General features: G+C 38.2%; 2 protein-coding genes and 1 long non-coding RNA gene across 3 annotated transcripts; 1 reads left to right on the top strand and 2 right to left on the bottom strand.

The window, feature by feature from the left end:
- Nucleotides 1-13,203: 13,203 nt before the first annotated feature.
- On the bottom strand, nucleotides 13,204-18,055 carry LOC108897128 (uncharacterized). The gene is made up of 2 exons (XR_007814055.1): nucleotides 17,971-18,055; nucleotides 13,204-13,341 (listed from the first exon to the last, which is right to left on the bottom strand). It is a non-coding gene; the product is annotated as an uncharacterized LOC108897128 (long non-coding RNA).
- Nucleotides 18,056-20,882: 2,827 nt separating this feature from the next.
- marco (macrophage receptor with collagenous structure) lies at nucleotides 20,883-38,784 on the bottom strand. Its single transcript, XM_018696612.2, has 14 exons — nucleotides 38,569-38,784; nucleotides 34,143-34,241; nucleotides 33,780-33,946; nucleotides 33,078-33,195; nucleotides 32,714-32,776; nucleotides 31,503-31,592; nucleotides 31,115-31,150; nucleotides 29,380-29,466; nucleotides 28,993-29,037; nucleotides 28,781-28,861; nucleotides 24,783-24,818; nucleotides 24,313-24,369; nucleotides 22,242-22,406; nucleotides 20,883-21,337 (listed from the first exon to the last, which is right to left on the bottom strand). The coding sequence occupies exons 1-14, from the start codon at nucleotides 38,663-38,665 to the stop codon at nucleotides 21,207-21,209; spliced, it is 1,272 nt and encodes a 423-aa protein (XP_018552128.1). The 5' UTR covers nucleotides 38,666-38,784; the 3' UTR covers nucleotides 20,883-21,206.
- Nucleotides 38,785-45,146: 6,362 nt separating this feature from the next.
- Nucleotides 45,147-50,787, top strand: LOC108897127 (homeobox protein engrailed-1-B-like). The gene is made up of 3 exons (XM_018696568.2): nucleotides 45,147-45,935; nucleotides 45,967-46,077; nucleotides 48,654-50,787. Exons 1-3 carry the CDS (start codon nucleotides 45,521-45,523, stop codon nucleotides 48,971-48,973), a joined length of 846 nt encoding a protein of 281 aa, XP_018552084.1. The 5' UTR covers nucleotides 45,147-45,520; the 3' UTR covers nucleotides 48,974-50,787.
- Nucleotides 50,788-72,089: the final 21,302 nt, after the last annotated feature.

Below are 72,089 nucleotides of genomic sequence, written 5' to 3'. Positions count from 1 at the left end.
AGTATATTTTTTTCCCCTATGGTGTGACAAGTAAGGCATAATCCCCAAAGAGGTTTTGAACAATCAGTACTCTTCCTACAGCTGGCTGCATGGCCAAACTGAGTAGTCAGGGGAGAAGGGCCTTGGTAAGAAAGGTGACCAAGAATCCAACAGTCACTCTGGCTGAGCTCCAGAGATCCTGTGAGAAAGACACATGAAAGCCTAAAATGTTAACTCAGAAAGAAAACTGGAGGCTCATACTTACCTATGTCAACTGTGTGCAGTTAACTAAGGTGTTCCTGTGTGAGGAAAACACAAGAGAAAAAGACACTAAGTTAGAGACACTGCCTGAAAACGGCCCCATGGTGATGTAATAGAAACTGCTTGAGCCAATTCACAAACCAGTTCTTAATCATTATTAAGTCCTGGTTGATTATCTCATAAAATCCTGCCATGACCGGAGCTTATTACAATATCCAAGCTACTGAAATTGCATAAGCATGTACATCCAGATGATTCTGCTGTTGATATGATTGCATGATATAATTTCTGCAGATTTGTCAGATGAACATTCATGCTGTCATCCCAAAGGATTCATATCTGGTGAAGTACACTAGATTGTAACTGATTGTCATGGTCTTGAAGCCAGTTTGAGGCAACTTTTGCTTTATGAGATGGAGCATTATCATGCTAAAAGTAACCATTTAAGATGGTGAACTGTGGTTTTAAATGGATGAATGTGGTCAGGAATAATACCTATATTGGCTATGGCATTTAAACCATGATTGACTGGTATTAAGGGCCAAAAGTGTGCCAGGAAAACATTCCCCACAACGTTACATAATTGATCAAATGACCACACTCCGTAGTTCTGTCACTGTTAACAAAGCTTATTGTACACAACATTCAGTCAGCAGCTTCTCATTTTTAGCCAGTGCTGATCATTATTTTCACTAAATTAAAATGGGATACAATTTTGCCTGGGCCCCAACAATGGCTGTGGCCCTGCTTGGAAAGCCTTCATTTTGATGATTAACCCTCACATCCTGCGCTCACCACTATGCATGGTAGCCATAGAAGATAAGGAATTCTGATTTAGCCAGTGTATAAAAGGGACATTTCCATTCTGTGCTCTATATACAATATCTTCTCCTTTATCCTCTTTACTTCCTTGCTGACCTCTCAATGGATGTCAAATATCTAGGCTGAGGGAGACATTGTGGCTGAGTTATGTCCCTGTTTCCTGCTTCCTTCAGGCTGATTTAAACGCCTGGTCCTGCGAATCAGCTGTAATGCACAGCCACTGTCTCTCAGATGTGTCACATCTCTATTCATGGAAGTGATTCGTAATGAGACAGTAGCGGAGACCTGAGAATCTATCATGCAGTATGGCTGGCCTGAGGGGAAGAGTTTGGAGTGGACTGTGGACAGTGTGCTGTTCATACCAGGAGTTCACCATTATTTTCCAGGAGTGGGTGGCTTAGCCGCTGCCACATGATGACACCAGCTAATCACTATGCTGGGCGGCTCCTATAAGGTGCTGTCACTCTCTGACAGTGACCAACTTTAATGTCACCACATATCCTCGCAGACAAACCTCTGCTATCCATTCAACATTTAGACAGACAATCAGATTCTGTAGGAGAGAGAATGAAGAGAGAGTATTCTAACCTAGACTGGTAAAAGTAGCAAGCCTAACCTAGCTGTTCAATAAATACCCCAAGACCATAGCCTGGCTGCATATTGACCTTTTGTTTTCTTTTTCCACACGTGCTATGTATGAAATGTGAAGTGTGGTGGCTTTTCTGGGATTTAATTTTTTTGATGAACCTTGGCTAAAAAATGTAAATGTAAAATGTAAAAGAAAAATGTAACTCGTTAAAGCTACCACTGACTATTTAGGACAACAATGTTAATTAAAGTGAGTAATGAATAATTGTAAGTTCAGTAACTTGCAATAGCCATACAGGCTACTGCTGACTATTCTCCAAGACAGAACAGACAGGGTTGTTGAGTAGTAGTCCCTTCTAGACAGCCTTCAGTTTCTATTTAGGGCGTGTTTGACATTCAGCAAATTCATATTCATATGTAATTGTACATTTGTCTGCCTGTAGACAGATGTTGCCACAACAATAGGGTCACTGGTGTGGCTCAAGATACAGTAACAAAATTGCTACAGTTGTATAGTTGAGATCAAAATGAAGGCCATGCTCAAAGATGGGTGTGGTCAGATCCATGAGCCCTGACTGACTGATACTCATGTAATAATGTAGTAATGACTACTGAGGATTCATAGGTCATAACATCAACATGTTGACAGGCATCACAGCAGGTGTGATCCCATTGCAGTCATGCTAGCAACCTAGATCTATGAATGGCAATGTTGTTCTTTCAGTCAGCCCACCACTTTCATCCAGGGTCAAACATATCAACTATCAGAGGTATTGTCATGAAATATGGTGCAGATGTTCATGGTTTCCTGATGAAGAATTCCACTGACTTAGGTGAACCCCTGACTTTTCCTCTAGCACTACCATGTGGTTGACATTTTTTGTTGACATTTTTTGTTTTTAATGAAATGCCTCAGCTATCAGGTGGATTGGCATGAAATTTGGTCCAAATATCCATGTTTCAATTGTAAATACTTTGGTGTTTCACTGACTTTTCTTCTAACACGAAGAGTCGGTCAAAGTTTTCACTCCTTAAGCAAAATATTGTCTACAAGATGGACTGACTTGATAATTAGCTAATTTTGCTCCCCAAGATGTAATGGATCTCTTTTTTAAGTGTAGAAACTCCTGACCCATATATCATATATATACATTGCACCTCTAGATAAAGACAGTATATTTTTTACACCATCATATTTTCCTGGTATAATTTTAAACAAACATTTAGGTATATTGGAGATTAATAGAAGGCAGTAAAAAATCTTTGAAATGTTCATCTGGTGCCTTGTAGAGAACTGAACAGGAACTTGCCAGCATTGTTAACCTGTACTTGATGGGACTTAAATGTCTGAGACAAGTACATTTGGAGGTTCATTTGCCCAGGGAGGAAAAACACTTATGGGTAATGACACTTCTTGTTTCTAATCCCCTCCCCACTCCTCCAGTCACTACCACCCAAGTGCTGCTGGTACCCTTTAACATTGTCACTGACATGCATTGTATACAAATGAGAGCACGCCTCTTCAGCAAGGGCCAGTCTAAAAGGTTAGCAGCTGCACACTGCATGGCAAATGAGGGGTTTTAATGAGCAACGAAACCCATTTGATTAGTTGGCTGAATTAGACCCTGAATTAGGTCTGTGCCAACCTAGGAGTCACAGGTCACCAAAAAGAGCAGTGAATTTGGAATAAAATCGGACACTTTTCTTCTAATTGGCCCAGAAAATGTTAGAGTTACAGGCTGGCATTTGACAATTTAATGCTGACTGCTGACACTGCCCTATGTGACAAACAGTGCTTATCAGTTAACTTCATACAAAGTGCAGTGAATAGAACAAAAATAAATCAAATTAATATTTGATTTGACCATTTTTTGCCTTTAGTAATTCTCATACTAATCCTATTTGCACACAATTTTCCAAGGTTATTGGCAGGGAGATTGTTACAACCATCTGAGAATTTGCCTTATTTCTTCTGTGGACTTAGGATGTCTCAGTGGTCTCTACTTGGATCTGAGTACTTGCCGATACCGAGTACTGATACGAGTACTTATTAATGCCATTACACTTCGTACATTTACTTGGAAATGTGTTTTATTTTCATCAAATATTGTTTAATTCTCTGGCTGTAAGAAATTGCTGTGACTGACATTTCACACATTTTACTCAAATAGAAGTACTGTTAAAGTACTGTTAATGACATTTTAGCATTCAACTGCATCTTTTTTTAACAAACAGAATATCTTCAAGGCAGGAGTAGGCTAAGGCGGAATGTTTAAAATGTCCAACTATTTTCCGCATCAGCCACGCTCCTCTGTGCTAAAAGCCCCTCATTAACAGCCAGCTGGAGGGTGTGTGCAACACATGGCAGGCTCGGGAGTCCAGCGTCACTCATGGCTTTGATCATGTTTTTTCGCATTATCACGTAGCACAACATGAACAGAACTTTTAGGGACCCCCCCATGCCTGAAGCATGTCATCAAACACACCTGCAATGGCTTGGCTGGTGTGCGAACCCCTAAATGGTTTTGCATGCAGGACTACTCTTCGCGAAGTAAAATCCTCGTCAATCTGCTGTGCAGTTAAACTGATGAGGGACACTGGGCTAACGCTGCTCGTCCAAATATCAGTGGTGAAGCTGAGGGCCGAAATGTCTTGCAACAGGCTGCAGATGTGCCTCTTCACAAAGTCGTGTAACTTTGGCAACACTGTGTCAGTGATGTGGTGTCGGCTAGGGATCTCATACCTCAGCTCTAGTATGTTGAGAAGATGTCTAAATCCCATATTATCAACAACCAACAATGGCTGGTCATCAAGAGCAATGTACTGGGTCAGAGCCTCTGTTATTTTCACTGTGCATGGGTTGTCTCTTAAAATCTTCTCCCTCTTCTCCAGAGTTTGCTGCAAAGTTGGTTGTTGCTGTTTGCCATTATTAGCAAACGCTTTGAACTCGGCGTCGTGTTGGTTTTTTGGATGTTTTATCAGATTGCTTGTGTTAAAAGTAATCGCTTTCGTCCCTCTTCTTGACAGCTTTGCAGAGCATAATTTGCAGTCTGCTTTACTTTAGTCACCATCATCCACTTTGAAATACCTCCATACCACCGACATTGCTCCTCCTAGCTCTCCATTAGCACCTGATCGCCCAAGTGAACATCACGCTGCCATAAAGTGGTATCGGGCTGTGGTATCGCGTAACCAATTTTAGTGATATAAAAGTGAATTACAGTATAACAACAACTTGGACTAATAATTAGACCTTGGCCAGAATCACAAGACACCAAATTCGTAAGGAGCCAATGTGTTGAGCAGCAATGAGTCAGGCACTGAAATAACTGTTGAGTAGCCACTCTTGTATTTTTACAATGAACAAAGAAAAATGTTCAATTTGTACAAAACCATACATGAATGACCCCAATTATCAAGATTAAAAGAATAGTGTGCACTTATGAAATAAAAGTTGTTGCAGGTGCACCTGATCTTAATGGTCCATGGAGTGTAATGTGAGTGTATGTGGGTGAGTGTGTGCCTGTGTATCTCCTTTGTGGTGATTCTTCCTCAAATTGGTTGGCTCGCCATCTGTCACGACCGGAATCTCGTCCTGGTCCTCGGATTTTCGTCCTCGAAAAAACCTGACCTATAGACAAGGTCATATAATTTACATTCTATTCTCAGATGCATCACTAAAGGTTTAGATGCCAAAAATCAATATATTGCATCAAACCTCATATGTTAATCTTCAATCTTATCAAATCTCAAAGCTTCAGTTTTTAGTTTAGTTGTACAACATTCAACAATCAAGTGTATCAAATATGAGAACTAACCATTCAAGTGCTCACATATTTACATGTTCATGTGAACAGTATTTCAATAATATTTATGGTAAGTAACCATTTACATTCAAAATATATATCATAACCATGTCAAAATCATGTACAAATAACATAATACGCATATTGAGTTTGTTTTAGAGGTATCAAAGAAGTGTGCTTAATTACTCCAACACTATAGGCCTACTAATGCGAGAGAACCTGCACCAAAAATTACCCTCTAAATAACTTTAGACTCACATTGAAATGAAATAAATTCGTTCAGTAGTTTGCATAATACAAAATAAAATATCATTTTACTCTCATAACCTTTAATACCACCACTGCTCTCCTTCAGCACACTGAGAAATAGCATCAGAGCAGCTAAATAGACACGTTTCTCACCGTTGCTCTGTATTTCAAAGCCAAGCACGTTGATGTCGGAGCTGCAGCGGCTCTTCGGATGGAAGCTAAGTGGTTAGCCGACGCGACTCGTCTCCTTCGTGTAGTCACTCGGCTCCGGACTTCCAGTGGGTAAGTGCGCTGGCTTTCTTTTTCCTCTTTCCACAGTTTAACTCGGCTTTCTCTCCTTTTCTCGGTCTGTTAAGCAAGAAGCTGCCCTCACTCCCGTGGCTGAGATAAGAAAAAGACCGGGAGAACGATGCGCCGGCACTTCACCTCACGAGCTGAACGTGGTGAAGGTAGCCTCTGATTGGCTGTTGAGGGCTTCACGTGGGATCATGTGAACTGAGCGGTGCATTCAAATGCAATGGGAGATTTTAGACTTTGCCGATGTAAACAAATAAAAATAAGAAAATAAATATTCTCTCTTCTTTCTCTCATCTAATCGCTTTTTTTTTAACATCTGGGCTACAATCGGAAAACACCAGTATCGGGTATCGGACCCGATACCGGTATCGGTGCATCCCTAATACATTCATTATTTAACCTGTATGTTTCCACTTGAGTTCCACTTAAGAATCAGTCTAAGCTTAAGAAATAATAATGAAATTGATTTGTATGTTTTCTCATGTTATTTTTATATAAATGTAGCCCTTCCACTCAACTCTCATTTGCTACAGAATTGTCATGGCAAAACCCTTTACACCTGTTAACACCTTAAGCATGGGAGGCGAATTGGAGGGAGTCTACTAAAATATTAACTTTGGGATATATGTTAACTAGAGCATGCGACTCTGCTTAGGATGCAGAGAGGCCTGGTTAGCTGATTTTATAGCTATACTGTCTATGTGAGCTTACAACCTCCCATGCATACCTTTAACACACCATAGCCCTACCAATACCACATTCAAACACAAATAAACAATGTGACTGCAAATATACATTGCAACAACATAAAATGTTTATTAACAGAAAAACAATCACCCTTTTAAATGACCTGGTGACTCTTTAAGTCAATAAAATAAAATAATAATACCCGGAGTTTTATAAAACTCAGTTATGGTACCATGTCGTTGGCGCGCATGTTGGAGCTCATTTGAATCCTCTAAAGTGTTTCTCAATACTCACTAATCCTTGGAAATTCAGAAACGGTTAACAGCAGTTTCCTCAAACCCTCTGTTCAGCGAAGAAAGGTGATATGAGATGGAGAAACCAGTCCTGAAGACATGTCCATGTGCAACCGCAGGTCCTCTGGCAGTAGCGAAATCCCGAGCACCTTCTACAGCAGCAGCAGTAGCATGCGTGGCGGCAGGCAGGCGGCAGCATGTAGGCTTGGGGCACACTACGCAGAAATTCACACTCATCCCCATACACTATTCATATTGTCACCAATTCACATAATGTCCATACTCACTCAGAAACCTCGGCGTAAAATTATTCTCCCTCACACACACACCGTCTCCTTCTTCTCCCAGTAGCGGGGACGAGGCTTACAACTAGCATTAATACACAACAGAAAACCTCCGGTTTTAAGTTTCCGTAACAATAGTAACTTTAAACACTTTCAAATACCTTACAACTAGCTCTTTCGTTGTGTCGTTATTCTTTTCCTCGTTTCTCCCCTTACTAGCCCGAGCCTCGTCTCCTTTCTTTTTTTAGTCCCACCCTGTTCACAGAATCCGGTAGGTAGTTGACGCTCATCTTTGACAGGCACGGATTGGCTAATAACAGATTGACACCTGGTTACTCAATTAAACAGAGGAAACATCATGAGACATTCACAGACCGTTAAGAACATGGGACATTTTCGTACCTTCCCAAATAAAGTACAATTATAAATTTCTCCATATTAATACAAACTTATTTCACAACAGCAGTAACTTGACAAACAATATTTCAGAATATACTGCATACTTGTTAACCAAACATGTTTAAAGAAACAAAATATTATCATTTGTAGCAGGGCACTACATAAAATATGGCAAATAGAAATTCTATGTTAACTTCATCTGTAATGTTAATGCAGTAACAATGCTTAAAATCATGTTTAGTGTCTTTGATAGAGATTATAGACAATGTTGTTGGGGGCAAAAACAAATTAATCTGTACATTTATTTTGATTGAGGAAAACAGCTGCACACATCCACCTTCCAAACCAACAACAGGGCACCAACAACAGGGCACCTACAGAATCAGCTGAAACAGAGAGGTGGACAGGAAGGAAAACTTTTGTATACCTGTTATCATCTGGCTCATGGATGACAACAACAGGCAAGAGTTAGAGTTATAAAAGCAGTTTCATAAACCAGTTAACCAACTAAAATATAGACTGACAGACCGACTAATGTCCTCTTTATTCATCCCATTCACCGCATGGATTTCAATGGTCTGAGAAAAATCTCTTCTGCAGGAGAGTCGTCCAATCAGTGTTTCTTCTTAAAAAGGAAGAAGATAACCAACAAAGGAGCATGGCTAACCCTGATACTCTTGGCATGCCTTGGGACTGCCCATAGGTACTGTCAGCTTTTGATGAGTCTTTGTGTGTGAGCCTGACCCTGTCTTCCACTAGCAGGCCCTCAGCTGGAGATGGAGGATGATCGATGATTTGTCATTGGGATGATGCTGCGACACGGCAGGACCATCCAGCTGGCTTCACTCCCATGGACACTGCTTTGTCATGGATGCACTGCTAAGCTGATACCTCAGCTCCCACCTCAGGGCTGTTTTGTAGCCTATATTGTAATGAATTCTTCTTTCCAAAAACAGCTATGAAGTATATACAGTTATGAATACAGTGATATGCCCTTCAAGAAAGATCAAAATAAAAATCATAGTCAATGCTGGGCTTGCTGCCTTAGTTTAATTATATAAGTATTATATTATATAATTATATAAGAGGAGAACTCAGTGGAGAAAAAGAGGTTGAAAACTGCTTGGTAATGTACAACAAACTGTATAATGGGCATGAAACAAACTGACAGACAAAACAGCTATCCAAAAAACAAGAGGGGGAAATATGTTGTGAGGTAAAAAAAAAAAAAAAAAAAAAAATCATACCAATTATTAATTATGAGGCTCCTTCAGGCAACAGCAAGGAACAAAGTGCAGTGCTGGCAAGACAAAAATCACAATACTGAATACACAGCAAGAGCTGTCACCAAAAGTTACTTACAGCATCAGTGATAACTTTCCTTCACCTGTTTCAGACACTGAATCAGACAGACCAAAAAACAGTGTGTGTCAGTAATAACCAGAAATAATTGTTATTTTCAGATCCCCTCTTTACTAATTTAAGACCAGCCTTAGGATTTGAGGCTATTATTGAGACCTTTCAGGATCAGAGAGGCCTTATTTTTCTGAGCTATAACCTTATGTTATCTTGTAATAAAACGCTTTGAAAGGATTAAAGCTGACTGGGAGGACAAACTGGATGTATGAAACTTGGGTTAATGCCTTTAAACAGAGTGAATGGAAGTAGCTCTTGTGCTTGCTCTAGTCTTATTCAGTTTAGGATTCCATGTTGTATTAAATCAAAAATAGACTCTCAAAGATGTATCCGATTGTGGCTGATATACGTGGTAGTTGTAGCAGACATATAGCAACAAACATATGAACTTTCATATGTTTATTCCTGGCCTCATCTATTTATTTTTAAATACTATCTCAAAGTTTCCCTCTGAGGCAGTAGCGCTAGACTTTTGTTTTGGACCACAGTTTTTGCCTTTGCAAGCCATCATAAAATGGAGATTTAAATTTTTAAAAATTTTATTATTATTTATTGTTCGGACTCAGCCCATTCCAAATGGAGGATAAGACCCAATGGCTTCCTTTGTTTCACAGACAAAGGAGAGTAATTGAACTCAGTCTCCCATGTCCTTAACCTTTTCAAAAAATGACAGTTAGCCAACATGTGAAGATTGGGGCAGATTGGACAGTGCATGTGAGAGCATGCAACAACTTTCTGTTTAATGGTGAAGCATCGAAATTTGCCATGGTGACACAGCAAGGGCGTCCCATGAAGACTCCCACTCATCCCAATTAAGCACCATTATGATCTTAATGCTTGTCTGACCACATTTGAGATGAATGAGATCAACCCACTTGGATGAAACACATCATCTCCTGTCGCCTATAGGTGGCGCTATGACTATACCTGAATATTGGCATGTAGATGTGTTCAGGCCATGACAGTTAGCATACATGTGAAGTTCGAGGCAGATTGGATGGGGCATGCGGGAGTTACAATAAGTTCCTGTTTAATGGCGAAGCATCGAAACTCACCACGGTGACACAGCAAGGGCATTCAATGAAGACTCACAGTCACCATTATGATCTTAATGCTTGTCTGACCACATTGAAGTGAATCAGATCAACCCACTTGGATGAAACACATCATTTCCTGTTGCCAATAGGTGACACTATGACTATACCTGAGTTTTGGCATGCAGATGTGTTCGGGCCATGACACTTATTACCAATTGTTACAACAAGTTCCCGTTGGCTACACAACAAGGGCGTCCCATGAAGACTCACAGTCAATGCCAATAGGTGGCACTATGATTATATCTGTATACTAGAATGTAGATGTGTTCAGGACAGGTCTGTTGTCAAACCTGTGAAATTTAGGGCAGATCAGACGATGTATGCATGAGTTACATCAAGTTCCTGGTTAATGGCAAAACATTGAAATTCACAATTTCACAATAAGGCATCATGAAGGCCTTAAGGCTTTCCTGACAAACTTGGTCAGGATACTCTTTAAGCCTTTGTAATTAAAAGTTATTAAAAGATTTTGTTGATGTCGAGGGGGGTGGCCGTGGCGGCAACTCAAATTTCCATGCCTCGCCATGAAACAGGAAGTTGCGTTTAAGTTGTTGTAACTCAGCCATACTTTGTTCAATCAGCCCCAGATTTCACAGTTGTGATAAGGGTCCCGGCATGAACACACCCACTGGTCAATATTCACAAAACATTATAGTGCCACCTACTGGCAACAGGAAATTACATGTTTTAGACTTTGACGTCCTGTTACTAAGCACGTTGATGTGATCCACTTTAAATTTGGTCAGGAAAGCCTTAAGGACTTCATGATGTCTTTTTGTGAAAATTCTGATGTTCTGTTGAAAGGCATGTCTGTGGCGTCGTGGCAAATTTTGATGTTTCCCCATTAACCAGGAAGTTGATGTAACTCCCCCTGGGAACCTTATTATTATTATTATTATTATTAGTAGTAGTAGTAGTAGTATGTAGCCAGCCACCTTGCTTAAATCCAGTGTACTGGACTGAGCTATACATATTGTATAGTCTTCTCCTGTTCAGATACATATTTTCATGTCATTCTACTTAATATATGTGTTATATTGTTTATGCTGTGTAAGTTTGGCAGTTCATGTGACATGAGAAAAACAAAACATTTAACATAAAGACAAAAACAGGAGGAAGTCTCCCATCCATCATTCCTCTACACAACTCAACACAATACAGAGCCAGGACTGAGCCAGTTACATAGACAGAGTTGAGTCTTTGTGGTGACTCAGAGGACCCAGTACTGTGCAGTAATGCCTCATGAATATCTTCCTAAACATCTTAGCTGCTCAGAGAGTCTGCAGCAGTACTGAGGTGGTTCACACAGGTGAGGAGGACAGTGAGGGCACCCTCATTACCGATTACCCACTCCGTCACCTACTCCTTCTCGTCCCGTCCCCCTCCTTCACTCCTATCATTTATTTATCCACGTCAGCCCTCAATTACAGGCAGTGGTCTGGGGGCCAGGGAGCAGGTCTGGGTAACCTGGGGTTGCTCTTGCTAATGAACAATGCAGCAAGACCCCAACCCCAACCCCAATGTTTATTTCCAGCTTTCACCAGAGCAGGGACCCTGGGAGAAACGTAGGAACAAGGCTGCTGAATTATAATCAGCACTTAATTCACCTCACCTGCACCCATTTTCCAACCATCCCTCTGCATAAGGATAGAAGGACAGAGGAAAGAAAGAATGGCATATCACTTACAGGGAGACATGATGACAGTATGACTCAGGCTGCTGTCCCCTGAAGGGAAAAGCAGGCAGACAGATAGGCCATGAATCAAGTCCTTCCTTGCCCAGCCTGAAAGTGAGCGTTACAGTTGTGCTATAATGAAACTTTAGACTCTCATGGTGGCCAATCCATTTACAGGAGCTCTGTTCTGAAATTTAATGTCTCACTCTGCATTTCTATTTGTACTTGCTCATCAGTCAGCTTAGCTGGTGATGATTAATACCAAGTATGAATATTTTCCAAGTCCAGCTTTCACTAAAGAAGTGATAAGATGGCTAATTAGAGCAGACAGACTATGAAATGAGGAATAAAGAGGTCATTTATCATAACATAAAATATAGTAATAATATAACACCCATTCATTCTATTACTTGGTCTTTAAAAGGTATTCATTACTTGAGATAAATATGTGAAAACATTTCTTATCAATAAAAAAAGTCAGTCTTCTGTGATGTTATAACCAGTGGTACATGTTCATCTACAAAGCCCTTGTTGGTAAATTGTCATCCTTGCTGTTTTGGCACTCTGACCCAGACTTAACTCAGTCCATTGATTTACTGATGCTCCAGGAGCCCTGAAGCAGAGCTGATCCAGGAAACTACCCTCACTGCTACAGTGCAGCAGCCTCATGGAATAACATGTAATGTCACCTAAAAAACAAGAATTGTACAATACATCGTTGTAACCCTGAAAACCCAGAGTTAAACCTGAAATTACCTTGCTAACCCCAAATTCTACTTTGCAGGATAGGCCTCTGGTGTACTCAACTCAGACTGAGTTCAGCAGGCAAGCAGTTCCATAGGATGGAGACTCTAATGATGAATGCCTGGTCACCTTTTGTTACAAGGTGTGACCTGGGAGTAACCAGCAGACAGAGGTGGAAAGAGTACTGAAATATTCTACTCAAGTAAAAGTACCACTACTTTGATAAAATTTTACTGAAGTAAAAGTACTGGTCTGAGAATGCACTCAAGTGAAAGCAAAAAGTAACTTGTTTAAAATTTACTCAGAGTAAAAGTTACTTAGATACTTTTCAACAGGATTGGGGTTCTTTCTTGTGTAGTGCAAAAAGGACAAGAGGACACAAATCTCAAACTAATTTTTTTTAGTTAAAGGCAAACCTTCACAAATTAAAGCTCTGATAAAATAAAATACATAGACACATAATAATGTATCAATAATGTATCTCTCAGGGACCTTCAAGATGTTTTTGAGACAAAACTTTATCATTTTTTGATATCAGACTATGTTCAAATGACAAAACATGTCAAATGAACTGTATGGCAGCTGCTACAAAACCTTTTTTTTAAAAAAAAAAATTGCATATCTGCACCCATAGACATCATATCGCTTATTTTTGCTTGCTTGCTTGAAGTTTCAGGTAGTTCCATGGTTCGCTTCCATGTTGCCACAAAGTCACTGAAGGCCTTTAGCTTTGATGGGTGTTTCCTTTGTAAACAAAATGTTTTCATCAGTAAATCAATGTGATGTTCATTAAACATTAAACCCAATTAATTTCAAATATTTACATTCACAGATAAAAGGTTGTCTACACACATCACATCTTTTACATGTCATCATTACATCTCTCAGAGATGCCTGAAGATATAATCATAAATATTAAAACAGTGGAAGGCATACCTATACTATAGTAAACATCATTCCTATTAAATGGATAGTTCACTACTCATTCATTCACTACTACAGTGACTAGATAAGTAGCCTACCTAAACAATACCACTTTGAAACAACAGTCACTTTAACATTAACATCATTGTTAATTTTTAAGACTGTATATGAAGTTGTATCCCTATTTACATCTAAACAGGTGGTAATTTTAATGGGACATTATTTATTTACAGTTCAGTCCCTCTGAGCAAACACAGCTTACACTGCATAATAAAGTTGTTGCCTTGCCTTGAAGCCGAAGTGGTCACTTAATTATGGCCAAGGGTGCACTTCATTTCCTTTGAGCTCATCATTCACTGCTGTAGTTTCTGGTGCACAGATTTTCAACTTTGCTTTTTTAAAAATTCAGGTCAACATTTTTTTATTCAGAAACGGATATGATTTAAAATGTAGATAAGAAAAGTACAATACTTCCAAAAAAACATACTAAAACTAAAATTACAGGTTTTAAAAATTATTTTAAAAAGTACAAGTGCACAAAAAAACTACTCAATTACAGTAACATGAGTAAATGTAATTCGTTACTTTCCACTTCTGCCAGCAGATATCAGTGGTAGAAGAGGTCTTTAGGAGTGAGGTATCCAATACAAAATCCAACAGGGAGCCAGTGTAAAGAGGCAAGTATGGCAGTGATATGGTTGTTCCTCTTTGTTCCAGTAATAAAATTAATGGCAGAATTTCACACAAGTTGTGGACAGAGGAGGGAGCCCTTTCTGATACTTGAGTAAAGTGAACAGAGAATCGATAAAAGCACGTACAACATTTTGCAGATCAGCAGCTGATAAAAAAGACATTATTTTAGAGATTAGTTTGAGCTGTAAGAAACGAGACTGAACCAAATTCTTGACTTGGTCTTCAAAACAGAAGTTTGCATTGGAGGTTACCCCAAGATTCCTTGTAGAATGTTTAACATTATTTGACACATTGCCAAGGTTAGCTATGACAGAGCTCATGGAGTTAAGGGGAAATAAAAAAAAAAAAAAAAAAAAAAAAAAAAAAAAAAAAATTAAATTAAAGACACAAGATGAGAGTTTAGCTAGACTGCTGGGATCTGTGGGTTTTAACAGCATATATATATATGAGAGTGCTCAGCATAATAATAGTAAAGACAACTTGGCCAAGAGGCGGCATGTAAATAGAAAACAGAAGGGGGCCAAGAACAGAATTTTAAGGACACCAAACCTCAAGTGGGCTGTTGAGGAAGAGGGATCAGTTGGAGAGGTATGAACAGAGAAAGCTAAGAGCCATGATTCTTATTTCTATCTCTAAGCCATCTAAAAACACTGCTAATGTTCATGTGTGTGTACATCCTCTGGCTACTGTTGAAGAAAATTTCAAGTCCTTAATTCAAAGTTTGCTGTAGTGGTGGTATTTATTAGTATTCCAGAATATGGTGAGTCTGCTGACACACAGATCAAGTCTGAGACAGCAAACTGACCAAGAGTGAAGGGCAGGGGGCCAGTTATACTGTGGGTACAGGATAGGCTCACGAAAGGAATAGGCTCATGAAAGGAATGGGTATTTACAGTATGTTCACAGACCTTACAGTGACACAGACAAGACCTTTTGTTGACGCAGTGGGGAGCAAGAAGGGCCCCCAGACTTGATCAACATGCCATTGTAAGGTGTGACCCCATTAACATTGGCCTTGATAAACTTGCCATTGTAAGGTGACATAATCAACACTGGCCTTGATCAACTTGCCGCTGTAAGGTGTGACATGATCATCATCATCAAGGACATGAACAGGAATACCCAGTGTAACAAATCAGATAAACATCCAAATGCATTTCTGAAATCAGTGTTAATGATAACAGTTATACTTTTTGATAGAAGACCTTCATCAGTGCACGTAACTCAACTACTTGGGCAGAACTTGAGGGTGACAACATTTTCTCTATGAACAGTCAATGGTGAAGGAAACAAGATTAAAGTCGAAAAGAAGACTTTTTGGAAGAAAAGGTCAGGACAATGCTTAGAGATGACATCTATGCAGTTATCTAAGCAGGGCTCAGTCTGAAGTTAAAATAAGCCACCATTCTATAAGAACAGTGTTGCTGGGTGAGAACAGACAGGTAAATTAATTTGAAAGCTTTGTTACAGTCAGGATGGGGTGAGTACAGGTTGATAGTATTCCCATCTCTGTTGCAAGTGATGTTTACTTCATCATTACTAAAGAAGGAGGCCCATTCATTCATCTATTACCTATGTTGCTTACCCTTTTAGGATTGCAGGGGGCTGGAATTATTCCCAGCTGACTAGGGGTGAGAGCCAGGGAACACCCAGGACAGGTCATCTGTCTATGTATGGAGACAATAATCATTCACGCTCACATTTAGACCTACCATCAATTTAGAGTGATCAATTAACCTAACCTGCATGTCTTCAGATTGTGTGTAGGCCAGAGTACCTGTAGAGAACCCACACAGACACAGGGAGAACAGGAGAACATACAAACTTCACACACAAAACCTTGGCCAGACTGAGGTTAGAGCATGGAACCTTCTAACTGCGAGGCAACAGTACTAACCAGTGAACCACTGTGCTGTCCTGGGGTTCATTCATTCAAGATTCAAGAAGTTTATTGTCATGTACACAGCAAAAACACAGTGGGAGTATTGAAATTCTCACCTTACAAGTTCCCTTCACACAACCAAAATAAACAACTAAACTAAATTAAAATAAAGGAATAAATAAATAAATCTAAATATATAAAATAAAGCGAGTACTATGTACAAAAAGGTGGCATGTAGTCAAGATATAAGGTGCAATTAGTTGTGCAATACTGTCACAGTGGTAAGACATTCAGAATGTGCAAATATTGTTTATATTGTATAAACATGCAAAAGATATGTGCAAATGTCACAGTGTCAGTATGTGCAGATTCAGCATTGAGATGATATATGTTTAAGTGTTCAAAATTGCAAATGTGCAGTTCAAGTTATCGAAAGGTATTGATTCAGATAATCACAGTTCAATAGTCAGTGATTCAGTAGTCTGATGGCCTGTGGATAGAAACTGTTTTTTAGTCTGGTTGTCCTTGCTTTCACACGCATGTAGCATCTGCATTGCGTTGCAAATCACAGATACCTACTCTTGGTCAGTTTCACTTGCACTTATTCCAACTAGGGGTGTACACCAATAGTCAGTTAGTTGAAGCGATAATCATAGTCAACATCTTTTTAAGAATGAACTAATTTTCATTTGACTAATTTTTATTTGGGTGGGAGTGGGAGGAGATTCGTCTTTTACTCCATAGAGATGTAGAACTAATATTTATGTTACTGTTTCTGCCCGAGTGCTGCATCTTAACTGCATCTCACTCTGTATGGTGCAAGCAGAAGACTGGAACAGATGTCGGCAATAAGAAGCAGCTAAGTATGGCATTATGTGGGCTGTTAACCAAGCTGCTGCAAATGTTAGTCCAGGTTGTTTCTAGATGCTTAGCTTGTTTTTGGGTTAGGATTCCTTCAGTGTTCATCATTTAGGAGGTTTTTACTGGGACATGAATTACCTACAGAGGCCCCATTTTCTCCAAAACAAAGGGACTAAGTGATTAAAATCAGTAAAAACAATAAATAAAGCAGTTTCATATTTAGAATCTATGCTTCTCTGAGGTTTTGACTCACAGCACAGCTGAGAGACAGTACTGAGAACATTGCTAGTCTGTAGGTAAGTGGGGCCTGAGAGGCAAAGTTAGTGCATGAGTCCATGTCAACATATGTTGACATGACAACTCCATTTGTAATTCAAACATTTAATCCTTTTCCTGTACAATAATGGATATACCATAGACAGGGTGGGTTTTTTGATTTTGGTTGCTGCAAATGAGCTATTTCTTACCACAATGGAAAGTGATTGCCTTTGTCCCAGGAGGATGCTTTGTCTGGTGTGAAGTCTCACTAAACTCCTCTACCACTTTCTCTTTTGCTCCGCCTTTATAGTGAGATACTTAGAAAAACTGTTATCATTCTGATTCAATATCCAATTTTACACAGATCACCATATCATTCTTTGTCTCACCAACTCTCCAAAGTTTGGAGAGGCAAATTCTTTTATTGTACAGTGTAGTGTTCTGTTGCAGAGTGTAGCAACTCTGATTAAACACCAAGCTAAACCTTTGTCAATGAGTACAGGAGTCTGAGTAGCGTTGACCTTTTACTCTCAGCATTTTCATTTGACAAGCGGTGAAAACTGTAGTTGAAAAGAAATACAAAAATAACCCAAAATATGAATTTACATCTTTGTATTGACTTGATGATCATGAAAACAAATACCTCTTTTAACATGTATAAATCAACCTTTATGAACTACAAATAAAATATAGTTTTTAACAATTACCGCTATTTATGCTTCTTAACATCTTTATCATGAAATATAAACACTTACAGTGTTGCCTGAACAATGTTTCCAAGTGGATGGCTGTGGATAAGCCTCAGAACCTGAACAACATGTCACTCTCCCTCTCAGAGCAACAGCAAACAGGATAGGTAATTCAGTAGGACGTGAGGTCATCAGCAAGTTGACCTTCAAAATAAAATCCTCTCATTTAACATTTTTTTTTTCTTTTTAGCGTTCTTTATAACTTAAATACATATAAATGAATTATTTTAAAGCAAACAAAAGATAAATGACATAAATGCCTTTGAGGCATCACATACAGTGGTGGCCAAAATTATTAGAACACTTAGCATATTTTAAGAGGTTTCAGTTGTTTTTGTTGAATTGGGCATTAAAATACCCATAAAACAAATGAAATATCTACAAAGTGATTTTTATGCTCTGTAAACCATAGAATACAGCCATCATAAGAAGATTTAGGTCATTTTCCCTACAAAAAACAAGCTAGGCCTATGTCACTGTCAATGTCACACAATCATGTCATTCACAGAAGAAGCCAAATTGCTCTTCTTTGAACATGGCTAAGGTGAAGAAGGAGCTAACGAGTGAGCAACAGGTTCCACAATGACTAATGGTGCAACAGTGATTTCAAGAACTGTGTGAAACTGGGAGAAGAAGGACTTGTTGGCAGAATAGCAGCAAAGAAACCATTAATGTAAGGGAAAAACAAAGTGAAACGCCTGAAATTTGCAAAAGAACACAAGGAATGGACAAAGGAAGATTGGTATTAAGTGTTGTGCACTGATGAGTCCAAGTTTGAACAGTTTGGCAACAGGCAAAGAGTGTATATTCGACAGAGGGAGGGGGAGAGATATAAAAATGAGTGTCTCTTGCCAACAGTTAAACACAGACGGGGTAGTAGAGAGGACAATGACCCTAAACATTCTTCTAACTATTGGAACTACCTTCGACAGAAGGAATCTGCCCCCCTCAAAGTCTGGACCTCAACCCCATCAAGCAAATTTGGGGCACATTGGAAAATAAACTGGACAGATCTATTGTACATTCAAAGGAAAGCCTTTGGCTTGAGTTGCAAAAGGCATGGGATAACATTAGTGTTGAAGTTCTCAGGAAATATATTGACAGAGAGATGTGCTGCTATAATTTCTGAAAAAGGTGGACATACCAAATATTAAACTTAAAAGTGGATATAAACAGTATGACTCACTTCATCTGATATTTGTTGTGCTCAGAGCAACCATCTGCATATTTCATGAACATCATGAAATGAAATCATGTTTTGGAAGCAAAAAAGGTAAATATTTTCAGATCTGTCAGGTGTTCTTAAAATTTTTGACCACCACTGTAAATGTGATCTCCTCAACATATATTGTCTTGCAAATTTCTTTTTCCATCTTTTTTTTTTTAACCACGTTTTCTAATTTTTTGTGTGTTGCAACATTTTTTTGTTCTTGGTACCAATAATCATACATTTATTTTACTGGCTTGATCAACTCATTCCTGGTTCTTCCTACCAATCCTGTATAAGCCTATTTCTCCTCATTTTTATTATTATTATCTTTTTTTATTTCTGTGTTCCAGACACTGTGGACCGGTCTGTAAAGAATTACAGGATTCTACCTAGTCTTTACACAGAATCACAGGACTCATATATACCTGGTATTTTCTAATCAAATCACAGGATTCAACTACCTGGTCTTTTCTGCTCCATTTGGCCAATTTATCTATCCGTATGTTACCCTGAGATGTCAAACCATTAGGAGAGTGAGTCAATTCTAAGGCAAGGAAGAGGCAAACAACCTCAATTAACTATGTCATGAAAGTGGAAGCATTCCTAAACATACACAGAGTAACATGCACAGAGAAAACCTAAACAATAACCCCCTTTTCAACCACACAACAAACTCACATGAAATTGAGGATGCTGACACACCACACAGAGCGGGTATAAGACAGCAAACTGACCCAGACTGAAGGGCAGGGGGCCAACTATACTGTGGGTACAGGGCAGTGATCAAACAGTATGTAAATGTGAGGTGAACAATGGTACAGGACAAACATTATTTAATTTTGCAGTCCTTATTAGCCAAAAGGTGTATACACACAGACACACACACACACACACACACACACACATACACACACCATTCATCCAGCAGTTATGAAGATGAAACGCTTAGGTCCATGGACTATTATGGACTCAGGCTAGTAGTAGTAGTGTACACAACAGTGACATATCATCACCATGTAAAGTTGTTGAGTCAAACTTGTTCAATAACAGTGGGCTATGAACACACCCAGCAAACACAGAGCAACATCAGCATTCATTCTAAATGCACGTTTTTGATCATCTGATGAATGTCCAATATTCACTCCACTTTTAGCTCTGTTTTTGGTCTCTACCTACTTGTATTTAGCTGCTAAATACACCACTATGTTACCCAGCTAGTCGCTAACTTAGTCTGTCATCTGTTTAGTGCTAGGCAGGAGGTGTACTGTAGCTTTTAATACTTTTTCACAAAAACTGCTGTCTAATAGAAATTACACTGATAGCAGCAGATCCATCTCCAAACCAGTAGAGCTAAACATATGTTAAGGAAAGCAGTATAAAAGTGAATTAGGACATGAAAGGTAATCCACTTAAGTCTAAGGACTATGATACCACTTTATGTGAACTCAACATGTGTATTTACAGTATGTTCCCTGTGGCTTCTGGGAAAATGTGACTGAGCCAGCTGTGTCAGAAACTATTCCTCAGCACAACTCATGTCCTTGAATATGACCTAATCTTTGCTGACCTCTACAAAGTCATCTGTAGAAATGTATGATGGGCAGAAGGTGATGGCAAGCATGTAGCCAAAGGCAGGGGAGGCCAAGTGGGGGAAGATGTGGATTGATGAGGCAGACTAACCAACAGAATACAAAGTAGAGAGACAAGAAACATTTTCCAGGAAAGTTTTATTAGCATGATCTTTTGTTTACAGTACACTGTAATTTAAGCAAATGTGTTTAGTAATAAAGTGAAAGTCAGCCGAATTAAATTTTATATGCTGTGTTTTATGAATATGTAATGACACCCAGCTGTGAACATCATTAGTAGCAGTGCTGTTCTTTTCTCTGTCTATAATCCTAGTGAATAGTGTTTATGATGTGTGTTTGTAAAGTACTGTGCAGTTCCTGCCAGTTAACTTTTCACTGCATATAAGCTAACTATTAAGAACAGCTGAAACACCATTTTATTTCCTCTTCAGTGTGGGGTCAGTTTAGATACAGTGCACTCCAGCATCTTCATTGTGTTGGCAGTTATTGACACCAACTCCACTGTGTGGACAGTTAAAGATATCAGACTCTGTTCCCAAGCATCGTAGCTCATCCAGCCAGATCTTACCAGACCCTGCAGAGGGACAGCGATGTTAGAATAGACATATAAACAGTTATACTGCTGAGTTTTTTGTTGTTGCTGTTTTCCATCACATAGACGGCCAACTTTTACTCATCATACTTGTGATAGTTGTGTGCACAGTGTTCCTGTGCAATAAGAGATTATAACCAACATTTTGGGTGCACTCACCTTTGTCATTTTTACATTTAAATAAAGTGGTTTATGTAGTCTAGATGGACTGATGGTTTGTTAACAACCTGTATAATCTTATAAATGATTGTGTTCATGCAGTGTCAGACTAATTTTTGCATGTTCTGACATATTAGCTATTATTTTGGGGGCTACAAAATGGCCAAAATGACAAAAAATAGGATCCAAATTGTGATTAACAAAAAGTATCCCTTTAGTGCCATCAAAAACTCAGCAAGATGGCTTCTTGCACCATTGGTGCACAATTTGCTGTTTTCACCATGAAAACCAAAATTCAACACAACAAAAGACAGGTGTAGTAGAGGAAAGATCAGAATCACATGCTGAGTAACACACCCGCTCCGTTTTCCCCTCTCCCCTCAGGCAGGAGGCTATGGAGCATTAAGAGCAGGACCACCAGACTGAGGAACAGCTTCTTCCCGGAAGCTGTGAGACTGCTGAATTCTGGAGGACCCCTGTAGCCCCTGCATTACTTCTTAGCTTATATTTGCATATTCTATTTTATACTTAGTTATTTATTTATTCTGTAATTGGCTTGCACCGGGACCAGAGTATCCTATTTCGTTTCACCTCATGTTCACATGTGTTGGAATGACAATAAAGCTCCTTGAAGTGCAGGGGAAAAACAAACTTAATGTTTTTTTTTAAGCATTAGAGGATACCATACAGTGAAAAGAACATGACATTATAGTGGCAGTAGACTTACCTGGGCTGGCAGTGAAGGTGGCAATGGCGGATTGGAAACCCAGCATCTTACAGATGACCTTGCCATCAACAGTGTCAAAGCTATCATCACACACGGTGCCCCAGACCCCATTGTACCTCACCTCCACTCGCCCTCGTGATTTCCCAGGCACAAGACGGACATTCACTGTGATGACACAAAGTTCCAGATGTTAAAGGAAGGGTTAGCAATTACAATCTAATGCACTTGTTCAAATTCAGGGAATATCTCCTCATTGTCCTCTAGCTGCCCCTTATATTTGTGCGCTAAAAAAGAATCTACTGTTTCTACACAGCCCTGGCTCTAGCACTGGTATATAATGAAGTGGATTGGCACAATCCATTCCAGCCAATCATGGCATTTGTGCTTGTGTACAGGAAGTGGGAAGGTATAAAGGGTGCAGTGGGAGCAAGAAAAACAGAAATTCCAGTGTATGCTAACGCAATAGAGCAGTTAGCATTCAAATAAACAGTCTGGTACTGCCACAAAAACAGCCCAAGAAGAAACAGACAGAACAGTATTAGTTATAAAGAAAGGCAATGAGCCAGTAGGACAGGATCGTTTTGTCCTGTTTGCTCTTGGTGTATTGTTTATTAGACTAGGAGAAGAGTTGTGAGTATTGTTGACTATTGAGAAACCATCTTGTCTGCTCTGCATGTTAATTTTGCTGCAGTTAATGTAACACAACCTAAGTGCTCTGTAGTTTGTTCTGTATTGTGATATTTGTTTTGATATTTGTGAAAGCTTTTATAGAAATGAAGACCTGAAAACAAAGGTGAGCACTTTGGGATTGATGCATAATTTGAAATGCTATACCATATCTACAGGCCTGTCTTCGGTCACTGTAGTTTAATAAAGCCAATTTAAACCACAAATTTGTGCTAGTTTTTACTCTGTTAGTTGCAGATACTGTGTTTGAAGGTGTGTTGTTCCTTTGATGGTGTTTTATATCACGTTTGTTTTGCTTCAGCTATGAAAAAGCGGACCCACTTGATTCTGCCATTTTTCTCCTCAGCCAGTTGTTAGTGTGAATTTCCATGGCAATGCATGATGCACTGAAGAGAGGTGTGTGTTTTGCTGCTGATTTTGAATATCTCAATGCCTTACTCTGCCTTTAACCCTCTCATGCATGACTTATGAAATTCTCAGTCAGAATTTTTTTTCTCAAGTGTTTTTATTCTTCTGCAGGCATGAAAAAAAATTTAACTTAATTTTTTCAAGGAGTTTCTCACATTTCCACTTGGGTAGACTGCATGTGTTTCAGTTTTCAATTGAAGAATGTATTTAACAAACTAATCAATAAAATTATATATAATGGAAAAATAATTTTAAAAATATGAATTTTTAATAGTGTTAAACTAATGTGTTCACATATTTAATACTGTATGTATTATGTATGTAAAAACACTGAACCTTGTTCCTGATTCCTTAGATTCTCATTCTCACATTCTAATAACATGAAGCAGTTGATTCACAGCCAAAACAGATACTGCAGATGAAGTATTTTCAAGAACAACTAAGTCTGCACTTTAATCCACTGATGAAACAGCTGCTTATCAGTCACTCATTCTGTCCAAAATTATTTCAAACTATGCAATATCGGTATACAGTTCACTCTATTTACATGAAGATAGTCCTGTGTATATTGTTCTTTCATTTATATTTTTATGATATTGTTTTGTTTATATCTTGTTTGGTATTTTACTTTATTTTATGGCTTTTTTTTTTTTTACAATCCCTGCTGCTGCTGTAACAATGTACTATCTTATCTTGTCACAGTAAATCAATATTTTGAATTTTTAACCTGCAGGGGTCTCCTTCTACATAAAGATTGGCAATATATTCTCGAGCTGCTCAGCATTTCTGGCCATCCATTGCTCATCTTGGTTATGACAAATTTGTGTTAGACTTACATTGACACTGGTAGTGTATGGAACAACACCACCAACTTTCAGACATTTTAACATTCCTAGTTTAGTTTTAGTTAGCGGTTTTGAAGATCACTATTGTTTACTACTTATGTTGTCACTTCTGCAGTACTGTGCAGACTTACAGTCTGGGCTTCCTTGGTCTCCCTTTTCTCCTTTGGCACCTGGGGGTCCAGGGAGACCTGTGGAGGTAAAATGGACAAATACATCTTCCTAAACTGATAGTTTACATACACTAATATGAGATTAAACCATTATCAGAGTATGTCATACTGATTGTATTACTGTAATGGCAATTTTAACCAGGACTCTGTACAAAACAAACCAGCAGCTCAGCAACAGGTGAGCGAGTTGGAGTGTATGTATTTGATACCAACACATGTTCTACAGTTCCAGCTCTTGCTATGAGCACTTCTCTTTCTCTTAGCCTCAAATACACAGAGTGAAATACAGAGCTGGCATCTCTACTTCTGTGAGAGACGTTAAAATGAACTGCTGATCTTTTCTATTTGATATTTTGAGCAACTTCAAATGCTTTTCAGTACATCACATATAGAAGAAATATGATTCTAAATCAACATCAATACACACTCACCTCGAGCTCCACTGGAACCACTGGGTCCTCTTGGACCTGATGACAAGACAGCAAGATGAAATCTAATGAAAGAAACAATGCACTAACATGGGCTGCTAAACCTTATTTGTAAGTAAACAGGAATGGATACATCCTGTAAGTCACAGCAACACCAAAAATTCATAATCACTGGAACCACAATTTTTGTTTTGAGAAGTTAGCAGCAGTTAATGTGGGTGAATGCAGACTAGTGGCTCTTAACTCAGGTGAAGCATGCATTAAAAACAAGAAGTGCAGATGCAGAGGCTGACAGTACCTGCAGCTTAATTAAATTTCACTCTGAAGTACCTGTTCTGTGCATGCATGTGTCCAGGTCCAGAATTAAATATCTCTTACTGTGTCCATCAGTTGCATATTTGTATCATTCATGAAGGCAGCCCTGTGCACAGACAGACCCTTAGAGGGGCTTAATCCTCTTCAGGGCTCCAGACTAACTTTTCCTCTAATAGCTCCGTTGCTCCTCACTGAAAATTTTAGGAGCACCAGCCCAGAAGTTAGGAGCACGTTTAAATGTAATATATTCATATTTTTTCCATGTTAACTATATTACTGATAAATGCTTTGGCAAATAGAGAATTTTACAGAAATAAAAATGTGTTGTATTTTAAATGTAAAGATTGATTGCACTGTGTGCCATAAAAAATAATAATCACAAAAAATCACTGGTTAAATAAGGCTTATAGTGAAGTGATTTGAACAGTGATTTGCTCATCTGCATAAAGTCAGGGCAAGGCCACTAACCACCTGTAAGGATAGGTGTCCATACAGGTGGTTAGTGGTCTTGGATTTTAGCTTTATCCATCCAGACCCCCATCAGTCTGGCTCAGACTGCTACTGTTTTTTTTTTTTGTTTTTTTTTAAAGAATAAATTCAGGACATGAGAAGAACTGAATGATATATTAAGTACAACTAAATACTGTTTCTAGCAACAGTAAAATCACAGCTAAACTCAATATCTTACTGGACAGAAATCTAAAATGTCAGGGGGCTTGTTTGTCTAAGAGAGTGAAGTTTACAGCAATTAGTAAAATTTTGAGATTAGTGGCAAACTAACCAGTTATACAGACAAACTTTCATTTTAGTTCCCAAGTAACAATTTGCTATGAGCTTAACCAGCGTGCTGTGGTTCCTGTTAAACATGTCAGGAGATGCTGAAAATACTACTTTTCTAAATGCTTGCTGAATAGGTGGTTTGACAAAGAAAAGGTAAAGGCCAGGAGCTTTTACTTTTCAAGGCACTTGGAGAGTAATGAGCGTAGTCATCGTCAACTCAAGCTGCTTCAATTCAGCTGTATCACCTCAGCCACCCCATTGTGTGTGTGTATGTGTGTGTGAGGATGCTGCTCCTTCTCTTACCCTTAGACTTGACAAGCATGCTCTTGGCTCATTGTAATTTTAATAGGCAGTTTCTGACTTCATGTGAAATGGATCTTTACCAACCTACTTGAGGAATAGATCAAAGTATAATATATGTCATTTCCTGTTGCCAGTAGGTGCTGCTATGAGTATGGCTGAATGTTGGCATGTAGATGTTATCAGGCCAGGCCTTTTGTCAAGCGTGAAGTTTGAGGCAGATTGGACAATTTATATTTGAGTTACATCCTCTTTCATGGTGAAGCATCGAAACTTGCCACATCCTCACAGGCACGCCATTCAATGAAGCCCTAAAAAGCTTCACAATTTAACACCACAAAGGTCTTTAGAAGTCACCTACCAAATTTGAAGTCAGTCAGATCAAATATCTAGGAGAAGTACATTAAAGTACACCTGCTGTAAATGGTGAAATTTGGTGCCAAAATCACATACTAAATTCAAAATGTCCGACTTTCTGTTGGATTTAGGATATGGCTCCAAGAGGCTTTTTTGAATGTCTTCGGGTGTTACATGTGCCTGCTGAATTTCATACATGGGGGGTGCGTCATTGAAAATTTCTAGGGGGTGCCCTTGAGCCATTTTGCTACACCCACACCCAAGACCCACATCAGAAATCAAGTACCGTTACTTATGACATAAATGCCAAGTTTCATAAGCATCTAAGCATGACTGCCAGCTGAAAAATGCTAAAAATAATTAGGGGGCACTAGAGAGCTGCTGTAGTACGCCAATTGTGATATTAAATCAAAGTGCTTAGGTGTTTAAACATGTGCGAAGTTTTGTGAGTTTTTGTGCATCCTAAAAGCCTCAAAACTGTGATCATAGAATGAAAATTGTCTCAGGAAATGCACAATGGCTGACCTCCTCTTTGACAAAAGATTTTCAAAAAAATTCATTTCTCTCCCCAATTCCTGTCATTTATGTCTCCGCGTATGTGTTCACACACAGAAGCAGAGGAGCTGCAGAGGAAACAGGTGGACAAATCGCCACAATAAGTGCAAGAGAAGCCCCGGCAAGCTTTGTAAGTCTCTCTGTAAAATCATAGATGGACGCACATCGACCCCAGAAGTGTGAAAAATCTGATGGAAATTGTAGCGTTTCATTAAAGTGCGCCATCTGCTAACAGTGGCTTTGCTAGCAGGGAGACTGGCCCTAGTCCTCTCCTCCAGCAGTATAACAGAACTCTGCATCACAGACAGGCATGTCATGTAGCCAGAATAAATTCCATTACTAAAGCAATGCTATAAAAATCCAATTAACAAAATTCAATAGGTCTCCAAACCCTGCAGCGCCACACACATCATCTCCAGCAGAAGCATCAATATTTACTAATAAAGTGACAAGGACGTAAACAATAAAATATAGGTCAAATGCATTTTACTCACCAAAACTGCTGATTATTTGTAGACAAATAAAAAAAACTGCTTCTGTCGAGCAGACACTCTCAGCCCTGAAGCGACTTAAAACTTATCAGAGAAGTACAAATGGGCAGACCCAACTTTCAGCGTTAGCCTCCATATTAACCTTACTGTTGGAACTGAGACACACATAATCTCTACAACAGAGTCATTGAACTCTTCTTCCTCCTTCAGCCATTGTAGGTTGAGAAAACAGCTATTAAATCTGTACTAACACGTTTTAGCTTGTGCGAGTGGCTATACATGTAGTTTGCTAGCCCTAACCAGCACGATCTCTGAGCATCCAATCAAATCACATGGAGATCCTGACATTAGTGCAGGCCTGCCAGAAGGCCTTGATCTTCGCCAACTCAAAATCTGATTGGTTAATGGATCCACGGCAGTTTCATCGCCATTCATTTTGAATTACAGTGGCCTGCACTTCTGAAGGCAGACTTCTTTTAACTTGGCAACACAGGGCTGAAATCTGATTGGATAAAAGCACTAATATAAACAGACTGTATTGGAAGCAGCTCAACCGGGAGGAAAGCTATGAGATGAAGAGAATAGACTATTGAGAACAATTTCATTTATATAGTATTAATGGAAAAAACATATGTAAAAATATAATTCAGTGATTGTGACAATGTTTGGGCCAACAGAGAAGACTTTGCTGGCCCTGACCGCCCACCACTATAAAAGATAGAATTGACAGTAGCAGCTCCACAGCAGACACACTGCTGGTATGGACACACACACATAGCAGTTCAGCAAATCAGCCATCATATTTAACCTTTAACTGACTAAGGTTTGTGCAAGTTAGAATTTAAGGCCTTGTCCATAGCTTTGAAATAATAGTAGCTTGACTGTGCTGTGTACTGATAAATCCATGGCACTGTGCACCCCCCACCCCACCCCCCTCCCTTGGTACTGGTTATATAACACTATCTTAATAGCCCATAGAGCTAACAGATTAGCTTGCTAGAGATCTCTGCCACACCCACTGGTCATTTGACCCTCAGCTTGCAGGTTGTGTCAATCTCAAGAATATGCCCACAACAATTGGGCTGGGGGTGACAGGGACCTGGTCTGCTTCACAGTATTAGAATTTTTGTTTTCTTTTGCCTCTTGAAACTTAAAACAGACTCTGTAAGACTTGGATAGATAAGGACACAGTATGCAACTGACCTGGAGGTCCAGGTGGACCATTATTTCCAAGAGCTCCCTTTTCTCCTTTGAGCCCAGGACTACCAGGAAATCCAGAAGATCCTGGAGGTACACAGCAAATCAACAAAAATACATTAAGTATCTCATACACAAGCACACTTCTACAGCTACACATAAATACACATACACATAAACACTTTCTTTCATATGTGGCATGTAACATTCTTAGGTACCTTTTTGGCCAGGATTCCCTGTGTCACCTTTGTCTCCACGAGGGCCTACAATCAAAGTATAGAGTACAACAGTCAGAACTAGGGTACAACAGTCAGAACATTAAAGCCTGGGTGCTTTTCTGTCACAGCTAATTTGAATTTACCAGTTTAAGAGGGTAGAAAGGTCTCTAAAACTGCATTTATACAAGAACAGTCATAACACACAAAAGGGTTAAATTTTATTTCAATGTTAAGAACTTATGGAAAAAAAACTCAACAAATTAATATGAGAAATGAAAATTGTTTTTCAAGATCTTGGATCTTGATCTTCTTTTTCTATGTTGTCAGGTCTGGTTGGACAGAACCGTCATAGTCATCTTATTCTTCAACCAATAGCCACACCCTTACCTGGTGCCCCAGGTTCTCCCTTTTCTCCTTTTGCACCTGGTCCTTGATCCCCTGGGGCCCCTGGGAGCCCAGGTGGACCCCTGGGACCTGTATTCACATACACATATACATACATATACATACACACACAGACACACATATTCAGAATGATGATTATGAACAGCTGTTTATGTTTTTGGTGCACATATTTCATAAATGCAAGCTGTGCACATTATATTACATTCTTCACACCAAATAGCAGGGTGTCAGCAATATTTCTTATGATGACCAAGCATTAAATGAGGAAGAGAAACTGAACTATTTCTGCTGATACATTTTTCCATCCAGGAAAATCACTTCATATTCTAGGTTCAGTGACCCTACAACATGATGTGAAACTGGGGAAGGTTATAGTTCTGTTACAGTAAAGAGCATTTGATATTACTGTGAGTCAATATGAGTTACAAGCCATTTTCTCATATGAAATCCAGACAATGTCCAGGAAGTCAGATCTGGATATTGTCCGGGGTAGCACACAGACACATTCAGACACATTCTCACCTACTGGAAATACTCAATTTGGTTTAGGCAAGGCATGGTTCCTGGGTAGGGTGTGGAGGAGGCATGACAGAAATGTCATCAACATGCTGTGAATTCTCCAGGCAATGATCTGCTCTACTCACGCATCACCTCAATCAGGCATCTCCTTTATACAACCAAATCCTCCATGGAGTTATTCTCATTAAGACATTTTTCTATTTCTGTATTCAGTCAATGGAATGGGTAAGAAATTTACTCACTCATGTCTCAAAATCATTCCCAAACTGATGAAAAAAACTGCAGATAAAATCACTATTTTATGACACATAACATTATTGAACAAAATGAACTAAAATAAAGGATGACAACAGCAGCCGTAATGTTGACAATAGAGTGCTGCAGAAATGAAGAATTTATTTTCTTTGGTTAGATACCTGAAATAAGGTCTGTGGTTAACACAAGCTCAAGACATTTTAGTTTTATTCTAGAACATAAGATATGTCAGAAAATACTACACTCACACCAAGCTTTTACATGTCTTTAAAAAAAGACAATTGCTAACAAGTGGCTAAATGAGACTACAGAGGTCGTCAGTGACATTAAACATTATCAAAAAGTCATTTAATCATTAGTTTGCCTTTACAGCCTCCTTGTGTTTTTTATACTCTCTTGTGAACTAATCTATATAAAACTTTCAAATTTGCTTTTGTAGAAGAGGTAAGTGCACTAAATCAAATTACAAGTTGGAAAATTAGTGGAGATGACGCTGAAATCAGGCAACCATGGTGTAGTTCATTTATAACCTAACATTAGCTTTTTACTTCTGGTGACTGTATTAAATGTCATCCAAGGTGATGCTAATATAATATATAAAATATATCAGCAAAACAATTCTAAACTGTAATGTAAATGCAAATGCTGAAGAACAGATTCTCTGCTTCTGAGACTTTTCCAGCGGACTTACATACCACAGAGGGATCCTAATGATATGTCTACACAGAAAGCATTTCAGCCATGTTTCAGTTATCCATCTGGCATTTTACTTCCCCTACATGCTGATAAAACACAACAGAAAGTGTCTTTTTCTGCATTTTATGCACATAACTACAGTGATTGTGTATTGAGCTCTTAGCACTTTTAAGTGACCTACAACACAATACAGAACCCGAACATGCCATATGTTGACACAGATAGTAGAAACAAAGTGGAAGCTTACCGGTGGGTCCAAGAGGCCCAGTGGGTCCACGTGGGCCTGAAAGAGTGAAACAGTTTTGAATTTGAGGTGAGAGGTAACTATATAACCAATCTGGCAGGTCTTTGATGCTTTGTAATAAAATAAACAAAGCAGCCATGCTTTATTTAAAGCAGACCAAGATTTAAAAAGTTCTTACATCAGTGAGTCCAGCTTTGCCTGGATGTCACAGTTAGTTTTTTTTAATTTATTTTGTCTGTTAGTACCCAACAGCATTTTAGTTGGATGTGACACTCTAGTCCTGTTTTGTGATTTAACCACCAAGCAAGATTTTTATTTGTTATCATACCTATTATAGCTTTAAGAATAACAACAGGTATATTATCACACAAATATTCCTAATGAAACCCACCAATTTGACCAGCAACCCCTGGATCTCCAGGTTGCCCTTTGAGTCCCATTTCACCTTTTTGTCCTGGTGGGCCGGCAATGCCACTGTCACCTGGAAAGAATCATTTAGGTGTATAAGGAACTGATGGACTCCACATTCTGTTATCCAACAGTCTGTGTACAAATAGCTGTGATGTAGGCTATATATGACTCATGGAGTCACAGTCTTAGTCCACAGTTTTGGTCAGCTGAGCAAAATTAACAAAAGTGTAAGATTCTGATGTTAGCTCTTAGAGCATGCAATGCTCCATTAAATCCCATTCTATGAAAGCACTGTTGTCAAAGCCTGAAATGAAATGTTTATTCTGAGGGTTGTGCTAAAGAAAAGATCAATAAGTCAAGCATGTTCAGCAAATGTAACACATAAAGGTGCATCAAGAGGTCTCATGGCAATCTGTTGATTATTATTATCATCATTATTATTATTTGTTACCAATGGTTTGGGCTTTTGAAGGCACCATGGGAAAGATCAGGAGGATCATGAATATCCACAGTGCATGGCACTCTGATGAGTCCTCGACCTAATCTTTAAAAAGCCATATGTAAACACTGAAAAACATGGAAGATATTCTTCACTGGAAGGGCACGTCACAATGTTTTTTTCTCCCATACAGTACACCCTACAGTACACGGGCTGAGGGTCAAAGCACTACAACATTTCATAAAACACTACAACATTTCAGAAACCAAACAACATTTCAGAAAACACTACAACATTTCAAAAAACACAACATTTCACAAAACACTACAACATTTCACAAAATGCAACATTTCACAAAACACTACAACATTTCAAAACTACTTCTGTGGTCTGCCTTACAACGGTGGGGCTCTACAGCGCAGCATTCTGCAGCATGTGTGAATGAGGATAAGAGAATGTGAGAATGTTAAAAATTAATTGGTTGCACTAGTGACTCTGAGTTCAGATGGAAAGGTTGGCAAAATTAGTGGAATGTTAGTCTGGGGTTGTAGATCAGAGTTAGGAGCAGCTTTTGGTTAATATTAACGTGCTTATGGGAGAAATGTAGCTCCTTTACTCATTCAGGTTGGTTCTGTGTTGGCCCAGTTACTCAGTAATAATAGCACTAGGAAATACTTGGTTACAAAATATCAGCACACTTCTCATTTTAACTTTATGCTTGTCTTTATTTCTAATATTTAAGGTTGACTCACCTTTCTCTCCCGGTGCCCCTGGATGTCCTGGCAGCCCATCTCTTCCTGGAGAACCTGGAAGTCCTGAGGAAACACACAAAAAAGAACTGCTAAGTTTGATAAACTTGCTTTCTTTTCAGGTTGTTACAGTTTTAAAATTTGCTGAACCATGAACTTATGTGTAACAAAACCATGAAACTAAAATCCTCAAAAAGGTATTGGTATTGTTCTCTGTGTCATATGTGAGAAATGTTAATTTTGCTGACATTGTGATGACTTCACACACATACACACACACACAGAGAGAGCGAGAGAGAGAGAGAAAGAGAGAGAGAGAGAGAGAAGAGAGAGAGAGAGAGAGAGAAGAGAGAGAGATGTATCCTACCTGGTTTGAGGCTGATGGTTGTCAGTTTAGCCTCCAGGTTGTGGGTGCTGGTATTGAGAAGGCTCAGGTCAGCTTTAAGTCTGGCCAGCTGACTATCCTCTACACACAGACTGTTGACCTGTTGTCAAGACTCTGATGTTAAAGCAATTTTGTAAATCATGAAAATTAGCTTTAAAGCAAGACAGTGTAATTTCTAGACCTAATAGAGAAATAACATTTTCCCCATCCAAACAAGAATTTCAATCAAGCAATACAATGCACCCCTGGTCTATTCAGTACACTCAGGAGGTTTGCTTCTACAGCCTGGTTTAGCCAGTCATGTGGCTAATACTAGCTAATATATTAGATATTGCTGTGTAACTGACATTTCCAACTCACTTTAAGCAACTCTGGTACAATATTTTACATGAAAGGATAATATTGAACATTGTTGTAATTTCTATTAATAAACAATGTTGTCATGGGCAGACTGCCAATATCTGCATTTAACAAAATGTGTTATGAGGTCAGACTTAAATAGCTGAATTAATCGGCCCTGAACTGGAAGTGGTTTCTGATATTTCAGAGAAAACAGTCACAACATAGTTAGCCTAGGTTACCATAAAGTTTGCAAGCAGGGAACACACACAAACACACAAATAAAACCGAACTGAAACTATATACAGTGTGTTCAGTAAAATGTTACACTTATAGCTGGAGGACCTGGCTCTGCAAGGCCGATATGCGGTTTCTTAGGGTTTTGGTTTCTTGACTGTTGTTGTGGATGAGAGTTTGGAAGTTGTCTTCTTCCTGATCTCCACCCAGAGGAATGTGATTGGATGACAGCTTCTCTGATCTGGAGTTAGACAGTGAAGACTCCAATGTGAAAACTGGGACAAAGAGGGAAAAAAAATAACAAGCATGTTTTGTCAGTGACTCCATCCATCCCACATTTGCAGTACATAATTATATGAGTATGATATGACGTTTGTGAAAAAGCCCACTGTACAAACTGATATAGAAATAAACTTCATCCTCAGTCAGAATAAAGATGTCATAGGAAATGTTTTCTCCATGCATTTGTACCTTTATAAAGGAGAAAGGCATTAAGGGCGGTCTGCAAGATGAGATAAACAACAATCACATTAAAACACCACTGTCTTCTCGGCCTCGCTGGCTTCAGATCTGAAACACAAATAGGAAAATGCATTTAAAACACCAGAATGGGAGTATCCTGCAGCAAACTTACATCTTGGTTAAGTGATTTCAGGAGACAGAATGTAGCCTGGGTCACCCAGCTGATACAAATACTTTTATGAATTTGCAAAGCTCTAAGCATGAAACATTTGGATAACCAGTGGAAAATGTCAGCTGTCAGTCACAATGAAAAGCTGGGGGGATATGGATTTCTTTTTGTTGGCAGAAAAGCCAAGAAAATGACACTAGAGCAAACTGGCTCTGACTGAATGGTAAACTACTGTCCCCTTTGAATGTTTCAAAGGTACTTTTGTGTGAGTTGTGTGAGTTGGCAGGGAATAGGCATTGATGTGGTCACTGAAGATATATATTTTTCACCTTATCTCAGAATGCATTTCGTCTTAGAATAGCAATTACAGTAGATAAGATGCTTCCATATTTTAAGCAGTTGTAAGAACCCTGTCTCATAGAAATTATGTATACTGATAAACTAACTTGCAACAGCAAATACATTTTATATAATGATGTAAATTACAAATGATGTGAATGATGTAAAGAGCCACCCAAGTTTTGTTTTGTAGGAAATGCAAATGCAACCAAGATTATTTTTTCTAATAAGCATTTTCTATGTTGCCTTTGAACATAATACAGCCAGAAATTACATTTCTTATATTGCTGCTGTTCAGTTGTATAGAAATGTAGTCTCTGGGAGACAGGGTTGGCTATTCATACATCACAGTGCCAGTGAAACAAAACAAAGAAAATGTGTGTGTGTCAGATGACATGACTGAACTCAACTGTGGTACTGCCAGGCAATAAAAACATTCAAAAGCTGTAGTAATATGTATAATGTCTAATATTTTACTATGTCCTATGTGATCTTTTAACTTGTTTGGCATTCCTCTCTCAGAGATAAATCAAATTGCTTTATTACCACATTTTGTTGTTGCTGTTGTTGCTTTTTAATTTAAGACATTTATTTGTTTTTTTGTAATTTTGTACAACTTAATTTAGTTTTTTGTAGTGCATTTGTATGTGTTCAGACCTTTTCTATGTTTGTATTATAGATTTGTATTATAGCCCTATATATATCGTGTGATATGATTTTGTATTATTTCATCTTTATTGTCACTGTTCCAAAACAATGAAACACCAAGACAAAAAAGCTGCCAAAACTTGACTGGGTCACTGTGTCTGGACACGCCACCATCTTTTAACTGCAGAGCCATGTTTTCTGTTCTCTAAAATAATCTTTCACTTTGAAATGGTCATGTAGTCACTTAAATTTCAGAGACTTTTACAGCAGAACTCTTGTGTTCCTCTCAGAGAGTGTGCTGCGTCTGTCCAACAGGGAAGATGAAACACTGATACCACCTGCTGGTCATGGCTGCAATTTTAGTTTAACACTGGCAACTACTGTGCTTGAAAAGCAATGAAAACTTACATAAATATGTGACCAACAGAACATTTAGTACATTTGTCCAGACAATGCTGCTTTTAATAACTGACCTGAGAAATAGCACACATAAACATACTCTTACAACCTATGATATTATTTTCCTTAAAATAATATTAATTACTTGTTTGTCTACAAAATGAATAGTTTCCATGAAATTATTTTATGTTGAATTGTTTCTTTGGGGTGAAAGCATTGCTGTGTGAAAGCATTTCCTGAATTACAGGTGCCCAGTTGCATTTGCACTGTGGATTCTATACTTTTTCTATGCAAGCTTGATAGAAGTAATAAAAAAATAACTGTAAATTTTTAATTGGCACTGTTTTCTCCTCTTTGGCACTACCTGACATTAAGAAAAGGTTTGTGCCTAAAATAGACCTGGCAGAAATTTTGACCTGTCAAAGGAGTAACAACACTGATGTAACTATGAATTAAAGTATTCACTGCACTCTTCCATTAATCAGGCTCTAATAAATCTAGTTTTAATCTTATTAGTTCCACCTGTGTTTCAAAAGTCAAACCTTCTGCCATGTTGAGTGCTGCTCTGCTCTGTCAAAATATAATTTACAAAACTGGACTTACCACCATGCTGTTATATGCCTGCCTGCAACCAGTCCAGTTGCAGTTAATTATAAAAGGGAATTCTTGAATTATGGCCATGAATGAGTTTAGCATTGTCACAGTGACATTGACCTTTGACTACTAAAATCTAATCAGTTCATCTTTAACTCCAAGTGAGGTTTTTGCCATATTTGAAGAAATCCCCTCAAGGTGTTGCTAATTCTAATTAGTTCATCCTTGAGTCCAAGACTGTGGTCAAATAGTCTTTTTAGCTAAGGAAGGTTCCTAACTGAGTTAAAAAACCCTGAAGTAAGTGACAGCCATGACATGAGCCGGTTGAATTTACTAAATGCTAAGGAAAGGTGCTTCAGTGCTTCCTATCTTATCTCAATTAGCATAGAATACACTGGACCGTCCTTTATGAAAGGAAGGGAAATCATACTGTCCCACAATTCCTTGCAGCAGCAGCACATTGTAGTTTCATTGTAGCATGTACATGTACAAACAACAGAGCAATCTGTTTCATGCTTCATGAATGGCTTAGTTCCAAATCCTTGCTCTCTTTCAAATCCAGTCATTGTGAAGAACAAACTAACTGAATTTTAGTTAACAATCACAACAAAATACTATACACATAAATGCCAATTCACTATATCTCCCCACTGTGAAATGCACCAATAATAATGTGTCATTATTTATTTAACAAGAATGAAGCTTAAATGGAGAGGCCATGTATGAAAAACTAAGTTCACCTCATGATTCAGTAGCTTGCAGAACCACCTTTAGCAGCAATAACTTGACTTCTCTATGATTTTATCAGTCTCTAGTAGAGGAAATTTGTCCTACTCTTCTTTACAATGTTGCTTCAGTTCATTGAGGTTAGCCTTGCTGCCATGTCATTTTTAAAGAGAAAGTGAGAGAGGGGCTTTCTCCTTACAACCCTTCATGACAAGCCACACTTGGTCAGTCTTTTTCTAATTGCACTGAACTTTAACATTTAGCATGCTAACTAAGGCCTTAAGAGTCTGAGATGTAGCTCTTGGGGTTTTTGCTACTTCTATGAGTATTGCACATGGATTTAAAATTGTTTGGAAATGGCCTTATAACCCTTTCCAGACTGATAGGCAGTGGCAGTTGCTTCTCTAAGATCATTACTAATGTCTTTCTTCCTTGGCATTGTGTTAACACACACCTGAATGCTCCAGACCATCAAACTGCCAAGACCTCTGCTTTTATATAGGTGGTCACACTTGCTGATAATCAATTAATCAAGGGCATTTGATTAACAGTACCTGACTGCTACTTACTGTCTTAATTTCTGTGGAAGAAGGAAGGGTGTACTTAATTTTTCATTCTCTGCTTTTGCATTTTGGTCTAGTTTTTGTCACATATATAATGACACAGTGTAATATGTCATGTGTCACCTGCTAATTACCAGATTTATTATGTCCTGATGCATAAAAGCATAGAATTCAAAGAGGGTGTACTTTCTTTTTCACATAATTATATATCTGAATATAATGTACTCTGGGCCTCTTGCTCAATTCCTTATTTTTTATTTAATTACCATTTTAATAGCTCTGGTTTCTCTACTATGATGGAAGAGCTTTCAGGAGACTCAGATGATGTCTTAAGCAGAAACATTTACTAAGCTTGATCGATCAAGAAGAAAAGAGATAACACTACAAGTTAACACTATATATTTCCATCTAAATATGCTACCATATCCATAGGCTCCTTTCTACAACTGTAGTTGCTACCCTAGAAAATGGTGAACTGGTGTTTACAATAAATGACATGTGAGTATGATCTGTGTAGTTTCACTGTCTACATAAAAAAGAAAGAAAATAAAAATGAAGGAAAATAGTCCTAAAAAAAGGGGAAATTCCCTTACACATACCATATAACCACAACATCCTCAGTTTGATTCTAGCAGTTGTTTCATTTCTTTATCTTTGGTCAATATTACAATTAAAATCTAATAAAAATCTAAATTTGTGTACAAATTAATCCATGCCTTGTCTCTTCACAACTAAATGAGAGAGATTTATTATCCTCCTGCTAAGATTTAAGAGTTCATTTGCAAATGGCTCAAAAGTTACAACCAATCCGGTCTTACAATGTGAATAAAACTGAGAACTTCTTAACCGTTACATTCATATAATAGTCTAACAGGTTGGTTAACCAGTGTTAACTGGATGTTCTCTGAAATAAAAAATGAAACTGATTTTTTTTTCTCACAAATCAGAGTTGAAGCTCAATCTATTTGCTTTTATTACTTTCTGCCTTAGTACTCACCGTCCGGCTGGAAAGTGTAGAGATCATTTCTGCTGAGTGACATGTCAAACAGTGGGTTACTCTGGGTGTATGAGACTTGATCCACGGACGTCTCCATGCTCTCTAGAGTCTAGAGTTACCTTCACTTTCCACCTTAGCAACTCTTATAACACACAACACACAAGAAAACACGACTCGCCCAAGATTGCAAAATAGGATCCCCACAAAAGAACTCACATGGGCACAAACTGGGAGGAAGGAACTGTATCTAATTTGTAGCTGAGGTGGCAAAACTTCAGCACCAAAACACCCATACTGTGCAACTGGTTATAGAATGAACAGCCTACTCCTACCTATTTTTTTTTTTTTTAAAGAAAAGTTAATTCCTCCACACAATTCCCAGTAAATTTGTTATGTTATTGATTCATCATCATGTCCACTGGTTTAACCTACACTGAAGCAAATAGAGGGACAAAATAACAATCTACAGTGCAGTGGGGGAGGAAGGGACATGTCCAGACCTTGCCAGTCATATTAAAAATAAATAGTTAAATTGAGCACCTTCACCCATTGTTTAACCAAAATGCTGAGGTTCTCAGTGTGGGTCAGGTCTATCAAAATACACATAGAGGGATGCCTCCTTATCAGTAGACTTTGGGTTTTCAGCTACTCCTCAAAAATTCACATTAGAAGAGACTATAAATTCTATCCAAAATGACACATACGATCATTACAAAACCAATCTATATGAGAGTTTAGGGAACACAAACTACTTAGGAAAAGGTTTTGAACATGGGAAAAACAGTTAGATTAGGTTACATGGAGACAAGATGAAAACTGTGGCCTACAATAGCAAAGTATGACATTTTTTACATTTATCAAACCCAGTTTTCTCTGTAAGAGGTTTTGCAGCACTACTTCCTCCTTTGTTTCTTACAAAGAAGTCATTACTGACTTGGCAACAATAAAGACATCTTTGTCAGTTAGGTCATTTCAGTTAGCAGTGTTGGTAATAGTGACTTTTGCTTTTTGTCATTTAGGTGAGACATCTGAATTAATTCTAAGATTCTTATAGACCACACAAAAGGTAGATTGATTGATGACAGACTTAGGGTTTCACTGTTGAGAGTCTATGACAGGGATAAAAATGAGGGGAAAACACTAAGAGAGCAGGTAACAAAATGTAATTCCATTGATAGACCTACAGTACATGTTTCCTTTTTTTAAAATTATAAATATGATCCTTCCTTAAAAAATAGAAATAGAAATGGCTTCAAAAAATATGTATGATGCAAAACTGGTAGCTCATAATGAGGAACCCACAGAGAATTATCACCCAACATAGCTGTTCCACCCTCCTGAAAATGCATCTATCTCTACTCCAGTCTGAGATGGAATGCATGTGACATTGTTTCGTAACTGTCAAAAACCCCAGAAGAGGAATAACTTCCCGTCAAGACGCTTTGTGTCACTAACGCTGTCACAACATCTCTGTTTTTGTCTCTGACAGAAAAGAGTCATAATTAACACGGCAGTAACAGGTCCTTCCCAGGTAGATGTCAAACTGTAATGTAGAAAAATGGTTTCATTACTTAGTATTCACATCTATATAACTTACTGTTACATTTCATTGTGCTTACCTCACAGAACACTGTGATCATTACCGTATGCATCAGAAAACCCTGAGATTACTTTTCTTCTTCCTTACTTTATTATAACTAATGTAAATGTGTAGGGCAGCCTCTTAATCACTGAAGACTGCAAAGACAAGACAAAATGAGGAAAATTCATTTAAATATCACATTATATTGCAAGCAAACTCATTGTTATTTACAATAGAATGTATACAGTACAGTATAGTATAAATATAAACATTTTAGCTATTATAAATGGACACCATTGAGACTGATATAATTCATCACATCATGAGAACAGGATCAGAGCTGAAATCCTCATCACATCTGGGCCCCTTTTTCTGATAATGATGTTAGAAGCTTAAAATGGTTTCTAGGAGCATTTCCACAAAGGCTTGTACTCCAGAAGAAGCCATGTCATATACAATTTAAAGTCACATTAAACTGTCTATAAGCCATGCTATGTATTAAAGATACATATATCACAAATTATGAATGGTCTGTGTCTGTGTATGGATCTGTGCATCTTCAGTAGGCACCAATGATCTTGCAGCTGAGAGCCTCAGATAGGGCAGTGAAGTCAGAAAGTATTTAGAGTCAGAATAATACATTGTTGTTGACTGTAATACCAGATTTATCCTTTGAGTAAAGAAAGAGCAAATATTTATCATGAGTATCCTATTAGTCAATCTATAAATATAATTGACTAAAAGGATAACTGATATGGAAAACTGATCATTGACAGTAGGAATGAAATACATGCATAGAGAAGTAAACTGAATAGTGTAGATTAAGTGAAAGTATGTATGGATGAAACTGAAAATAGTGAATGACATAGACAAAATAGAACAGTAAATGCAGGTTAAATGTCTTGTTGAAAGGAGAAGAGGAAAACGAAAAAGAAGTACAGTCACATCATTTCTTCCTCCTTTTTCTGCTTATAAGCTTTTAAATTTCCACTTATCTCAGCTGTAATTTCTAATTTAGTTTGTCCTCTTTTTTCTGTTTTCTTTTCATGCTCTCTCACCTTTGACCTTTCTGTTTTAAACCCTCTTTGTTTTCTCATGTGGAGCAGGAATTTAATCTTATTCCAGAACTCTAATTTTGAGTAGCTGTGATGGATAAAACATATGTATTTGGAATGAAAAATGGATGAAAACCAAAATGATGCAGGTGTAAACGTCTTTACTGCGCCCAAAGTCCCAACACACCATATGGAATTACAGTCACATGATGAGCCAATCATATGAAGATTGCTCATGGTTTCAAATCTCTACTCATTTTGTCTTTGCAGATGATGTTTTTTGTTACAAGTAATGATACCCTTGATATTATTTTATTTCTTTTATTGAGTATGGATGAGTAAATAAGATTTGAAAGTGAAGTTACATTATGTCCAGAATAGCTGATAAGACATGAATAGTTCTGGTGGAAGATCGGCTCTGACTTTAAGATCACAAATATTTAGGGTACTTTTGTAAACAATGTGGGGGGGAATCTTTAAAGACTGATATCCTTAAATCTCTCTGTTTTGGATCCAGCCCTCCTCATACTGCCTAAGCCTAAATCTTTCCACCATGTCAGTTTACTATAAAGAACTATTGCCAGTTTGTCTTGCTCTTTGAATATTAAGATGTCCAGAAAAAATTACCTGTGAGAAGTCATAGTTAATCACACTGTTTAGCTCAGGCTAAGTCATAGTTAACTGTAAATTTGAGATGATGACTGCTAACATTTAGAAAACATGTGAAATCAAATAATTATTTTAGAGTATCTGACCAAAGGAACAAAAGTGGATTTGCCTTTAAAGGATTTGTCAGTATTCCTAATGGGCTTGGACTGCAATTGTGAAGAAGATGACTGTATACAGCTACTATCTGAGCTATGGGTAATCCCATATTAGGCCTACTGTAAAAAAAAGCTTTAACATGTAAGCACCTGAAAAAGTTTTGAAAAACCACACAGATACTGAAATTCTTGCAGTAAGACCAATGCATTCTGTAAACTCTTACTCCCTCTTTCATTGTTATGTCACTGGATACACAGTCATGTACAATACACTTAGGAAATATACATAGGGACACTCAAAAAGCTGCTTTAACTACATAAACAGCTTTTTTGCAAAATGAGCTCTGCACTTAACAGTTTAATACATTTTAATGTTCAAATGACCAATTCTTATTTTAATGTCAAATTAAATCCCATATTTTCTGGCAGCACTGGTCTTTTGACTGTCAACATCTTTTATTTGACCACAGTATCTCAAACTACATTTGGGCTGGTTCTGTTTTAGTGCACAAAATGCTATTAAGTTGTGTATTTGATGATGCATAAGTATTTGTTAAAGCCTCCTTAATAACACAACAAATCCTCAATAAAACCTGCATGTTTACACCTAAAGTCATAATTATGTCAACATGTGTGGAGTTGACCCTGAAGTGTATGTATGTAGCGATCCAGCTATCTACAATTAAACTTCTGCAATTTTGGGTTGAGTTTAAACACTTGTTGATCTGATAACACTTCCAGTCCAGATAAATATAGTTTCATGAACCAATGATATCTGTATCTGTGTGTAGGTATATTAAGAACCACTAATAACTGATGACAAATTACTTCTATGTGTCTTGGGCATTTTAACAGATGACAGTTAGTTACTTTTACATGCGCTACTCTTACTGGGCACTAGATGTCGCTCTGATATAATTTTTCTCATTGTGTGCTCATTGAAGTATTGGGTTTCAGTGAATGTCGATTTGTGCTATGTGATAATGAAAGTTGATGTTAATTTTAAGCAGTTGCGGCATCGTGTACGTGTGTGTGTGTGCGTGTGTGTGTAACTTTTATAGTTACAGTTTTATAGTTATAGTATTTCCTATTCCATCTGTTTTGTCATTTGACATCTCAGTATAAAAAAGACCAGGCGTGTTTTAAGAACGACTCCACATGTATAGACAAGAACTTTTTAGAACCTACTTGTATAGGCTTGTAGATCTCTACTTAGGGTTCCAGTTTATATAACAGAAATGTTAGGCTATATCTGGTTTAACAAGTATGGAAGTCAGTTTAGGTCCACGGTTTACTAGTGGTATATTCTATAAACTCTAAACTTCATATTGGTGCTATGATCTTTGTCCACATGACAAACATGACATGAAAAGTTTTACATTTGAGAAGTTACTTACGTTAAATAATCTGTGAAGAGTGAAAAAGTGCAGTGATAGGGTATTACTATAGATTATTGTCATCAAGAAAATAAAAAGGTAGATGAATTTATTTATTTGATTCAAATTTATTTACAGCAGTAACATTTTTGACGTATTTTTTACAAGCTTGTAAAATGTGGATTTCTTTTTCACTTTTTTTCTTTTGAAATAATATCCCACCATATCTCTCTCCGAACAGTCTCTATAGGTTATAGGTGATACCACACTAAAGAGAACCTTGTGCGTGTATGTCATGTATCACATTTAATTTTGATGGACTAATTCGTTTTGTTTTTGAATAAGTTCCCAGTGATTTGTATGTTACGTTTTCCTGCTATCCTCCTCTATCCTTTAGGTACATCTTCCCTGCAGTAAACCAAAAAAATTATTGGATTTTAATCTTCAGTATAAACGGTAAACTATAAGGATATTATGAATCAGAAACAGGCTCTAAATCTCAGCCCTTCCTTGAGAGGAACTGACTGACTGACAGAGATGAACAAATCTTCATCCAGAAACAGCTCTTATCACCTTCAGTTACGTGTGCAACAGACCGTCTGTGTTTACGTAGAAAACGTTTAGAAGAAAACATCAGAGAATCATTTTTTTTATTACTGATAGTTTGATTTTTTTTTTTCAGCTTATATCATATACTAATGATGAATACGATGACATATATGACACACAACACAACACACAACACACAACAACACACACACAAATATATATATATATATATATATATATATTTATTTTTTTTTTTTTTTTTTTTTTTTTTTTTCTATTAACTCCATGAAAAACGCTCATCTGTCTGGCCTGTCCATTATGCTGCATTATATTAATCTATCGGCCCGCTTTCCGCGCACTTTGATGAAGTGTTGGAGCTTTGACGGTGACAGAGGCTTTGAGTCGCTTTTCTCTCACAGCCAGGTGATAAACGTTCGATTGATCAGGCAGAATAAGGAGTAATTAAAACCTATAAATTATCCACCGGCAGTCCTCTCTCACGTAGAGATAACAGTGCGCTTTTCCAGAGCTCGGCCTGGAAAACAATACCGACTGACAATGGTGGCTATACCCCAGGAGGGAGGAAATACGATAGAGGTGAGCATCAAACTGGAGGTGTATGCGTTTTAAAGAACCCATATGAAGAGAGCTCAGCTGAGTTTGGATGGAAACATAACAAATATGGAGCTGATTTGTGTTGTAGCCTTGTAGGTAGCTGCAGGCCTTCCATGATTAGGCTACTGTGTGTGTGTGTGTGTGTGTGGTCCGCATGTGCGTTGTGTGCGCGAGATTATAGCCTGAGAAAAAAATCCCCTATTCCCAAAGTTTGTATGAAAATGCCATTTTAGGAGATTTTGATGGTCCGTTTCACCATAAGACTGGCAAATTACGGAATCAAAGTGTAAATCTTGCTCTTCTGCACGCATGGCTCGTCTGCCAAACGGTGCCTGGACAGTTAAAAGTAAACTATCTGGGGAACAGCAGTTGAATTTCATCCAAAAACCACCATCAGCCACGGCAATATGTGTGTATTTGTGCATTTCTTCTCCTCCTCTCCTTCAGCTGTATAAGATGTAGAAGGTACACCGTAACAAGGCTGAAGGCGCGGAGCAGTGATAATCTCTTGTTTGGTTTCTCTGTGAAGCCTGCTCGCTGTTCCACAGCTCCCCTTTTGGCTCAGAAACGCCTGACATTATTGGACGTCGTCACCCCATGTCCAAAAGTGTCCCGGTCGGTGATTGGCCCACTGCGCTTTGGATGTTATTCATGCGCCTCCGGTTGGTGTGTGAGAGTGTGTATGAATGTGTGTATGTCCGCATGGTGATGTGATGTTAGGACTTTGTGAAGATCTGACTGTCATACAGCGGTAAAAAGCTCTGGGTGTGTGAGAGCAGTGCGCAATAGCAACTATAGCCAGTCTTATAGTAAGTCACCGACCATGACGCGCCGGAGCGCCTTTACGCAAACAGGATGTCCACAGTTTGCGAATAATTATTCCAACCAGCAATATTCCGGAGAGAAAATAACTATGTTTTAGTGCTTCCTGTAGTCATATTTTGGATACACAGGCCCACGAAGTGAAAGTGGATTGAGAGAACAGAAGCCACGTTCTTCAGAGAAGCAGCGATGGAGGAGCAGCGGGATCTGAACAGCACGGATAGCAGCGAGGGAGAGAGCGTCTCTCCGTCTCCCAGCCTGCCCTCGCCGCCCATACTGCCTTTGCAGGTCGCCCAGCAGGCCCACAGAACCACCAACTTTTTCATCGACAACATTCTGCGACCGGACTTTGGCTGCAAGAAGGAGCACGGCCTGGCCTCACGGGAGAGGGCGCAGACCTCCGGCCGGGAGCGCGTCCACTCGGTGGTCAACAGGCCAAGTCTTCCCGGGACGCCTTGCCAGGACTCCAACTGCAGTAGTGACAGCACTACGTCCTCCACCTCCTCCACCTCTTTGGCAAGTCCCAGAAAGAGTAACGGCAGCGGCGGAGAAAGCCGCAACCGCCGCCGTCTCCACAGGGAACAGCGGCGTGAAAGCCGAGGAGAGAACTGGCGGCGGGGCCGGGGAGAACACCTCCTCGTCGCTTGTGGTGCTGAACGGCACCGGGGCGCCCACACCGGAGACCCAGCCGCTGCTCTGGCCTGCCTGGGTCTACTGCACCCGGTACTCGGACAGGCCCTCATCTGGTAAGGCAATAGTTTCATGAAGAAAAACATCTCCGAGCGTGCAATTATTTTCTAATTGAGGGATAATGGTAACTTATGCTAACTATTGCTTTATTTTCTGACATAAAACACTTAAATAAATAACTTAAATAAATTAAAATAATGTCTTTAGACAATTTGAGACCACAAATTTGGAGGTCAGACAGAAATAATTTATTTTTTCTCTAATATATGCGCAAGATGATTTAAAAAGGACGGTTTATCTTAGTCCCATTATCAAATATGTAGGTCTTTACAAGGTGTTTAAAGGAAAAAATGTAAAGTATATTTAACATTTATATGTGTTGTCAGGTCAGCGTTAACTTTCCTTTCCATTCCTTTGAAAGCTGTTTCTTTCTAAAACCTCTCAGTATTCAAATTAAATTTAAATTAAAATAAATTTTAATTTAAATTTAATTCCTAATTTGTAATTTAACAAATATAGATGCGTGAGATATTAAATGTACCATGCGCTATCATTCCCGTCTAAGGCTTTAATGCAAATTGAAAGATAGACTACTTTGTAGGTTACACTATTACATTCGTTTTGATTTGACCCTGAACATAGGGAACCAAACCACGACTTATCAATGCGCTTCAACAAAATATACGTTTCTTGATGATTAACAGGAATAGAATACGCTGTGTAATGGGTGGAAATTTGCAAAGTACAATCAGTTTGTGTTTTTTTTCAGTATTCTCTGTGGATGTGAAGTCTTAACTTCCTTTGCAAAATAACAAATAAAACAAATAAATAAACCAGCTGCTGCAGATATTGTTTGTGTCTACGGTGCAAGTAGAAAAAAAAAACAGTTTTTAAATTACTTTTAGAACTTGTCGACAAAATGTCCTTTGTGAATGACATGAACCTACAGGCACAGTCAAATATATTATAGAGTCGCCAGATTTATTGAATAACTTCACTCACTTTTAAACACAATAGGTCTTGTTAAATCTACACGAGCAGCCGGCCAGCATTGATCCTATAGGATCACTGTTGTACAGATGACAGCGTTACCAGCCTCGGAGATTTTGGCGGTGTCTGACATGTTTTGGTTCAGGGACCTGATGTGCGGATCGACAGCAGACATTTTCCATTGCTATAAAGTCGTGTTCCCCCTCTGATCGCTGTGCGATATTGTGAGTCTGTACAGCCTCTAACCTGTTGTCTTCCACGGGCTGACTGAGGTGGAATATAGCTGCTGTCAGCAAAGCATGGCAGAATAAAACACAATGGAATTAAAGGTAAATAATGGCTCCGACCCCCCCTGTCTCGCTGCAGGAGACATTTTGAATTCATTATTCGCCTGTTTGATTTGGGTCTGACTTCATCTGAAATCATTTTTAATTTCAGCAAAATACGAACGAAGACTTACTCCTGGAAACCCTTCATATATTCAGCCTATATTAACTGACTTTCTTTTATCAGACGGTCTCCTGTATGTTATTATTTTAGTGCTAAAAGACACAGTCCCACTGATGAATCTGCTGTATTTTGTTTTGACACATTTCATTCATTTTTAAGAGAGAAAGCAGCCTAACACATTTTTGATGTTTTTTTTTTTTTTTTTTTAATATATAGGCTATTTATAAACACAGACAACAAACTCTAAACTAATAGCTTACATATCTTATTTCAAAATCCAGACATAAACTCATATTTGGGAAGTTTCCAGCAATTATTTGACTGCACTATGGATATTTGTGTGATGTGCTCATTCATTAAACTCGGTTCAATCTGGCTGATCTTCAGTTTTTTGTGTTATTATTCGCATTATTTACCCAGAATGGGAATTCAGTATTATTTTTAATATATTTATATTTATAGCTTAAATACTTCTGCAAGAAAATGCGATAAGTGTGTGCATATGTCGAGCTTATCATCGTCAGTTTCCGTTCTTCTCTGTGCGTTGAGTAAAACATAAAAAGTGTTCTGACAAACGTGTCTACACCGCCGCCTTTTTCAAAAGGTAAGAATTGTGTAGCGGGGAGTAAACACCTGTGCGCTGTGTTTGGTGTATCAAACGGCGGTTCGGGCTGCTGTACTCATCCATGCAGTCACAACAAGTCGGCAAAAAACGAGTGTCTTAACTGGCTGGTGCTCAGCTGGAGCCCACAGCCTGCAGTATCATTCTGTTCAGCAGCTCATATCTGCTGCTGCGCTGACACACATGGAACACCGCATATATGATCATTATACACATCTTTGATAACTGTACTACTGTGTAATTAAAAAGGCACATGTTCCTTTGGGATAATTATCTATTATTAGTGGTAATAATAATAATAATAATAATAATAATAACATAGTAACATGATAACGACACGCTTACTATCTAGGGTGTTATACTTTAATATAGGGCTTTAATAACTAGGCTATACGTAGTAGCCTAGTATTCATATTTTGTCCATTGTATGAAGGCTGATGTTTGCTGAAGAAAATCTATAAAATCATTTCCAGTTTTGTTATAATTCTTAATCTAGTAACTATTATTTCTTGACCAATATGCGCTGAATATTTATATTTCCGCTCTCCTGTTCTTTCGCCCTTACTGCAGGCCCAAGGACACGGAAACTGAAAAAATCGAAAAGCGGTAAAGAGGACAAGCGGCCGCGCACGGCCTTTACGGCCGAGCAGCTGCAGAGACTCAAGACCGAGTTCCAGGTAAACCGCTACATTACGGAGCAACGGCGGCAGTCTCTGGCCCAAGAGCTCAACCTCAACGAGTCCCAGATCAAGATCTGGTTTCAGAACAAGCGGGCCAAGATTAAAAAGGCCAGCGGCTTCAAGAACGGGCTGGCGCTGCAGCTGATGGCGCAGGGACTGTATAACCATTCCACTACCACCATCCAGGAAGACAAGGAGGACAGCGACTGAGGAGCCCGGCCCGCCAGCGGCGCGAGGAGACAGGACGGTGCGCTTTTCACCGCTTTCCTCCATACACACTCCCTGTACATTGTAAATACATAGTATCTAATTTAATGATAAAGATGGGGAGGAGGAGCAGAGCGGTTCTTCTTCACAGGTTTTGTCCACAGCTCTCCTCCTCTTCATCTCCTTCTCCTCCCCATGTGACTGAACAGCAGAACAAACAAACTCAAGACTTTCGGACTGATCTACCACCGCAAAACCAAAGATTTTATTGGAAAACAGAGCCTGGACAGTTTCACAAACAATAAAGGGAAAAAACCCAAAACCCTCCTTTCAGCTTATTTCTAGTTTAAACCCACACCGGCTGATGTTTCTGGGCAGTTTCATTTCACTCCCCTGCAACTCATGTTGCTTTGGTTCTGGACGGCGTTGCTGCTGCTGCGCATGCCACCCCCCTCAACAGTCATAAACACCATCAGACACCGCGAGAACAACCTTCAACAGACTTTTGTTTTACAGTTTTTCGGGACCAACTGAGTTCTAAGAACTGTAATAATCCTATGGTCGATTTCACAGAGGTGCCACACACATTTTAAGTGCCAAAAAGTAACGTTACTGTAATGATACAACAGATAAATATAGAATAATTATGTCACTTTAAAACCACTTCTGAGCAGGAAAAACACAGAGAAGTCGAAATCTCTTCAGGAATGTTATAGGAAAATTATAGAAATACTGTAACGTCGAGGCGTTAGCTACCATCAACACACAAGGTCATGCTCACGTTTTTTTGGGGAGAGCTTTTGTAATTTTAACAATCCGAGGAGTTTACAATGCACATCTAAATCAGAATTGTACAGTATATGTTGATTCTAGTATTTTTATATGCAAAATATTTCAGTTTGACAATTTTTACACCTACTAATAAAGAAAGAAGTCATTCTATATTGGCTCCAGCCCCCCGGATAATCGTATATATAACGTATGGATGGTGGATCCTTTATTGTCCCTCCAGAATCTCACTCCTGGCAAAAAATTAACATGATAAATAAAATGTGTTGGGGTGGGAATGGTTTGAGGACTTAACAAACTTTAGGTCCCCACAATTAGTGTAAAAGAAATATTTTAGTGATAATACAACAAATTAATTTACTGTACAGTTTGAGGTCACACACTGAGACTCCTTCCAGGGCCTATTATAATACTGTAAGACGAACTGTATAAATGCACAAAGGTAGTTGAAAAGAGGACAACAGTGACTAAATTCTTCACACTAATAAGAAAGATTTTTATAATGTCCTGTTTGTGTCACATTAAATAGACTCGTTATTTTATAGTGCTTCTTTATCTAACCCTTATGACATCTTTATAATTTTCCTGTAATGCTTCCTGTTTCCTGTTGGACCCAGAGTGTGTTGTACCGTTACTTTAAGGGAATCTTCTAAAACATTCTTACATTTTCAGTGACTATAGAATTACTGCAGTTCGTACAGAGGCATTATAAATATATATACAGTATACAGAAGACTTCAACTGTATATACACCGAATTACAGCATTTGGGCCATCTGAATGTAATTTCCTTTAGTGTTGCCTGCAGTAGAGGCCTGCAGGCCTGCAGACACACATCAAACCACATCAGGCTATCTGAGATGTATGTTAGCTACTCCCCGGGAAAAGAGCGGATGGACATTATGTACATGTACACCATGTTTCAAAATAAACATTTTTATATTGGAAAAAGAAAAAAAAAACTCAGGAAACACACTGACCCATTTTTTCCTAGTGGATAAGACCGAATATTCAATAAATAAATGGAGATATGTGTGCCTGGGTGTGTGTACGTACGTGTGTTCCGGGGGTGGGTGGGTGGTGGGGTGTTCAAGTTCAAGTGAGTGGGACAAATGGATCCATATTCATAGGTCTTTGGAAAGGAGGTGAATTTACACTGCGAGACGCGCCGCTATCAGCGCTGTTCAAAGCGTTGCAGAGCATGAAATTGCCTCTCTGTCTCTCTGTGTTCACTCATTTCGTCAGCCAGCCCTCTGTAGGCCTGAAACAAAAATATAGAAGTGTCGGAGCTATAGGAGTGGGAATCTTCCTTTGTGTGTGTTTGTGGGACTGTCGGACAGAGGACGCGACAAACAGAGGCTCAGCGGGGTCAAGGCCATGTCCACGGCCTACAGTCCCAACTCAAGTGACATGTCAATGGAAAATTATAGACAGAATATATTGAGCAGTTTAAAAGTATTTATTTTGGCCTACAGAATAATGTCTAAGTTAATATCACGAAGACATACAACACACACACACACACACACACAAATTGAAATAGCTGTTATTTCAATCCCTCTTTTCTTTTTCTCAGTTTTTAAATTTATTTCCAGATCTCCTACATTCCTTAAACTATACATAGCTATAATTAAGTCAGGCTTATTAGATAACAAATTAAGATAAGATAAAATAATAAAACTCAATTACTGATCAAAAATCACTACTTAAATATACTTTAAATATTACTGTATGACTTAGTTTATAACCTACAGTTATTTGACACCCTTTAATGAAGATTCAGATAAAAGATAGTCCAGCATTTATTCTCCATTTAAATAGGGAATGTTTGCAGCATATAATTTTTTAACAAAGATGGAGCTAAGACAACACTGAAAAAAACAAGCCTCTGTGGTCTAAATTAAAATTATCTGTCAAGTTTGAATTGTTTTTGAATTGTTAAAATTGTTTACTGTGGTGTGACTGTGTTTATAAAAACTCAAAAATGAGGGCTAAAGCAGCAAAGCCTCCAGATGAAATAATACCCTGCTTTTTATCAGCTAATTTCATCCAAATAAATTTATTGCTCTCGTCCTCTCATTCTAATTTACAGGAGGAAGGAGAATTTACTGAGGGAGATAGAGATGAGCAGAGGTGATTTTAAACTGGCAATGAGGAAAAGATATGTGGAATAGTGAAATGCCCTCTGGTTTGCTTTGAGAAGTGAAATGAATCATCACTTCAACTTCCTCCAACTATTTGCCTAGCAAACCCATCAGGTTTATGTCATGCAATCAACTGTGGAACTACAGTGATGAGGAGGTGTTTTACCAGTTTTGTAGAGGGAAACTTTATTTATTCTGCAACAAAAAACTGTTCAAAAATGTAACTGCTTATATAATGATATAATGACCAATAGATAGATAGATAGATAGATAGATAGATAGATAGATAGATAGATAGTTTATTTCAAATTATATTTTGTCTTCTCAGATGGTAAACTGAAAGCCGTGTTGTTGCTGCTGACAGCAGTCCACTGTGTAATTATTGTGGACCAAATTACTTATTGAGTGAGCATCTTCCTGATGAAACCCAGCTATTTCCTCCAGCCTGCAGGTCATCTGTCATCCGGACCTGTTGGACCGTCATGTTTCCCATATAGGAAGAGTTTGTCTCTTCTATAATCGCTCTGGAGCCTGTCCAAAGAAAGTATTCTCCCCTCTTAAAATGAGAAAGAAAACAGAGGGTAACAGTAGGCTGAGATCAATTTGTCAAATTCAAAGGTAAATGTTGTGACAGGCTGACTGGATCTTTGCCTATACCTGTTTTCTTCCACTCTGCTGCTGGCCTCAGATCAGTAGGGAGGTTTGCTTTTATTTGCAGAGCCTCTCTGATTATCCACTAAAAAGAGAGTGATAGGATAATATAATTTATTCACATGCTTCAATCCTGCTTTTTCATTCCATGCATGCATAATTGCATAATAAAAGCATAGTGTGTGCATGTGTGTGAAATCACAGAGTGTGATGCAAATTTCAAAACAATTAGACAAATTAACATTTCCCTACCAATTATACAGGACTCTATGTGTGTTTGTTTGTGTGTGTGTGTGTGTGTGTGTGTGTGTGTGTGTGTGTGTGTGTGTGTGTGTGTGTGTGTGGACTATGGGTGTACACATGAAGCAGGGGGACTGCAGAGTGTAGACAGTAGCCATGCAGCCATCCCTGTGGCTACAAAGCAGCTTTAATTTACATGCAAATGAAGGTAATAAACAGAGAGGCAATACAGAGTCACTGCTGCTGTCTTCCCTTCTGATGAACTGTATGGATGTACAGTATCAAAACCCATTAGATATTCAAAATATTTTTTTAAAGCTTAAAAAGCCCTGATTTGACTTAGCTCTGTCTGTGTGGATCAGTGATTTTTAGGTTTACAGAATAGGAAGGGTGGCCTAGGATCAGAACAGGAGCAGTGTGTTTTTGTCACTTTGTCTGACACTAACAAAAAAGGTTATTAACGTACAACAATCTCTTTTTTCACTTTAGGAGTGATTAATAAATAACTCTAAAGTGGAAATGGGATTCAAACATGATTTAAATCAGTTTGAGTACAACACATCATTCTTATACACCTGCTCCCATTATTGACACTTTTTACTTCTTTTTACTTAATCTATCTGTGTGTGTGTGTGTGTGTGTGTGTGTGTGTGTGTGTGTGTATGTTTAGCAACAAATAACAACTACACAGAAGAGATAGAAGAGATAATGGAGCAAAAGCATTATGGCTCAGTTTCAGGGTCAGACAAACTGTGTAGCATTGATCACTTGCAGGATGAATATGATCAATCAAACTGCAGCATTAACAATATATCATAATAATATATTTTATCATAAGGGGGGGACACCATCTGATTTCTGGTAATAGACTCCATGTGTCTGACTCAACTTCAGTTGGGGTTAAGTTCAGTCCAGCCATTTCTGAACAGTCTGGTGTCACACTGAGGGAGCCCAAATCAAGAAAGAGAAACCACCTCTGTTCAGACTCTGCACCAAATAACTCATCCATCCTCGCTTTTTGATCCTCAGCAACATACGCACACATGCATGGGATGTGGGCAACCAGACAATCAGGTAGACAAGCACACAGGCAGAGGCTTTACATGCTTACAGGCTTGTATACATGTGTTCCATATGCGCGCACACAGACACACACACACACACACACACACACACACACACACACACACACATACAGTGGCTGACAAGTGGTGGGTGGTGCAGGAGCAGGCAGACTAAAACTCCACATGCCTCCTTCTGTCTACCAGCCTGTCAACAAGTGAGCTGTGAGGGCCAGCAGAGCAGTTGTGGCACAAATGGCCATCGTTGTTTTATTATGGATGAGTAACAAAAGTGGCATTGAGATGTACAGGCCTCCCACACCGCTGCTAAACGACGTGTGCCTGTATGTGTGTTACTAAACTGTGTAAATCATACTTGGGTTAAATGATAGACCGTTTCATATATGTGTATGCATGTGTGTGTGTCCATCTGTCTGCCTGTCTGCTAGGCAGTGTGTATTTAGGGTTTTTAAGATTACACCGATAAATCATTTAGTAAATATCTGATGGTTTGACCAGTTCTTTGATATGATATGATATGATATGATATGATATGATAATAGAAGGAGAAGCTAATATGATGTTACATTCTTTGCATTGAAAGTATTCATTTAAATTGCTCAGTATTGTTTTATGTGTGAGTGGTGCATCAGTCTGCCTTTTCTGAGCTGATAACAGCAGAAAATGTTTAATTAGTCAGGGTTTTTAGTGCCTCATGATGATGTGAAAATTTCTTCAATGGCTTTAATTCAGGTGGAAACCCAGAATCAATAAGGCAGAAAAATAACAAATGAAAAGTTAAAGATACACAGCAAAAACAAATAGCTTCAGGCTACAAATATTACTAACTGTATCTGTCTCAAAAAAGGCACACCCTGGTATAAAGACACACTGGGTTGGGGCCCACCTTCTCTCAGCCCCCCATTTCCTCCCAGGCAAACCATGCAAACAGGATTAGCTCATCCTCAGACTAAAGTGCTTCAAGAAGCCCCACATTATATGGTTTGATTCCATTGCTCTTCAACAGGGCTGCCATTAAAACAGCTGAGCTGGGTATCCCCTGCTGAGGTGATGCCATTTTGATTCAAGCCAGCAGGTAGGTGAGCACCACCCGATATTTAATGTGTTTCTAAATCAGTTTTTGGATCATGTCACACGTGCAAGTTGTTCCAGAGTCTGTGGTGGTGCTGACTGCAAATTATTTAACAGAGCTGAATGTAGTAACAAGTGTTCTTATACATTTCTCTAAATTCTGTGTAACCACATTATTTTGAGAACATTCTTCAGAATGCATCATTTATAAAACATTCTTGGTAACATAGGTTTAAAAAAAGACATAATGTAGCTGTATTTGTCCATGTAAATTAGTTTAAAAGAGGTCTGTTTGTACTGTCACTGTTGTTTCTACAATCTTTAATTACACATGGCTTCAAATTCAGCACATCCCACCATCCAAAATATACTCCAATTTCAAACTGCGAGACACAAAGAATACCAGACCACACCACACGATTTATTTGTTTTCCGAGCAACGCCGTAAAACTGTCTCCTCCACATCTTCTAAGCGTCCAGTATGAGAGGTTAAAGAAGTAATAAAAGTGACAGCCCTGGCATTTCCCCAAATCATCTGTTTGCAAAGCCAAAGACTGTTAGAAAAATGGCAGCAGCGTTTATTGTATATGTGACTAAGGAAAATGGTTTCTGCACCAGTACAATACACTGTATTAGGGTTTACAGCAGGAATTCATTTGGCTCCATATCTTAATATGTTTAAAGAGATGGAAAATAGTATGAGAGACACTTTTATTTAGACAACAGCCAAGGTCTTCTTTTTTTATTCCTTCTGGTGCCACTCATGCTAAAAATGTCTTGCATCATAAGACACTTTAGATGAAATCATTCACTTAATAGATTTAATGGTTTGAAAGTTTTATTGCACATTTTTGTGTTTCAGCTATTGGATTCATGGAGCTATTGGATTCTAAATTCATGAAGTTAAATTTATTTAATTTTGTTTTTTCACATCTATTTTTAATGCAGCATTTAAATGAGAAGCGTAGAAACAAGCTTAAATTTGAGTTCAACATGGTCTGCTTTGCCTTTTATGTACATGAGCCATAATGATTTTATTTGTCTTCACATGGCTCATTTTTTATGTGTGCGAAAGCCCTGCATTGCTGTATCATATGCTGCATAAATATGTATGAGTGAGGAGGTTTTCCTATCGCTGCAGCAGAGCAGACATTCATAGAGGTGTCAGAGACAGATAATGGAGGCAAGGGCTTCTCCGCATGAAATGAAAATACTGTTGCAGGAGCCTATGTGCACCTCCACTGGGCAATAATAGACTCGCACCATGTGGTGATATTGAATCTTATCATATTCTTACCTGATAAAAGGTTACATAGTGTTTACAGTGGAGGCAAGATGGACAGTAGCACTGCTATTGCAGTAATTACTGAGCAACAAAAGACAGGACACAGGATTTCTATCACCAGCATGTAAATTGCAATGTGTCACACAAGCATACACACACACACACACACACACACACACACACACACACATACATTATCAGTTTCAATATGTTTTCATTTTATCCAGATAACATATGAATACACAGTATGGACTACAGTGTATATCTCAATGCAGTAGTTAGCCTGTACTTGTATTACAGGTTTGCAAATGTGTTTTTTCTGGTAATTTGCACAGCATTTAATCACAAAATGCTTTACATGCTAAATTTTACAGGAATAAAGTGTATCACTCTTGTTCTAAAATTCACAACAGAAAGCAATATTTATTTCATAATGTGTTCATAATGCATTATAAACAAACTTATATCAAGAATGTGGAGGATGTAAATTAATATCTGATTAAATATACTTCACTTATTTCAGTTTAGTCCGACATGTTGATAGCAACAGCAATCTAATTTCTAAGATGAATTAAAGCTGCAAATGTAACACATTTTATAGCTCTATTAATCAAGTGATCTTTGTATTAAAAGCAGTGATGTAAAGTAAAAGGAGTCGTGCATTGTGTCTTACCAGTCATACATTCTACAGTTCCCCTCAACTACAGACAGCTCTTAAGCAACTTTTAGCTCACTGTTTCTGTTTTATTGCCTGCAAGATTATTGTTTTGGTTTCCATCTTACCACTCTCATCAACCTCCAGCAAGAGCAGGCAGCTGTTTTCAGCAAAAAACTCAGATAAAATAAAATCAGTGTTTACCATCTGCTCAGCAGCAAACAGACAGGCATAGTCAGCAACTAGCTGGTGAACATAGTGGAGCATTCAGCAGTTAAAGAGCCAAATGTGACCAAGACAGGAGAGTGAATATTGGACTTACATTCATGAGATGGCCAGAGCCACATGTTCAACCCAGCAACCCAGCTTGCTCCCAAAACAATTATTGGTGCTTTAAGGTCACTCTCCATTCAATTGCAAGTAATGCTATGTTTTCAGTATAAAACCACCTCAAATGAGATGTACATCTAAGACCAACTTTATCATCAACAGAATGCTGATACTGGACACAAGTCATCCCAATTAAACAACAACAAAGGGCATTTTTACCCAATGATTTTTTGCCTTATATATATATATATATATATATATATATATATATATATATATATATATATATATATATATATATATATATATATATATATATAATCAGTAGTTTGGCTAAGGTGTATGGTAAGATAAGGTTCTATTCTATATTTTAAATGAGTATTAGAGTGTGTAGAACACAGAGAGCCAGAGAAGAGATGGAGAGGTGGAGTGGCTGTGGTCATCCCATGTGTTCCTTAAAGAGTTCAAGTTACAACTGAGAAGCATTTTGGGAATGGAGCTCAGCACAGACCGTGGCTAACAACTTTAACACCAGCAAGCATTATGTGTGGTCTCTATGGAATTCTGTGTGTGTGTGTGTGTGTGTGTATGGATTGCATATGTGGACTGAACCGTACCTGTGCATTTAATCAACAGTGTGTGTGTAGTGCATCAGTGGTGTACAGTGGGTACTCAGATACAGAATTAAAATTAAATCAGCATTTGCTGGTAACTGTTAATTTTGGACCAGCACAATTACAATGTGCATCAGATGTTAACAGCTGTAGTGTTTCTGTAATCAGATGAAAAGTGGTTAACAAAATTTACACGGTTGTTTCATCTCTCACAGTCAGAGTTGTTAAATGGTGCTGATTTGACAGACACAGTGTAGATCATAGATTTCATTGCTGGTCAAATAGATGGCATGATGTCATTGGCAATATTTTTCCAGTACTCCAGTACATACTGGCAGGTGTGAAGAGTGTGTACATATGTGTAAGTGTGTGTATGAGCATGTGCATGTGTAAGTATAGTACAGCTAGGAGGGCAAGAACTGAGAGTATAAAAGTAACAATATATATTTTTTATTTATTATACCATGTCCCTTGTATCATCATTATATCATGCTGTGTGCATCTCATCTGCATATTGTATTAACACATAAAATAAATTAAAAATAAAGAAATAAATGATGATTACAAAAAGTTTGATTGCTCAGGTATTAGTGGAAATTTTGTTATTTGATACATTTATTTGATAAAGACAATTTTCACAACCTCAGCTATTCAAAATAAAGTTTGTTTGCTACTGGGTACTGTAAGGATGTTAATGAAAGATTTGAAAGCACATTTTAGTCTACAATCACCACTGTGCTCCTAAAGTCCTGTTATAGTCACATTGATGTTTGACTGGAAGTCATGTCTGATGAGGTAGTTGTACCTGAACATCAAGCTGAAACCTAAAATTATGAGGTGTATTTCAGAGTGTACATCTCATCTGTAACACCCAGCCTGGACCAGTAGGTAAATTTTATTAAAAGGTGAGAAAAACACAGGTATTTTCCTTTATGAGAAGGTAGCTTATCACTTGCTGTGACATAATTGAGGCAGTGCTGCAGTGTGTGTAATCAGCTGAGGGTGATGTCAAGAAATAAAAATGGCTAATTAATTACCAATAGCTGTAGTTTCAACACATCACAGAGGCACCAATTAGTTACAGGACAAGTAACAATTAATGAGAAGATTTAGATGGAATGACCTTGACATTTGAGTTGCAATCTCCTAAAACACCACATTTATTAAGGAAGATGCTGTAAAATCCAGTTTCAAGTGAATCCAAATTCAGGTCAGGTTCATTTTGAGCTGAGCAGCAGAAAATCTGGCATCTACGTGGGCGATTCTGCTGTAGGCGGAGAGTGAGGAATACATAAAATTGTGGGGCATAATTCTCGCTCATCGCTCATCCACAATTGGTTATATGCTTTTTAGTGAGACTGAATGGCCGCCTTTGTTGGATCGCAATTTATCATCTGCCTGATTCCAGCATGAGGGGAAATGTGCTGCTTTTCCAGGGGACCCTCCAGAGCGCAGAACTGCACAGCTGGTCTGTATAAGCTGCCCGAGACACTGACTGATTAACTTACTGCAGGTGCATTTGCCAGCCTGCACAAGCTCCAATTCAGCAGCAGTTGCTCTTCATCACCAATGTGTCTGAGAGCCTTTTGAAACTGTTAACCACTGAGTTTATGTTGATGTATTCAGGAGCACATCATTTGTAACAGAAATAGAATTTGAAGTGGGAATGTCAAGGTCATTTGTTGCAGAGTTGTATTATTATCTTGGTATCATGTTTTTTGTCTTTGATACGATGTGCACCTTTTTCTGTGGGTGAGGAAGTTTTTGTGTTTCCCTGCTTTCACTGCTTGCCTGTGTTTGTGTGTGTGTGTGTGTGCTGCGTTCAAATTCATATTTGATAGCACTTCCTAATTCCAGCCACCCATGCATTCCCTTCCCTGTCAAATCATAATCTTCCAAGATGCTGGATGAAACTAGTCCATAAAAACTCTATCACTGTCCCACGATCCCCACTTGATCCCAGGGCTGAATTTTGGAAACCGCTGCATGTGCACGTCAAAGGTTTATGGACCCTCTTAGTGGTATACTTGAAGGCAAGGACTCCCATATGGAAACCATTGCACAGTTGCAAGAAACAGATTTGCTTTCAGCTCCCCTTTTGGTGTGGAGGCAAGAATGAAGGGAGAGGTAAATTACATGTTTTTGTGTGTAAACAAAGAAAACATAGGGCAAATGAGTGCATTAGGAGGTTTATGGAGTGCACCTACTCCTGCAGATGAGGATGTGTGTAGTTGGTAAATGAAGCACTGACCATACAAAGGTCAAGATGAGTTTCTGTGTGGTCTCTTTCCAACACTTTACATCTGGATTGTATGAAACACTTCACACACAAATACAAACTAAAAATACCACACATGTTCCTCCTTAGAGAAAAGGTCTAACTTTGCTTAATATTAACATGACAATCAACAGATTTTGCCATTTAAATATAAGTTCACTTTGTTGTTTTATATCACATAGGAATATAACAGTAGAAGTTCAATCACTGTTGGCTTGTTTTTTTTACATTATCTTGTAGCACACTGCAGTTATCTACTTATTGGACATATCTTTCTGAGGTAACTAGTAACAGGTGTAGCAGCATACCTGTGTATGTAGACCTCTTGACCAACAGGGGAATTTACTGTATATATACCTAAAATTAAGTAGAGATACATATCAGAGTTCATCTTGCAGAGTAGTATGCTTGAAAAGAACTGGACCATATGACTTTTGGTTTGACCATGTCTGAAAGCAAAACTAATTATACTGTAGCTGTTCTTAATGGACATACTTGAAGGCAGGGCAAAGTAATGTGATCTAATGGTATTCTTTATAAATAGAACGTCACTTCAAGGATATTTTGTGTGTCATGTCTACACAGCAAAATCACCAGTGTTAAATTAACCCTGCGAGTGTTGAATTTATCACTAGAAAAGTGTCTATATGTGTCCACTCTTTTCGGTGTTAACACTTTTAAAAGTGTCAATTTTTTTACACTCACCCAGAGTTATTTCAACACTGTAAGAGTTGAGAAATGAACACTGGCAGTTTTACTGCGTACGGGAAATTTAGAGTCACCAGTTAACATGACTTGCATGTCTTTGGACTGCGAAGGAAGCCGACGTACCCGGACAGAACCCATGCAGGCACAGGGAGAGCATGCAGACTCCATCTGGCATCGGAATAGACCTTGTAGAGAGTCAACAATATTTCTCAGTGAATGTGCTCTCATGTGGCTATGACTCTGTGCACTGTGCAGGGAGCACCATTGTCTTTTTTGTTCTTTTTATTTTTGACTATTCAAGAACTTTTTTGCTAAAAATACACAAGGAGACTGTATGAATCCTCCCACATTAAAGATAAAAAAAAAATAAAGAAAGAAATTAGAGGTAGATTAAAATGCGGGAGATGATAGCAGCAATAGCTATAATATAATAATAGCTAGGGATAAAACTAGTCAGAGTTAGTTGAGTTTAGCTTGACTTCATTTTTTAAACTTTCTTTCTTTCAAATATTTATACTTTTTGTGCATTTTTAAAAGTAAAAAAAAAAAAACGCAAAAACATTTTTCACAGTTGATGTTCCTGTTCTGTTCTGTTCTCAAGATGAAAGTTTATCACCCTGCGAGTTGCTGTAAGATATATTTGCCATATATTGCCTGCCAAATACACAGAGGTCCATACATGCTGCCAAGCTGTTAGCAACAGAGCTGCTGTTACAACCTGGTGGAAACATGCAACTGAGAGTTCTCAGTTCCCACAGGTATTCTATGATACTTTGTCTCCCCTGAGCAGGACTGTTGTGATCATTATTGTGCTTTTTTACACAAATTAAAGGGATATTCTCCACCTCAGAGTGTGATTCATCCTACCTTTTACTATCCAGCAGTGCAGCAAATGTCTGACTTATTCTGCAAGCACAGAAAGAAAGAAAGCTAGTCTTCACAAGACTTTACACCTCAACCCTAACAATCGACCTTAACCTTCTGCTGCGTTGTGATAGTGGCAAAGGTCACATAGAGATTGAATGAGTTTTAGGCTTTAGACTCAGGGCACGTCTGACCATGCCGTTCAGGCCAGGGGCAATGGCCTTTAACTGTCTGCCCGGCTAGCACTGCAGCACACAGACAGAAGATGAGACACCATCCTCCTCTTCTCCACCTTGAACACAGCAGATACCACACACACCCCTCACCCTTACACACACACACACACACATACACACAAACACACACATATTGGTTCAGCTTTAAATGTATTCATTTCTATCCTTTATTTTTATCTTCAATTTTGGAATTTATCTCTTTATCTTGATTATTATGATGGAAATTAGGTGACAATCAGATTGTAAAAATATTTGCTGTAACACAAACACTATAGTTTGAGAAACTTGAGCACAAGGGCCATTTACTTGCTATTTTCCAGAGCTTTCAGCAAATGAAAACACCTCCAAAAATCTCCAACTACACAAAGTCCATATGCTGACAGAGGCTATAACTTGTGGCTGAAAGAAAACTGTAAAATGACTCTAAATTGTCAATAATGTGTGAATCTGAGAATGAATAATTGTTTGTCCCTAAATGTCAGCCCTGTGACTAGACTGGTGACCTGTCCAGGGTGTAGCTTCCTTTTTGCCCAATGTCAGTTGGGACTGGCTCCCCTGTGACCCTCAACAGATAAGCAGTATAGATAATGGATGGATAAATAAAGACAGACAGTATACAGATACATGTATACTCAGACTATTCCTTTACCCACACACATTCATAACATGCATCAGCATGCAAACAGTATGCACAAAATTGCACACAAATACTGTGCCTTGAAAAACTTCCCCATACACATCCACACAGCAAGCACTGACATGCTGACAAGCTGATAGTGCTGCAGCCACTGTTCTACAGCTGGTGACGAGGATCCTGCCCAGGTTCAGCTCTGACTTCACCTGAAGGGATTGAACATTCCTGTACCATCAGTCACAGAGAGGCAGGACCTCAACTACCTGTATGTCTCAATCCAGCCACTCTGACAAAAACGCATCACAAAGCTCACCGTCTGATAATTAATCACACAGAAGTGGATGCTTGAGGCAATGACCACGCAGTGGCAGAATGAGTAAGAGCTGTTTACATAGATAACATCTGTAAAACATAGCTCTCTTTGTGTCTTTTAATTTCAGATAAGTTGTAAAATAGTAAAGTCTTTAATTCTAAATATTGAAGGATAGCTTTCGCCATGCAAACACTTTGTAGTGCGAGTATACTATTAGTTTAGTACCAGTGCTGCTCCATTTTAAAACTTTGGCTGGTTCTGTGTATCTTTGGTTCTCTGGCTCTCTGTAGTTTATTTAATTTAAAGTTTTGATGTTATAGCCAACACCTGAAATGCTGTATTGTATGCCCTTGCGTTTAGTGCTTTTAGCTAGCAATTTCATATACAATGTTCCTCTGACTCTGTAACTTTTTGAGTAATTTAGTTTTTACTATTACTGACATTTCATCTTTATTTTATTTTATTTTATCATGATACTTCTCCTTAGATTGCTATTTAAATGTATGTTTTTTAATCACAATTATTATACTATGGTGTAAATGACATTTTTTGATTCACAGAAGGTCCTAGACTGCTAATTTAGCTACTGATTTGCATAAATTTTGTCTCAGAAATAGTTTCCATCTGAGTGCAATTTTTCTAAATGGTGCTGTTTTCCTTACTCTGTGAAAACATTTTTGCAAATGGTTATTCACACTGACGTTTTCTAAATTCTTCAGAGTTCTCTTTACCAATTTGCAGTTTTGTCAATTTCAGTTATTCTGACATTCAAGACACATTAGTGCAACCAAAACAATTCATACACATCTCAGGTTTAACACTGACAACCTTAGCCAACAAGAACTCAGAAAACACTGACCTAACACTAACAACAGGTAGCACTACAGTGTGGATGACTATTGTTTTTCAAGTATCTTTCATGTATTTATTTTTTCACAGAATAATTCCAACTGAACAAAATGAAACTAAAGTAATTCCAATGATGCACCACAAATTTGTACATATTCACTAAACATATAGTAAGTGAATAGGATAGCTAGTTCTCATCCACACCACACCTTATACCTTCCCTTCAATATACATGGAAAAGAATCTTTTTGCAGCCTGATACATCCCTGACAATTCTCCGCAGGATGTCCAAACATCCAGCATTCATTGTGTCCAATAAGGACATCTGATGAGTAGAGTTCCTCTGTGGGGTTGAGGAGTGGAGAGTAAGGTGGATGGTAAGTAAGGTAAGTGAGGTGAAAGCACCCTGGGATGGCTTGTAAACCTTTCTGTGTGTCACCTGCCCCCTTTCCTCACCTGGCACAAGTTATTTTGTTATCTCATAAAAGTACTTGTAGTAGAATGTAGAAATTTGAAAATAGCAAGCAGCAAATTTTGTGTTATGTTAGGTTTAGAATGTAAAATTTAACAGCTTTGAAGACAGTATGTAAATATGCATGCATAATGGAGCATAAATGCACAGTGTCAGTGGTGGTTGAGTTTAAGTGAGAGAACAGTTGATAAATGTAAAAGTATGTGGTTGTAAAATGCATTTTGTGTCAAAGTAATGAAAGTGATCCATAGTTTAGTCATATTCTTTGCTGTTGTGCTGACTGCGTCTAAAAAGTGAACTAGAGAAATGTATGCATTTTTTAATGTTTTTTGTGATAAAGACATTTCCTTTTAGGCCTTACAAGCTATTTAGTAAAATGAGAACATAATATTTTTAACTGCACACAGACAAAATATGGAAAGCTTTCCCTCCAAATAACCTAAACTATGAAAATGTTTTTCTGACATACATATCAATAGAATATATGTATAAGTTGTATTTTGAAGTAGCATATTAAAGTTTTTATTTCAAATGCCTATTATGAAATTAGACAGAGCATTATTTGCAATGATGACTTAATACTTTAAATACATAAGTTATACAATCTTAGATAAACCTACCACAGTTCTTATTTAATGTCAGCAAGTGATAAGCGATCAGCTTCATGTAAGGAATGTTTCAGAAATAAGGCCAGTAACTCTAAACTGCTTGATATTTTATTTGAGAAAGCATTCTATACCGTTCTCCTCTGCAACAGAAAAGAATCATATGGATGGACAGTGTGATTAGATTAGATTAGATTAGATAGACTTTATCTATCCCACTTGTGGGAAATTCACATGTTACGACAGCAAGAAAACAAGGGTGACCAAAATAGGAAAATAGAAAAATAAAAATAAAAAATATAATATAGAAAGGCACAGAAGTAACAAAGTGACAAGGTTAAAGTGCAGCAATCAGCATTAGAAAAAAGTGTTCTGTGTGTGTGTTCTGTGAGCCCATACATTTATGTCAGGCCTGACCCATTGGAGGCTGTCAGAGGCTGAGGTTCAGCCAGAGTTCACCAGGCTACTGCCACCACAAGCACCCAGGGAGCCTCGTTTCCATGTGTCACTCTAATGTGGTGGAGAAATGAAGAGCTGCTCACATCCAACCTTCTGTCTGTTGGGGCCAGGCGCCAGTCTGACAGGGACTGAAGGGGTGAATGTGTGGTGTGTCTGTGTCTGTATACTGTATGTGTGTGTGATGACATCTAAAAGATGAAACAGATCTGGTGTTTGTCTGATCATTGTAAACAAAGAAAAACTGAATGGAGTCTCATCTTTTCAGTTTGGTTGTGAACTTTGTGGTCATGCAGTATATATAACAAAATGAGATCCTGCAGTCTACAGTACATGTGACATGTATTGGAACATTCACTGTGGAATTTGTCAGCACTGTAACTCTATGTTAATAAGGTCAGTCATTAACTACATTCCCCAAGCAATTTATCAGAAATACCATAGTAATACTGGGTAGGGCCTTCCTTGACTCTCAGAGCAACCTTACCCCTTTGTAGCATTAATTCCACAAGGCATGGAAAAATTCTTGCGAGATTCTGCTCCATGTTGACATGCATAACACTTAATAAAATCCCTTGTAACACTTGAGTGAAGTGAGTAATGCTTTACAGAGCGGCGTCACACACAGAAGAAGCTACAATGGTGCTTGAAAGTTTGTAAACCCTGAATTTTCAATATTTCTTCATATACATGACCTAAAACATCATCAGATTTTTTCATGCAAGTCCTAACAGTAGATTAAGAGAATACAATTAAACAAATGACACAAAAACATTATGCTTGATCATTTATTTATTGAGGAAAATTATCCAGTATTACCTATCTGTAAGTGGCAAAAGTATGTGAACCTCTAGGATTAGCAGTTAGTTTAAGGGTGCAAATAGAGTCAGGTGTTTTAAATCAATTGAGTAACAATAAGGTGTGAGTGAGACCCCTATTTCGTTAAAAAACACTGATCTAGCAAACTCTGACCTTCACAACACATGTTTATGGAGGTGTATCATGGCACAAACAAAGGGGATTTCTGAGGACCTCAGAAAAAGAGTTGTTGACAATCAGGCTGGTAAAGGTTACAAAACCATCTCTAAAGAGTTTGGACTCCACCAACCCACAGTCAGACAGACTGTGTACAAATGGAGAAAGTTTAAGACCATTGTTACCCTTCCCAGGAGAGGTTGACCAACAAAGATCATGACGAGAGCAATGTGTTTAATAGTTGATGAGGTCGCAAAGGAACCTAGGGTAATTTCTTAGCAACTAAAGGCCTCTCTTGTATTGGCTAATGTTAATGTTCATGAGTCCACCATCACGAGAAGACTTAACAAGAGTGATGCATATGGCAGAGTTGCAAGGAGAAAGCCACTGCTCTCCAAAAAGAACATTGCTGCCTGTCTGCAGTTTGCTAAAGATCACATGGACAAGCCAGAAGGCTACTGGAAAACTGTTTTGTGTACGGATGAAACCAAAATAGAACTTTTTGGTTTAAATGAGAAGCATTATGTTTGGAGAAAGGAAAACACTGCATTCCAACATAAGAGCCCATATCCCATCTGTGAAACATAGTGGTGGTAATATCATGGTTTGGGCTTGTTTTGCTGCATCTGGGCCAGGGTGGAACAATAAATTCTGATTTATACCAGTGAATTCTAAAGGACATATGAGAACTGAATCTCAAGAGAACATGGGTCATGCAGCACGACAATGACCCTAAACACACAAGTTTTCTACCAAAGGAATGGCTATAGAAGAAGTTAATATTTTAGAGTGGAAAGTCCTGACCTGAATCCAAAATGTTGTGGAAGGACCTGAAGTGAGCAGTACATGTGAGGAAACCTACTAGCATCCCCGAGTTCAGGCTGTTCTGTTTGGAGGAACGGGCTAAAATTCCTCCAAGCTGATATGCAGGACTGATCAACAGTTACTGGAAGCTTTTAGCTGCTGTTATTGCTGCACAAGGGGGTCTCACCACATACTGCAAAGCAAAGGTTCACGTACTTATGCCGCAGATATGATATGTCATTTTCCTCAAAAAAGAAATAATCAAATATACTACTTTTTTCTCATTTGTTTAATTGGGTTCTCTTTATCTACTCTTAGGACTTGTGTGAAAATCTGATAATGTTTTAGGTCATATTTATGAAGAAATAGAGACAATTCTAAGGGATTCACAACTTTCAAGCACCAGTGTATCTTAGTGATTATTGCTTTCATGTAAATGGACTGTACTTATATAATGCTTTTCTAGTCGTATCGACCACTCAAAGCACCTTACACTACGCGACACATTCACATATTCATATAGCGCTTGCGCTGCGCACAAAGCGCTCTAGCGCATTCACACACCGATGTTACAAACATCGGGGGCAACGTGGGGTTCAGTATCTTGCCCAAGGATACTTCGGCACAGGATACATCGAACCGCTGACCTTCCATTTAGTGGGCGACCCACTCTACCTCCTGAGCCACAGCCGCCCCGCAAGCCACAGCCACCCCGCATGTATCAACCCTGTCAATGAATTATGCGTGTGTGATTGATAGGCTTTGTTTTCTGTACATGACCTGTGGCGGATTTAGCCACTCAGGCTCAGAGCCCAACAGACTTTTATGCAATAGCATCCTGTAAAATACGCATGTGGCTGCAGAGGCTGCTGTACCCACTACTCAGCAATAGTTACATAGTGTTGCTTTGTAGTGTTCATGACACCACTTTGAGATGGCTTTCACTCAGAGCATTACAATGCTGGAAGTAGCCATTAAAAGATGGTAAACTGTGCCATAAAGGGATGCATATAGTCAGTAACAATATTCAGGTGTGGTGCGGTGAGCTCCTGACCTATGTCTGACTAATAATATGCACTGCACTGCTACCACATGATTGGCTGATTGGATAACTGCATGAATAAGCAGGTGTACTAGTGTTTCTAACAACATGCTTGATGAATTCTCGACCTTGAACATTGTAGTTTGACAAAAACATTTTAATTCCAGTTCTATTTTTAACTGCATGTTAAGTTTTTGTCACTCTTGTCTCTTGCTGTAACATGTAAATTTGGGATAAATAAAGTCTATCAAAGTCTTATCATAATTAAGTCATATTTTTTGTTTCTATGACAGCTTGAATAGTTGGTGATAATATGGAAGATAATGAAACACAAAAAAGAAAAAATGAGAACACTGACCTAATGTTCACAGATGCCCCTAATCTAGTAAGTCATACTGTAATTGAGTAATGTTCCAAAACTGTATGTTATTTCAATTCACTAATTCCATTATGTCCACATAAGGCATAGACATAATGGAATATTCATATTTAAAGCCTATTTATATGTAATATTCGTGTTAGGTGACATAAACTCTGCCATCAGGATAAATGATTTATCATAATTTTACTAAAATCATTTAGGAAACAGGAGCAGATTCATGTTTTTTATCTTCAGTCCATAGTTCATTGTTGCAGCCTCACTAAATCTGTCATACCTGCTGCATGCTCTTCTCCATTGCAGCTGTATATTTATGTAGATTTAGACAAAGTTTGATGGATATGTCATATGTGACCTTTTCCCTTCTTTCTCTGCAGACCTCCAGTGCATTGCCAGACTATCTTTAAACACAACATTCCACAGCTAAAAATCTGAGTTCCTGTGTTACTGTGTTCTGCCAGTCAGCCCAGCATACCACACCTCATTACTCAATCTCAGAAAAGCTGTGTTCCATTTTCTCCAAAATCAAATGCACACAGTTTCTTTTGAGGAGAAAAACATATCAAAGAATAGACCTAAAAATGTCCCAGTATATATATATATAACAGTTGGGTGTACAAAGCATAGGACTGACACTGGAGTAAAGGGTTCTGCTGTGTTCAACATTTTGAGTTTCTTGATACTTTGAGGGCTACATTTAATTAGACACAATTTATAAATGCCAAGCATGATGCAAGAAAGTCCAAGATTTACATGATTTATTTTCACTGTGGTCAAGATTCAGGACTCTGAATGAGATGGCATCATCTTACCAACAAGATTTTAGTTAGTTTTTTTTTTTTTTTAGTGTTTTTATTCTTCTTTAGGCATGAAAACAAATATTCTAACTAAATTTTTTAAAAACACAATTTTTGTTACAAAAACTGCAAGTTACATTCTAATAACATGAAGCAGTTGATTCATGGCAAAAACAGATACTGCAGATGAGGTATTCAAGAACAACTAAGTCTGCACTTTAATCCAACAGCTGCTTATCAGTCACTCATTCTGTGCAATATTATTTCAAACTGTGCAATATCGGTATACAGTTCAATCTGTTTCTATGTATATAGTCCTGTGTATATTGTTCTTTTGTTTATATTTTTATTACACTGTCCTGTGTATACTGTTTTTGTTTATATTTTTATAATAGTGTCTTGTTTATATCTTGATTGATATTTTACTCGTATTTCTCCTTTTTCTATTTTTTACTATCCCTGCTGCTGTAACAATGTAAATTCCCCACTGTGGGACTAATAAAGGATTATCTTATCACAGTAACAATATGAAATGTAATTGAAATATAGCCAGCAATGCATGATGTCCAATCTAGTGGACGAATTATTAATTCGTAATTTCCACCTAATATAAAATCAATATTTGGAAATTTTAACAATAGTATTATTCCTTAGATGTTACTTGATGTTACCATTTTTTTTTTATTATTATTATTTTTTTTTACCTGCAGGGGTCTCTTCCTACAGAAGGATTGGCAAGATATTCTTAACTGCTCAGCATTTCTGGCCATCCATTGGTTTTGAGAAATTTGTGTTAGACTTGTTGACTGGCCAATGGTTAGCAGTGTATGGAACAACACTCTAGTGTCCAATGTGGTGGCTGATGTGCAATTCTATGATCAAAACCCATGCATATACAAGAAAACTGTTTTTTTACAGTGCCTGCCAGATGACAGATGGTCAAAATGAATCACATGGCTGCCTCTATAAGTTTAGACAAATGTGATGAGATTCTTCTGACGTGATTTCTCTGTGAAAGTTTCTGTTGTGTTTGTTAAGTAAAAAATGCACCCAGAATTACAGCTTTGACCATTTTAAGAAAATCAACAATCTTTACCTCACTTTTTAAAGTATAAATATTATATGACTACTTATATCCATATAAAAGAAAACAGTGTAAAATGTTACCTGTTCATGAACATTATTTGTTATAGGTTATAATATGGGTATAAAAATGATTGCTGCATTGTCAGGAGTTGTCTACAGAAACCACAATTACCTTTGCATCTGCTTTCTGATCATGGGACTACATTTTGCTGTATCACCTCTATGGAATCAGTGAGCCCTGAAAAACTTGGTGGGTTTCCCTTTCAGACATAGCAGAGGCCTGAATTCCACAACCTGGCTGGTTCTCATAGAGTCTGTTAAAAGTTATTTGGCACCATAATGGCTTGTCATGTACTACACAGAGGATCAGGTACTGACATATGGCACTGCAACACATTCCTTGACTAATGCTGTGTCAAACAGAGTTTTTGGATGCTTAAACCTCATTCACAAATAATCCATCATGAAAGTTGACTGTTTTACCCCATCAGAGATTAATGAAAAAGTTCAGAGGGATTGGGAATATTTTTATTGAGAGTGTGAGCCTTGTCCAGGGTTTTCATATGGTAGTGACAGATCATCTACAAAACCACATTTTAGCTTTTCTGGCACAAGACTGAACACAGCTCAGGTCATTTTTGCTCTTTAGCCATAATTTTACTGCATCTCTATCTGCTGCCTTGAAAAAGATGGAAAGAGCTCCCACTTTGATGTCCTATAGCCTTATTTATACTAGAGCTGAAACAACATGTGACATGGGTAGATTTCAAGTTTACTTGGCATAAGTATTGTCAGCAAGACTTACACTTATAGAAGTTGTTAGTAATTACTAAATTCGATTCTGCAGAGGTCACATCAGATTTTCAATCTCAGTTTTACTACAGGCAAATTTTGCTGTAGTTCAGCATGCCTCTGGAAATACCATAAAACAAAGTCTAACTTTTGGATTCCACTGCATATACACAGTAATCAATAAGAAATGAAGCTTAGTGAAAATTCAAGAAGACTGTCTATCTGCACATACCATCTGAATCACAAGCAGTTTCCCGCTATCTCCAAGGCCCACCTACTAAATTTGTTTCATCCAGTCTCAACCTGACACATTCAACTCTAGCTGTTTGATGTTCTCTCTCTCTGCTATCTTTTCAGCACCACGACATTGTACAACTCTAGCAGAGTCAGGATAAGTGTATCAGATTATCAGTTAGGACTCAATGCATTCTCCAGCCTCAAAACACTTGCTCTCTCAGTTCTGTGAGCTGGAAAGCGTGCTGCCACCAATATTTACTGAATGCCTCTCTGCTTCCTCAAAGACAACCCAGGACAAGGACAAGACATAGACATAGACAAGACATAAACCCAGGAAATCTGCCACTCCTCATCTCCAAAACCTCATGTAAGTCATGCATATACTGGTAGTGGTGTTCAAACACATATGATTTCTGCTCTATGTTCTCATTTTCCCTGCATCATTAGTAGTAGTAGTAGTGATTACCTCTGCTCCATATAACAGATGCCCTATCACACGCCAAGTTCTGCATCTATCTTGCTTAGAGAGGGTCAGATTTTTTCCTTATATCAACTTGCTTCTAAGCATATTCCTTTTAGCGTTCTATGGCTTTCTAAGAATTGACAAATTCACTTCTCCTTCTTTCTTAGTTAGCATTTCACCTCAATCACATTTTTACCAAACATTCTAAAGCAAAGGGTGCTTACTCTATAAACATTGTTTGCATAGATTCCCCCTTTCGTCCTTTCAAG

Source organism: Lates calcarifer, linkage group LG1, assembly GCF_001640805.2.
Source record: "Lates calcarifer isolate ASB-BC8 linkage group LG1, TLL_Latcal_v3, whole genome shotgun sequence".
NCBI classification, from domain to species: domain Eukaryota; kingdom Metazoa; phylum Chordata; class Actinopteri; family Centropomidae; genus Lates; species Lates calcarifer.
Note: the sequence above shows the minus strand (reverse complement) of the source record. Positions and strands in the feature narration are given on the sequence as shown.

What these genes read in the sequence shown, in the direction of transcription:
- LOC108897127 (XM_018696568.2), top strand. Translation starts at nt 45,521, where the DNA reads ATGGAGGAGCAGCGGGATCTGAACAGCACGGATAGCAGCGAGGGAGAG. An exon ending in GCGGCGTGAAAGCCGAGGAG is followed by an intron (nt 45,936 to 45,966) that starts AGAACTGGCGGC and finishes GGGAGAACACCT; the next exon opens with CCTCGTCGCTTGTGGTGCTG. An exon ending in CTCGGACAGGCCCTCATCTG is followed by an intron (nt 46,078 to 48,653) that starts GTAAGGCAATAG and finishes CCCTTACTGCAG; the next exon opens with GCCCAAGGACACGGAAACTG.
- marco (XM_018696612.2), bottom strand. Translation starts at nt 38,665, where the DNA reads ATGGAGACGTCCGTGGATCAAGTCTCATACACCCAGAGTAACCCACTG. An exon ending in TATCGGCCTTGCAGAGCCAG is followed by an intron (nt 33,196 to 33,779) that starts GTCCTCCAGCTA and finishes TCTTGACAACAG; the next exon opens with GTCAACAGTCTGTGTGTAGA. An exon ending in TGGTCCACCTGGACCTCCAG is followed by an intron (nt 24,819 to 28,780) that starts GTCAGTTGCATA and finishes TCTTGTCATCAG; the next exon opens with GTCCAAGAGGACCCAGTGGT.